Raw genomic sequence first — 72,089 nt, forward strand, 5'->3', positions numbered from 1 at the left:
AGTACTGAAGGATTTCCCTCACAATTTTATGAGAAACCAAGATTATTGAAATCATTATTTCTGAGATCCTACTTATGTTTCAAGAAAGTATAGCATAGTGACAGACGAGAAAGAATGTAAGCCGTGTGACTTTCTGTACATGATTTAACATCTTTTGATATGGATGCCTTCAGTTTTTGCTTTAGAATTTGAGCATCGATGAAGGAAAAGGTTATATTTAAGATTTATCTTAATTTTAATTGATAACATATATATGTATAGGCATCTTCCTTTTGTTCTTTTAAGTTCATTTCTCACCTTTGCAGACTTTTTATTCTAGGAAGCTCATATTTTTTAGTTATTATTATTATTTCAGTTTTAGCAGTCAGTGCTGTGGCATAGCAAGTTAGGCTTCTGCCTGTAGTGCTGGCATTCCTTAAGGGTTCTGGTTCAAGTCTAGTTGCTCCACTTCTGATCCAGCTTCTTGTTAATGAATCTGGGAAAGCATTGGAAGATGATCCAAGTTCTGGGGCTCCTGTACCTGTTTAGGAAACCTAGTCTAAGTTCTAGACTGCCTCCTTCATCCTGACCCAATCTTTGCCGTTATGGCCATGTGGGGAGTGACTGGCAGATGAAAGAGTTTTCTTTCTCTTTCTCTGTCATTCATACATAAATACTTCTTTAGAAAATAGGATAAATTGGAATATTTATAGAAACATTTATTTTATTTATTTAAAAGATAGAGGAGAAATAAGGATCTCCCACCTGCTGATTTACTTCCCCAAAAGCCTCATGGCTGGAACTAAGCCTGACCAAAGTCAGGAGTCAGGGCTTCATCTGTGTATCCCAGGTAGTTGAAGGGAACAAACACACTTTCTCTACTTTCCCAGGTGCATTTGAAGGGGACTGCAACGGAAATGACACAGCTGGGGTTCCAATCAGAGCAATAATGGGAAGCCAGCACTGCAGGCAATGGCTTAACACATTAGACCACAAGACAGGCCCCGGGAAAGCCCATCTTCATATGCTAAAACCTGCAGTTTAATCCAGGGGAAATAGAGTATTATGTAAATAATCTAACGTAGTGATCAACATATTGAAAATGTTTTTAATTTATAAACAATAAACTTTAAATTACTCTTGTGATTACCATAAAAAATTAAATAACATAAAGATGAATAATAACAGCCAATAATAGTGACTGTAACGTGATTAAACCTTTACAATTCCTCACATCTTACGGCAGTATCCGTAACAATGGTCTGAAATCCACATCTGGCCTGCTTCTTATTTTTTACTGGAACACGGCAACATTTATTTCTCTGCATATTGCCTGTAGATATTTCTATGCTACTATCACCATCCTTGGATAGCTGTGGCCAACACTATGTATAACCTACACAGTAGAAAATATTTACAATCTGGCTTTTTCTAGAAAAAAAAATATTTATTGTATTTAATCCACATGCTAATATGCAACAGATCAATGTTTATCCTCATTTTACACATGAGGAAACTGAGGCTTAGAATTATCAGTGAGCTTGTATAATCTCTTGCAGAATGAAGTTAATGCCACCATAAATAATATGACAACCAATTAAGCATTTAATTTATTTATATAGTTTCACTAAATAATGCATTTTGTGCTCCAAACTCTTGAGGAAATGAATTTATTAATTGAACATTATGGGTAAAGGAAAATAAAGTCATAGTACAGATTTCTCATTTCCCTTTTGGGTCTCATTCTCCCACCTTGGGTCCTCAAAAGGTATTTCTCACCATTGGGACATGTTTTTAAAACTACGGTGCAGCAGGAGGGGCAGTGGTCATCACTCCGCTATGATGGGACTGCCATCTTCAGCCACGGAACTATTTATCTTCCCTTTATCTTGCTTAGGTTGTGTCATAAGCACTAGCTGAAAAAGAGGCTTGTCCCTTGGAAGGCTCGGCTGTGAAGCACATTTGCTCTCCCGTGGCTGTCTTCTGGGTTGTCCCCAGCAGACCATGCTTCATGCACATGGTGGTTCATTTTCACGTGCTTTACTGTTTGTGGGGAAGCTATTTGTTGGTAGTTTGTTCTTTCCATGAACCTCAACAATAAATGAGCCAACTTTGTTGTTTCATTCATTTTTATCATTTAGGATAATAAATAGAATAATATTTGAAATCAGAACTGCTCTGGTCAGAAAATTCCACCGAAGTACAAGCTATCATTCAATTCTGCATGCTTTCTGGAGGCAAACAACTAATCTCTAAAATATAGGCATAATTGGCTGGAGTTTGTTATCTAAACGGAAGTAGTAATATTTTGCAATTTTTAATATAGAAGCTAAGCTACTTTATTACTCCTTGTGCTTTCTTCTTGGATATTAAGAAATGATTAAAACCTTTCTTGTTTAACAAGATCAAACAACTGGAGCTGTATCCTACACATAAGTGACTCTGGAGTCCCTGCAATCAATAGAAGGTTTTGTTTTAGACCCTGAAACCACATCATTTTATATGCTTATATATATATTAGGTTCCATGTGAAACTATAAATTTTATTTAATGATACTATAGACTAAGATATAAAGGGCATATATTAATTTTGATTCCAAGATTATTATCATTACTATAATTATGATCAATATCAGTGGTAGTAATAATAGCAGAAAAGGTGCATACCACCACCATAATGAATGTTTTTTGCATTTGCTGCTGATTGAATAATCACTGCTATAACCATTTTAAGTAGTGTAGCATAATGTCCTTAACTTCTCAGTCATAAATGTGTCTGGTTGTGTTATTTCTCAGTCAAGATAAGTCCACCTCTTCACTGGCAGACATTTCTGGCACTCTTACTATTCTGTGTATAACAGAAGGCACCATGTTGAAGTATTACTTTCTCATCTTCTGCAGCTTTAGACACTTCACTGGTGATGCTTATATTTAATGTCTAGTGTCTCGTATCATGCTATGTTTTGATTATGTGAGAACTGTAGTAAGTGTTGAATATAAATTACATTGAATTCCTAATTGTATTGACAATGATTTTACATCACCTAATATGCATTGGGTGTCCATTAAATGTCTGTTGAGTACTAAGTGAATTACTCAGGAAAAGAAACGGGGTAGACATATGACTAAAATTGGTAAATGTATACATACCAAAAAACTGGAGAAATAAGCTAGAATGTTTCTAAAGTTTGTGAAAAGGAAATGAAAGACTAAAATCCACAGATTTATGTAATAGTTTAAGAATGTTTTTCTCAGAAATATCTCTATATTAAAGTTCAAAAAGCAACTAAGAGAGCCAGATACAGTAGCCTAGGAACTAAATCCTCGCCTTGCATGTGGCTGAATCCCATGTGGGCACCAGTTCTTGTCTTGGCTGCTCCACTTCCCATCCAGTTCCCTGCTTGTGGTCTGGGAAAGCAGTAGAGGATGGCTCAAAGCCTTGGGATGCTGCACCCACATGGGACACCAGGAAGAAACTCCTGCCTCCTGGCTTTGGATTGGCTTAACTCCAGGCATTGTGCCCACTTGGGGAGTGAAGCAGCAGATGAAACATCTTTATCTCTCCTCTCTGTAAAACTGTCTTTGCAATATAAATAAATAAATCTTTTGAAAAAGCAACCAAGAGCACCTATTCCAGTGAATTTTGTTTACAATAACTTTCATTTATTTTAACTGCTACTCCTACTTTTAAGAATATAAAGGAACATTATACAAATGAGTAGGTAGGATTTTTTTTGGAGAAGATATTTAGTAATTTAGGAGTGAAATAATGAAAGAAGCAAAGACAAGGGAAAATGGGTGAATGTTTTATTTGTTGATTACATTCAGTAACATCAAAAACATTTCTGTCTGTTTACATCTGTGAATATCCCCTGGATGCTATTAACCTAGTAAACTGGTATGACTTGTTTGTCTAATGAGTAATATCTCAAAGATATTCAAATAATACATTACACTGTATGAACTTCCATTATTGATATAATAAAGAGGTACATTTTAATTATTTGATAGTGAAAGTCTGAGTGAATTAAGCAAATTCTGTTTGTAGAAGTAAGTCTGTAATGTATGCATTTAGCAACAAAGCCCTGCATTCTTGTACCTGAAAGACTTTGAATAAAAGTTTGATATTTGCCAATAGGATTCCTTTTATCATAATAAAACTCCATATTAGTTTATGTCTAATTTTAAGACCTGATTTCCTTTCTCCTATTGAAACAATCACTTTACAAAACTTGGAACAGTAAATTCTTTTTCTGTGCCTTTGAGATACAAATTTTGTACAACCCAGGACTTTCCTAAGTATCTAGGAGTCATCCTATAAAAATATAATCATGAAAAAAGAGAGGCTCCCATCACCCAGAATCTTTGGAAAAGTAGCTTAGTGTCTTTATGCATTTGCAGACAACAAATTTGTAGTCGTAAGGAATTACTTGGCCCACATTGCTCAGAAACGGGTCTCATTTACCCAAAGCCCAGGGTCCCAAAGTTCAACCCCAAGGAGATGGTTGAGACAGTATATAAAGGCTATTTAAACTCTTGTGTTCATTTAACACTAAGATGTACCCATTAGTTTTAAGAATCTTTAATGTCAAAATGTGTAGTCAAAGAGTTGGTAACATTTAAATCTTATTAAATGGTAGGGATTTTCAAGCAAATCCTCCATCAATTTCTTTAGCTTCTCATTGATCTCAAATGTAATGAAAATGAGAATAAAACATATAAAGTTAATGATTTTTATAGAAATTAGATGTCTTTCTAACAGTGTATTTTTATAGACTGCATTTTTTTCTACCTTGAGAGCTCATCATAATAATTTTAAAGTTAAAATCGTTTTACACACAAAAACCCCATAAAAATAAGTAGCCTGTCCTTTTTTTTTTTTTTTTGAGAATTTAAACTGTTTTGTTTTCACTAGATTTTTTTCTAACAAAATCATGCTCTGTCTACTAAGTTATATGGCCAGCTGGTTTGAAGTTGGTATTATTTAGTCGAAGGGATGAAGTATACTTTGCACCACGGCTGTTTATTTTTGAGAGTCAACTATACTTTCAGTAATTGTTATAGTGCCCCACCAACAGATGTCCAGGTCCTGATCTTTAGAACCTGTAGAATGTTGAATGTGTCTGGACAATGGGATGCTGGACTCTCTGCCATCATCCATGCCTGCCATGAGGGACATAGGACTGTTTACGAGGAACTATGATGTTATAATGATATGGGAGAACTCATTGAGTGGGGTGAATTAGAGGAGGGGATGGGAAAATCCGAGTGCCTATGAAACTGTATTATAAAATGATAATAATAATAATTAATAAATAAATAATATATGTATATTTTAAAAGAATGTTATGCAAATTGGAAGGGGTATTTTAAGGTTCCTAATGACACTACGGTTGGTCATCAGCTAAGTTTGGCATGGGTAGAGTAGCTTATTCTATCTGTGTGGAGCTCATCTAATCACAAGGATATGTATAAGACAGGAAGGGAAATGTGTTAATGTGAAGCTGTAACAAAGAAATTCAGGAGCTTCTGTAAAGCTAAGGAAACTTATTCTGCTACAATCCATTTCAGACCTCTGACCTTAACATTGTTATGATGACACATTTATATTGTTTTAAATAACTGAGTTTGTAGGGCCCAGCGCAGTGGCGCAAGTGGTTAAAGGTCCTCACCTTGCACGCACGGGATCCCATATGGGCGCCGGTTCTAATCCCGGCAGCCCTGCTTCCCTTCCAGCTCCCTGCCTGTGGCCCGGGAAAGCAGTCGAGGACGGCCCAAAGCTTTGGGACCCTGCACCCGCGTGGGAGACCCGGAAGAGGCTCCTGGCTTCGGATTGGCATAGTATCGGCCCGTTGCGCTCACTTGGGGAGTGAATCATTGGACGGAAGATCTTCCTCTCTGTCTCTCCTCTCTGTATATCCGCCTTTCCAATGAAAAAATAATAAAAATAAAAAAAAATAAATAACTGAGTTTGTAGTTATTTGTTTATAATGACAAAAAGTAGCTCACACAGTTACCACTACAAATTTGCAAGGCAGATATCCTTATCCCTGATTTGCACATGTGGAAATTAGACTCCACGTTTGAATATTTTTAAAGAAAATCAACCAATAAATGCTGGATAGAATATTAACTCAGATGTTTTGGTGGAAAATCTGATGCATTTTTACTTGCACCATGAGGGGTTTGCCTGACATATTCTCTGAGGTCCTTCCAGTGCTAACATTCAATGAGTTAAAGCGTCAGATGAAATCAAAGAGTGAAATGTGAGCATTTGCTGACTGTGTATCACCTCAGTGGTCAGGAGTGTTTTTAATGCAAAAAAAAAAAAAAAAAGGCTTTGGCATCTTCTGCTGCACTATGAAATAGATGTTACTGCAGTGTAATCCTTGTAGTCATTGCTTCTGGCTCAGGTCCTTCCACAGTCACAAACAAAGTATGCTCTCCTGCTCCTTTTATGGATTTGCTGTTCATCGTACTGACTTTCTACTAACAGATACTGATTTTTGCCTGACCTATTTCTTGAAAGAAATTTGTATTTTCAAGAATTCAAAATGTTTTGAACAAGCAGTATTAAACTTAGTCTGTTTTGAAATGTACTGCATTTCATTTTCTTTTAAATGGCAACTGGTTAATGTGTTTATGTAAATAATAAATGCTATTAAAATGCTTACTTGTGTTCATTTCTAAATATCATGTGAAAGGCAATGTTTTATTTCCAAGACATTATTCAATAAGATCTGCTGACCAGAAAAAGTCTTGCTTGACCTTTCAGGGAAAAAAAATAAATAAATAAAGCTAACTTGTACATACGGCTAGACAAATGTAAATGGAATGCAGAGGTGTAAAATGAAAAACAAAAAGAATTATGTATGTGGCTGGTTTGATTTATGTGCATCCTTGTCACTTGATTGGTCCTTCTCAAGAAACTAGATCATGAATCTAAGTTTCGGAAATCCATTTGACTTAGGAAACATGCCATGGATGCAGAACTTATAGTAAATGAAATTTAACCTCAAATTTATTTTTTAAGTATATAAATCAATAAGCAACTTGAGTGACTAAACACACAAATAAAATACATAAAAATAATAAAATAAAAATAACACATAATTTATGCATACAATTATTTTATTTTTAAATTTTTTTTATTTTAAAGATTTATTTATTTATTGGAAAGTCAGATATACAGAGAGGAGAAGAGACAGAGAAGAAGATCTTCCGTCCGATGATTCACTCCCCAAGTGAGCGCAATGGTTGGTGCTGTGACAATCCAAAGCCAGGATCCAGGAACTTCTTGCGGGTCTCCCACACAGGTGCAGGGTGCCAAGGTTGGGCCGTCCTCGACTGCTTTCCCAGACCACAAGCAGGGAGCTGGATGGGAAGTGGAGCTGCTGGGATTAGAACTGGCACCCATATGGGATCCCGGGGCGATCAAGGCAAGGACTTTAACCACTAGGCCATGCCTCCGGGCCCATACAATTAATTAAATTTGTACTCTTACTATATGTAAAATTTTTGCCAAGTATGTTGAGACTTGTTTAGTGTATTTGCCCTTATTATTCCCATGTCAAAGTTCTGATGCTCTTTGCTTTGTGTTCTTTGGTTGTTACACAGGTCCTAGCTCATCTAGTCTAGCTCATTGATTGGCCTCTCAATTACCAATGGTCTGGAACTCAAGCCTTACCAAAAATCTACTTCAAATACATTTTGCAGTTTGAAACTAGTTGCTTATTCTGAGCATATTTGTTTCTAAGACCTGAGGAATCTCTCCATTTACGTGTCTGTCGTGACCGTGTCTGTTGTCCTGCTGAGGTTGTATGGGACAAAGGTGGCTCCCTCTTCTAAAGCAGGTTGTGATACTATAACTATTGATCCAAAAATACTCGATTGGTTACAAAGTCAATGCTTCTGCTGTTTTGCTTTAGATTTCTGTAATGTCTTACATTTTCAATTCTTTAGGATTTTTTTTTAGGCTCACAGCATAATGAGACACAGAAATATAAATGTTCGAAGTTTTACACTTGGTATTTTACATTCCATGTAGATTAACGTGCTTACAATCATATCTATTATTTGTGGCATCTTATAAAAAATTTCTTATTGTTTTTAATGATCTATTTATTTTTATCAGAAAGTCAGAAAAACGGAGAGGAGGAAAGACAGAGAAGAAGATCTGTCCAATAGTTCACCTCCCAAGTGGCCACAACAGCTGAAGCTGAGCCTACCAGAAGCCAGGAGTACAGAGCCTCCTCTAGGTCTCTCCCATGGGTACAAGATCCCAAGGTTTTATGCTGTCCTTTATTGCTTTCCCAGGTCACAAGCAGGGAACTGGATGGGAAGCGAGGCTGCTGAGATTAGAACTGGCACCCTTATGGGATCTTGGTGCATTAAAGGTGAGGACTTTAGCTGTGAGGCTATTGCAGCAGGCCCTAAATTCCTTATTCTAAGATATCTTCTATACCCCATTGACTTTTTTCATGCCTTCTCTGTGGTTCCCAGCAACTAAGATTCCTTTTACTGTCCCTGTAATTTTTTCCTTTTTCATGGTGTAATACAGTTGGAATCATGCAGAATGCCTTTTTAGCTTAGCTTTTGTAAGGCACCCGAAAGTGAGGACGACCTTACTGTCCATCGAGAAAGTGAGTCTCCCCAGTGATCAGCGAAGACGAGGCTTGATGCAAAAGCGTGAGGTTTTATTCAAGTACCATTGCGCTGGGGCTGGGGCCAGTTCCTCACGCAGGAGGGCAGACACACCAGCAGTGAGCCATGACACAACATTCTTTTTATAGGCCAAAATCACTTACACAGCATTTTAAAATCACTTGCAAAAAAGGGTAAGGGCTAAAACCATAAAATCATAAAGCTAGGGGCTTTTTTTCTGACCATTACATTATAAGACTGCTGTTTCTTTCAGTTCCTTGTCACAATTTTCCTTGAGTTTGCTTTTCTCAAACCTTTGGAGCCTCCTTCAAGAAGTCAGGGACTTTCCGGCTCCTCACTATTTTACCTTGTTTTCTCCTGAGATACTTATCTCAGGGCCACTGTTGAAGTTTGTCTCCTGAATCCCAATTGAATTTAATCATTTTTTTTTTAAAGATTTATTTTTATTATTTTTTCATTGGAAAGGCGGATATACAGAGAGGAGAGACAGAGAGGAAGATCTTCCATCCGATGATTCACTCCCCAAGTGAGCACAACGGTCGATGCTATGCCGATCCGAAGCCAGGTGCCTCTTCCGGGTCTCCCACGTGGGTGCAGGGTCCCAAAGCTTGGGCCATCCTCGACTGCTTTCCCAGGCCACAGGCAGGGAGCTGGAAGGGAAGTGGGGCTGCCGGGATTAGAAGCGACGCCCATATGGGATCCCGGGCGTGCTAGGCGAGGACCTTAACCACTTGCACCACTGCGCTGGGCCCGAACTTAATCATTTTTAAGAGAAGTCCTATTCAGCTATTCTCAGCAAGCAAGACAAGCATAGCACAGAAGGCAAAGAAGTAAATTAAATTTCTCTATTCTAAATTTTCCTGTTCACTTTCACTACTCAGCCATAAGAAGAATGAAATCCTGATATTTGCTACAAAATGGATAGAACTAGAGATCATTAATACGCCAGACAGTACGACAAATATTACATTTTGTCACATTTTTGGAAGTCAATAAATATAGTATAAAAAATTGAGTACACATCATACTTTTTAGTAGTTATAAACATTAGAAAACAAACAGAACAAAGAAATAGAGAAAGATGGTGTAGGAATCCACAGCCAAATTGAATTTATTAGAGTTAACTAAAAAGGCGGCCATTTGCCCAGGCATAGATGGAGTGCACTTATGGACAAGGCCAGTCCTTCGCCAGGCTGGGCTTTTTCATTTGAGTCTTGACAGTGTTCCTAGGGTTGGGGGAATTCCAAGAGAATGGAGGAGTGGTTGGGGACCACTAGCTTTTCCAGAGTTATATCTACTTTGGTAGGTCTTGCTCAGGGCAGGGGTGGGGGGAGTAAGGAAATGCATGGCTGGAGTGGGAGTCAGATAAGATTGGTCCTTTGAAATGCAATGTAAGAATCCTATGTGGGAGATTCTTTATTTACTGTCCTGAGGGCATAGGGCACAAAATGTTGTGTTCTTGTTCCTGGAAGATCTTAACAGACTCAGATTTTATTGAAAATTCTTCCAGCTTTTCTCCTATTCAATGCCCTGCCTTTTGTAAAAAATCATTGAAGGATATTACATTTATAAGATGCTTTCTCTAGGGCCCAGCGCAATAACCTAATGGCTAAAGTCCTCGCCTTTAACACATGGGTATCTCATATGGCTCTAATCCGGGCAGCCTCACTTCCCATCTTGCTCCCTGCTTGTGGCCTGGGAAAGCAGTAGAGGACACCCCAAAGCCTTGGGACCCTGCACCCATGTGGGAGACCCAGAGGAGGCTCTGGACTCCTGGCTTTGGATTGGCTCAGCTCTAGCTGTTGTGGTCGCTTAGTGAGTGAACCTTGGGACAGATCTTTCCTCTCTGTCTTTCCTCCTCTCTTTATATCTGCCTTTCCAATAAAAAAAATAAATAAATCTTAAAAAAAAATTCAGCAGTGAAGCTGTCTGACATTTGTTTTCTCTTTATTTCAAGGTTCTTCATTAGATATTCCATCTAAGCCCTTGTTGTTGATCTATTCAGATTTTCTGTTCCATGACTCAGTTTTGAATGAATCCAGAAATCTATGAATTTCTTCTAAGTTTTCCAGAAATTTGCATGTCAAAGCCTCTAGTAGTTGTGGCATGCCTGGTATTGATAAGAATTGTGTAATTCCAGTGTACTGACAATAAGTGTCATACGTTTTATAAGTGTGTAATTATCATAGCAACCTTACTCTATGAACACTTCTAAAGAATATTTGCTACTGGCACTTCTGAAAATTACTTGCTACTCAGATGATTTGTCTTAGAAATGGCTTTTTCTAGGACAATAAGATATTACTAATAATTTGAAGTAGGCAACTCGCACATGAATGAGGAAAAGTGGTATAAGCAGATTAGTAATTAAATTGTGAATGAGTCGAAAGAACGTCCATAAGCACAAGCTATCATTTTTTACATTAATCCCACAGCTATTAAAATCTTTTCAAAAGGTTCTTTCTTGCTAGAATCAAAATTACTGCCAACTAATGATTTCTATGTTCAGTAGCGATTTGTTGATAATGGAAAGGAACAATATGTGTTGAGATTTAATTCTAGTTGCAATTATTGTGAACTTTTGTATAAAGATATGAGTTGCCATTTTGAGTCTCTGTTAAGATTTATTTGAAGAGGAAATATAGCAGAAGATGTATTTGAAGAGGAACTGCAGCACAAACTACAATTGATTCTTAATCCAATGTGAGAACATAATGTACTGAAATCAGTAACTTGCGCCCCAAGAAGAAGCCCTGGTTGCATGCTGAAAGCATATTGAGATACGTGATGTGAGAATTAAAGTAAAAGTATACAGATTCAGATGTGATAATTTTTATACAGATGAAATTGAATGATAATTATTTTAAGGAGATGATTTATTTTTAAATATTTACTTTTATTTGAAATGGAGAAATTTTGCAGATAGAGAAGGAGAGATGGAAGGAGGAAGTGTCTGTTTGCTGGTTCACTCTCCAAATGGCTGCAGTGGCCAGAGCTGAGCTGTCCCAAACCTGGGAGCCAAGAGTCTCTTGCTGGTTTCCCATGTGAGGACATGGGCCACATTATGCTGCCTTCCCAGCCATAAGCAGAGAGCTGGATCAGAAGTAGAGGAGCTAGGACACAAACTGGTTTCCATATGGGATGCTGGCACTAGCAAGTAGAAGATAACTTTGCTATGCCACCATACTAATCCCTTAAGAAGATGATTTAAATGAATTGGTACAATTAGAATCTAGGCTTAATGACTTTAAGGCTTAACTATAACTAATATTCTTTTCTGACAACATTTTCCAATATATTAAAACTGTGCCATATAAACTATACATTATGTTGTAATTTCATCATACTGAATTAACTGCATAAAATTTTGTTTTCTTGTATCTTGAAATGTACTCCATTATTTACATGTTTTTTAAAATGTTCCAAAAGTGGGAGTTTCTTCAGATTCATATTAAAACCAGTTATCAAAATTTTCTATAATTATTCTCTGACAGTAATATACAGTTAGCTAATGGAGTTATCATAGGGGAGTGACTTAGATATGAAAAAAGGAAATAGAACTTTTCTGGCTTTGAGCAATTAGAAAGAACTAAGAAAAGTATGTGATCACCTGTATCCTTCTGTATGTGTATCAGGCAGCAAGTTACACTTGAGTGTTTGGGGAAAGGGCCACAGGATCTCCTCCAGCAGACGAACTAAAGACTCTTGTCGCCTTCATACTCTCCCAGAGAAGGTCCACTTTGTGGTTTAACTTATGGTTAAAGTCTTCTAACAAAATGGAAATTCACCCACTGTAAAACTGTCCTATTTTAGCACATGTGCAGAGAGACCTGGTTCAAAATTGAAGTGAAAGTGCTTCATTATATAGTCATTGTGGTTAGTCGGTATTATCAATTTATATACATAAATAATTAAATTATTCTACATACCCAGTACACTCTGGGGAGTGGGACACTTACTAATAACTAAAAATTCTATAAATTAACAAGTAAGGTCATTTAGAAAGAAGAAATGTTGAAAATCCAAAAGTAATAACATGGTGATTTACGTGTTGAATTACATTCTGAGATATAAAGTAGTCATTTGGATTTGTAAGTGAATTCACTTTTTTTGAGAGATATTCAAGTTTATTTTGCTTTTTCCCCTTTTACACAAAACAAAATAGAAGAAATAATACAGGATTAAAACTGCAAAAGTAGTTAACTGGTAGAATGCATATTCAGACTGAAAAATCTGTATAGGAAGACAGGTTTATTTACAAGGAGGAAACACAAAAAAATCAGGGCATTCTTACATGAAACATAAATAAAAAACATGTGCTACAATGGGAGCCCGTGTTCACAGTAATATTGAAACAACACCTATGTTGGGACAGAGAGACCACGAAGCGCAGGTTTCACAACATCAGTGCAATAAATTCACAGAACTATATAACAGCTAGTTAATCAGTTCAAGACTTGTTCCCAAATAGTTCACATTTTTGGCCCTTCGAGGTTTATTCCTACAGACATCAACTATAAACTTTGAGCTGCCAAGAAGTGCAGAACGTTTATAGGAGACTTTACGAGTTATTCCAATACCTGTGTAGCTAGAGGCCAACTGTCATTGCTCAAAGTCTGCCCCCATCAACAGCCCTTGTCTTTTCAAAGAAATACCTAGGGAAAAAAGGTTTTGACACAAGCAGGGTCCTCCTATGTCAGACCAATAGGAATTGGCCTAGGGCCAGTACTGCATGAGAATTTTGAGGCTTCTGTTTAAAGACCCATTTCAGTCTCAGAAATTAGTAGGGTAAGATGACACAGAAAGACATTTGTCCAGTCTTGGGCTAATCTTGGAGTTCATGGTCAGATAGACATGGGAGTCTTAACCTGCTGTGTACTTGACAAGTCAGCTACAAAGTGGAATTACAAGTATGCCACACATCCTCAGTCTCATCATTTGGGAGGTCTTCTAGCTTGAAGCCCAAGTGCAAGGGGACAAGGAGTGTCAGCCTATCCTGTTCCCAACCACGCGGAAAGGCCCTTGCTGCCCTAGACTGCTAGGAAAAACCTGCACCTCCTAAGCATGGAATTTTCACTTTATTTCCTGGGAAATTCTCTCCCAGGGCAAGGAAGCAGAATGAGGAATGACTCTTAATTGGTCTTTTCATCAGAAGTGGTGAACTTGGTCTCTGTCATTACAAACACAGTGCTTTAAGCGGTCTAACAGCAGACTAACCTGTGTGAGCTAAAGCAAAGATCAACAGTTTGCAATGTTACTGTAAACTGGATGAAAGGGTAAGGCTCATCGCTCAGTTATTTTTGAGGAGGCTGTCTAAAAGGGAAAAATGAATGCTGGTTAAGAAAAATCAAAGCAAATCATATTCACTAAAGAACAGTTCGTGTAAGGCCAACTGCTAAGGATGCACCCAGCTCCAGCTGACAAGCAGACACTATGCATACAGCCTTACTTGGCATGTCTGAATTTTCACTAAGGGCAAAGTGAAGGAGAGCAAAAAAAAAGAAAAAAAATCAATTTCTGTAACATTTCAGCAACAGGGAGAGGTGGTTTCTGGGGACAATGCATACTCCATTAACCACAGAAACAAAGCAGGTGCACTATTCGTTTTTCCTTTCCTTTTGTTTGAGAAGCTTGTTTATCTCCCTCTTGGGCTTTCCAAGGCACATCGAAACGCTCCCATGTCGGTTCAGTCCAGGAAGCAACAGTAAGAACGTCACTATCAGATAGGTGAGAAGCAGGGTGGGGACTTGCTGTTCCACCCAGCCACCGCAGCAAGAGAAAGGATCATGATTGTGAGGTACGTTTTCAGCTTCTCCTCCTTGAGTGTGAAGAGGCGCCTCCACCAGCCCGGAGCACGGTGTGGTGTCTTCACTGCATTGCTGCAGATTTCACGGAAACTCTGCTGCTGCTCGGTGGTCCATTTATTAGAGCCAAAAATCCTAGGTGCTAGGATGGGAACAAGGCAGTCAGCCAAGCACAGAAAACATGACGAAACAGGAAACACCGGACAGAATGGATGGATCCAGTTAGTAGATAATCAGGAACACCAGCGGGCGACCACGCCATTTCCCAGCGGAGCACTTTATCCACCCTGAGCATCACAGCTCCCCAACCTTGCAGCTGCTCTTCCAGGCTTGCAGTCTTGGCAGCCAGCAGGTTGGTGCTGCGCATCCTCAGCCAAGCATTATCTCTCGTCCACCAAGGGTGTTCTCAGCGAGGCCAAGCCAGCCTCCGCACACCCCGCCTTTCCTCTCAGCGAACACAGCTGTTAATTCACTTTTTAAATATCAAATACTTGTAGTGAAGCATGAATGATAGTAAATGATAGTAATGATATATTTTAGTCTAATAGTGGTAATGAATACAGGGTGCAATAGAAAATTTTATTTTGAAGTTCCTATACGTTTTGTGTGAAAGTAAGATAAGCAAAACACTTAGCTGTACAGCATAAGACATCATGATAGGCTATTTAGAGGCACCTGCCAAGTTTTCAGAAAAAAATGGTAGAAAAGTAAACAGGGTCATTCCAGGGTCACATTTCATCTTCTGTGTCATGTTAGTCAAAGCATTTCCTGTTTACTTCAAAATTTTCTTAAGTGATGTATTTTAGAATTGATACTTGTCTTCAATACTCAGTGCCTTGAAACTGGTGTCTTCAAACTGTAGACCTGAGTATATAAAAAGGAAATTTGAGATCCTCAAAATGCAGTGAGCACTCTGCACAGATAATGAATGTTTTTATTTAAAAAATATTTTTAGGGCCCGGCGCGATAGCGTAGCAGCTAAAAGTCCTCACCTTGAATGTGCCTGGAATCCCATATGGGTGTCGCTTCTAATCCAGGAAGCCCTGCTTCCCTTCCAGCTCCCTGCCTGTGGCCTGGGAAAGCAGTCGAGGACAGCCCAAAGCCTTGGGACCTTGCACCCGCGTGGGAGACCTGGAGGAGGCTCCTGGCTTCGAATAGGCGTAGTACCAACCGTTGTGCTCACTTGGGGAGTGAAGCATCGGATGGATGATCTTCCTCTCTGTCTCTCCTCCTCTTTGTATATCTGACTTTGTAATAAAAAATAAATAAATCTTAAAAAAAATTTTCAGCATCTTCAAAGTAAAATTTGTCAATAATGCATTGAAGGTGTTAAAAGAACGCAACAGCAACTAGAAGCAAAACACTCCAAATTCTGTCACACAAAAATAATCACCTAAATTACATATTATTTCAGATGTAGAATTATATCTATGCAAGTAGTTGGTTACACAGATAAGATGGAGTAGAAATATGCTCCCACTGAAAACATTAGTAATATTTGCTATATTAGTAATTAGTAATATTTGCTATATATGTATATATGTATTATATATGAAGGTATGCTTTAAATAAAAGTAAAATTTTAGAATTTCCTAATCCTCACAAAAAGGATATTTAAGATCACTCTAAAATTAAGGAGATTATGTAAAAATACATAAGGTATAGCCATTATAGCTACTTATAGTAGTTTATCTAATTTAGGCATCAATTAACCCTGTTGCTTGAAAATCAGGGTTCTCTCTGTCATCCCTTCTTTCTCACTACTATGCCTCCTGATTTATCTGAATTTTGTTTGATCTACTTCTATTATTTAGCCTGTTATCTATATGCATATATATAATTATTATAATTGTTTAATAGATATCATAATTAATGGGTTTTCTGTTCACCATCAAATTTTTACTGTTTCTTGTGGACTCTGTCTATTTTGCTGTTTCTTATCAGGCAGGAGTTTTTGGATCAATGGGTTTTATTTTTTCCAAAGGGTTATCGGTTATGGGTATTATAGATGCTGGGATATTCTATGTAATATGCTTTGCTGAATGGATATTTGTTTAGCTATAAACTTAAATTCCCTACCTAAAAAGACCACCCTGCCGGTGTCCTCAATACCAACAAGGGGGCCATGGAAACAAGAGGATTCTCAACTCTGAAAAGAGGGAGAAGTTTTCCAACTTCCTTATGTTGCTATTTCAGAACTGAGGGATTTGGGTCTTCTGGCAGCAGCCATATCACACATGCCATCACACACCTGGAGGTGTGGGTGACTACAGAGGTCCAACAGAAAACTTGATTTCTTAACTGACATGAGAGGCACATTGTTGGATTTCCTAGATGGGACCTCTGTCCTTCAGAAGCTGCACTATTCTAAGAATCAACAACAAATCTTGCTCCAAGTATCTTTCCTTGCCTCTAGAATTAGATGTAAAAGATACTTTGGTCTCTCATTAGTTGTTGGTTATGTTAGAAATTCAACACCATTTTCCCTTGCACTGCTATAGTCCTCTTTGGCTATCGCTTCACAATTCATAGCTCTCGGGACTAGCCCGTTAGCCATGATGCTAGTAGAGACAGAGACACTGCTTTGCCTGACGCAATTCAAGGTTCAATGCTAACTTAAACCCTCAAGTCCGTGTTCAAGGCAAACATGTTGTCCCTATCAAGACCCTCTTTAAAATGAGTGTAAGTTTTAGAGGGAATTAAAAATAAGATTGAAAACAGCTAGTAAGAAAAAGAGAAAATACAAAAGATATTATTATAGGATACTTCTTTGATGAAGAAAGTTAAAAGCAGATTTAAAAAAATACATGAAATGAGCAAGTTTCATGTATCTCACAACATAGATTCAGAAATATCATGATCCCTCCCAACCTTCCCTCCCTGCTGTCTGCATTCCCACCCACCTTCCTTTTTCTTCTTCTTTTCTTTTTTATTTGGTATTTCAATGATATGCTTTCTATTCCTTTCCTCATGGCAGGTGTATGCTTGCACTCAACCCTGAGCATCCCAGAATTCTTTCTTGCAGTGATGTAATGGCTTTCCTCTGCAATACCTCAATATTAGAAGCCCATCAGTGTTCTCACTACAAGGAATTAGTCATTAATGCTGACTCTTCTATATGACACTTGGGGCCCATTCAATTCTGGTGCTGTTATTGAAACTTTAGCTATACACTTAAATTCTAAAAATCTAACAGCTGCATTTTCCCTTCACACTGTGACTTTCTGGTGTAAAGACAAATGATGCTCTCCTGATGAAGCATGTTGGGAAGTGGATGTAAATCTGATTGAATTAACTCATGTTTCCTCTGAAAGTAATTTTACAAAAGAAATGTTTGGTGTTCTTGTTGTTAACACATGCTACTCTCTTCTAAAAATAAAGATGTCCAAAATTTACTAATCATTATGTGAGAAAGTACATTGACACTTGTCTAGAAATTTTTAGGGCACTCCCTTTTAAGTCTACAATAATTGCAAAATTACATTTCAACACATCTATTCCTTTTGTCAAGACACAGTCATATTTATGAAGTGTCCTGTCTTAATTTATAGTGTTTCTCTTTTTTTTATAGTATTTGTATATATTAGCTTAGGAAATCTGAATTTTAATACTCTATAAAATCCTCTATGTAAATATATACTTTTGGATGGTAAGATTATTTATTGAGTGGTTAGGGACTAAATTATTTTATAAATTAACAAAAGACAGTTGCTAGTCAATAGTTCAATTTCTAGCATCATATTCAAGATGACGTGTTATCTAAATACCAATTTAATTTCTGTCTGATTTTGGTTTTGGCTGAAGTATAAATAAACATGTTGTATGCATAGAAGAATGAGATTGTTGAAATATTCTCTAGCTTTATATGAAACCTTCTTTTAAACATTTTTAAAATTTATTTTTATTGGGAAGGCAGATTTATACAGAGAAGGAGAGAGAAAGGTCTTCCCTCACATGGTTCAATCCCCAAGTGGCTGCAATGGTCACAGCTGAGCCAATCCAAAGCCAGGAGCCTCTTCCAGGTTAATCACATGGATGCAGGGTCCCAAGGGTTTGAGACATCATCCTCTACTGCCTTCTCAGGCTACAAGCAGGGAGCTCTAAGGGAAATGGAGCAGCTGGGGCAAGAACTGGAACCTATATAGGATCCCGGCATATGCAAGGTGAAGATTTAGCCACTAGGCTACTGTGCTGAATCTGGCCATATTTTGATAAACAGTTGTTATATTGTGTATTGATGTATAAGATGGTGATTGTAATTTGCAGAGCTCGGTGAGTTCCTTCATCAGCTTACAGAAATAAAATGCTGGGGACTGGTTGTAGAAAGATAAGGCTTATTTGCAAAGTGGGCAAGTGAATGTGAAAGAAAGAATTAAGGACAAAACACTTCAGGAAGGAAACCCCAGAGGAGTGATCTCTCCTGAAAGGACAGAAACACGGGGATTCTAGGAAGTGTTTTGGGTATGTAAGGGTTGCTGGCTGCTCACTGTGTCTCTCAGCTGGGCAGGGGTCCCTCAGGCAGCCGCCTGCCTGGGCAGGAACCTGTGGAAGACCTTTACCGTGGCTGCTCTCCAGTCCATTAGGAAATGCCTGGGAAATTCCTATGCTGTCCACCTGAAGGTGCTACTTTATTGGCATCTGGTAAGGGAAAAAAAGGGGCCATTGATAAATGGTAAATTTCCAAATTAGCAGGCAAATTTCCTTCTCACTGAGGTATCAGGATTCTCAGGATTTAAATGGCCTCACAAGGCTTGCCCTGGACCCAATACAAGATTTTAGCAGGCTTGAATGGTCTGAGACAAAACCAACTCTGTTGATTTCCTGCTTGCCATAAAATCTGAATGTAGATAAAAATGCATTAATTTAGTATCATGAAAATTATTAAAAATTCATTAATTTCATTATATATTATTTTTATGTTCATTAGGATTTCTGTTATTTATCCTAGCAGATATGTGTAATAAAAGATGTGAGAGTCTAAGCTAAGTAATTAGAAATTTCTGTGATATCTAAATAATCTGAAAAATGGATCCACAAATCTCTTCTAATTTTTCTTTTTACACATATTTCAAATATAGAAACTTTTAAATAATCTATTTATTAAGCATAGAAATTTAATCAAGAAGGAGTTGTGATACATTTGTTCTGCATACAAATGTGATCGTTAGAACCAAGGCACTACTTAACACTGTGAAAAAGAAAAAAAAATGTATAATTAAATATGAAATGATAATCAAAGAATTTCAGAAATAAATGAAGAAATAGTGCTTATTGTCAACTAAGCTTCTATGTAAGAAAAAAACCAAAAGAACAAAACAATAAAATGAATTTTATATACTGAGCAAATGTAATCACAAATAACTGCGTACATTTATTATGAACTAAATAACTTTGAGAATGATTTGAAGAACCCTAAGTAATTGTAGAATTGACAACTGATTGAGAGGAACATGAAAGTAATTGACTTAGAAATATTTAGAGATTGAAACTACTCCTGTAATATAGCATCATGGCCCAGACCCATGCCCTTCCCCTTTGCCGCCGGTATCTGGGTATCTTCCTCTGTCTCCCTGAAAGCAGGGCTTCCTTGTCTGCCCTTTACCAAAAGGAATTCCTTAAATTGAGAGAAAGGCAAACTGGTCCTACAAGATTCTAATCATAAGGAGTCTCCTGTTTGCAAATAGAAACCTTAACGGCCAGTACTGTCTGGAAGGAAATCCTAGAGAAAATCTGACTACATTCATGTGACCTCTAGATGGGCTGGGGCCTGCCAGATTATTGTAAATTCCCTGAAGATCACAACCTTGCTGACCAATCAGGAACCTGGCATACAAGCACCTCCCAGTCTCAGTTTTCTGTCTGAAAGCACTTTCACTGCATGGGCCTGGAGCAGTAGCCTAGTGGCTTAAGTCCTCGCTTTGCACATGCCAGGATCCCATATGGGAACCGGTTCTAATCCGGGTAGCCTTTCTTCCCATCCAGCTCCCTGCTTGTGGCCTGGGAAAGCAGTCAAGAATAGCCTCAAAGCCTTGGCACCCTGCATCCACCTTTGAGACCCAGGAGAGAGACTCCTGGCTCCTGGCTTCAGATCAGCTCAGCACTGGTCATTGCAGCCACTTGGGCAATGAATCAATGGACAGAAGATCTTCCTCTCTGCCTCTCCTCCTCTCTGTATATATGACTTTCCAATAAAAATAATAAAATAAATCTCTTTTTAAAACAGCAAATATTTAAAAAAGAAAAGAACCTTTACCCCTAGTTCCTTGGGGAGCCCAGGAATTAGGCAGTAGCTGCCGGGCTGCTTGCTCTGTGCTTAGCAATAAATGCTTAGTGTCTTCCACCACCCTGTTGTCAGTGACTGGTCTCCTGCCTATCAGGTGAGGGGACCCAGGCTGGGGAGTTCTACAACGGTTCTTCAACCAGTTTAGGGTGTTATTCAGCAACACAATGAGATTACTAAATTTCTAACACAACCTAACATATTTATGGTGTCAGTATAGAATTTCTTTCTGAAATATTTTTAAAAAATAGTTAAGACCAAGTATAATATGAAATTCTCTTGAACAGTACTAATAACAAAAATTGCACTAGCTAATATTATAAATGTTAAAATAAAACAAGAGCCAAAATTTTAACATTAATCACTCATTGCAATCTGGATATACCTACCGTGATACTGCATAGTATAAAACAGTTCAATTCTGCATAGTGTAAAAAATAGGACATGTTAGGTTTAGAGGCGACTGAGAGGCAGAGAGAAACAAAGTTTGAGTTCAGGGATCCCATATGGTCACTGGTTCATGTCCTGAAGAGTGAGAGAGATAATAGATTTTCCATCAGCTGGCTCACTTCTCAAATGGGGGCGACATGAGTGCTGAAACTAGGTGCCAGGAGTTTGAAATAGGTGACTGATGTGGGTACAGGGGCCAAAGCACTCGGCATGATTTCTATTGCTCTTCCAGGCAGACTAGCAGGAAGGTGAATTTGAAGTGGAACTTGAACCTGTGGCCATATAGGGTGCAGCTTTGCTGGAAGTGGTTTAACCAGACTTGGCCACATTGCTATCCACTCCTTTCTTTTAGAAATTTGGAATTTTATAATCATATACTCTTAGACATTTGATTACAGGATAAGAAGGGGGTGATGTAAAGAGACAGGGAAACAGCAAGAGACATTACAATGAACCAGTTCCAGGATAGAGTAAACGGTCATCAATCATTGATGATGAATCATGTCAGGAGCCGTGTACTGTAGCCACACTGAAGCCATTTTGAATATAGAACTATGGGGAAGTGGAAAATCCCTGACTGGCTAGATGCTTGGGAAAGAAGTTATGAAACTAATCACACGCTTAGCTTCAATTGTTTCTAGCAACTGTTTCAGAATGTGATTTATGCTGTACCTGTTGACATCTTGTTACTGATTACCTATGCTATTGTCGATATGCTGGTTACTATTGTGGATATGGTAGCTGCTCAAGAACAATCTGTCTTGAGACCATGGCTTGCATCCCAGTTTCTCCTTTCCTCCCTGAGCCTTAGTTACTGAAGAATATAAAACCCTCAATTAAAACCAATACACTGACAGCTTGATCAGACATCCTGTCTTGCTGTCCGTTCTTCGTGTCTCTTGTCCCCCATTCTCTCCTAGGTGGTTGCGACCCCGTTGACTGTCCTGCTGGATGGGACAGAATCACAATTGAATGTTTCTTCTACAGTGATGTAAACGATGGGCTGTTCCTTTACAATGAGAGAAAGTAACCTAAGATAAGGAAATGAAACATAGTATGAGAAAACAAAGATGTAAAGCAGGATCCAGTTTGGGGGAGGAAAAGAGAGGCAAAAAATAATGAAGTGTAACTTCAGAGTTTCCTGAAGCTATCTGGAGTTTTAAATAGAAGAGAGAAGGGATCCTATCTCTTTAGAAATAATGGAATATTTTATCCTATCATACAAAATGAGATTACAGGTTTGGAAAGATGCAGGAATCTAGAAGAAAGACATAAGAAATTTTAATTATCTGTGCATAGGGAGATATCCACAGGGTGAAATGTCTTAAACCTAGGAATGGCTATCATTGAGAAAAAGAATGGTTCTTATTATAGACAAGAATATCACTGCTCCAAGAAGTTAATTCTTAAGTTGTCAACAATCTCAGAGAGGACAGATTCTTCCTGTACATTTGTGGAGAGCTGACAAGCACCAACACAGAACGGAAGGATACAAATCTAAAGTTCACTGCAAGTGAAGGAGGGGCTGTCAGGCGAAGGCCGTCAGAAAAGATAACAAGATTTGAAATGTCAGAAAACAGATGTTTTAGAGAATTAGGATTTGTAAAAATTTAGAGTATTTGCTTTACTACAAAACAAACAGAAGATCCAGAGATGCAATGAAGTACATGGGAATGTAAATTGAACACAGATTTGAAAAGATTGCATCAGTGTTGGAACAAATGGCTTAGGTAAAATATAGATGTTCAAGTGACATTTATAGTTTCAGAAATACTAAATGACATACTGTGTTTATTGCCTGTAAAAAAGATATTTTTTAAAAAGGATGGCATATGCGTTTCAACATGTTACAAATGATAGAACGGATAGGTAAAGAACTCCATTAGTTAAAGAAAATCTGATTTTAACAAAACAATAAATGCAATAGCACTATTGAGAGGAAACTTTATCTACATCCTAAAAGTATTCAATGGAAAAAAATAAGTTCTAGAAGTAATAACACCACGTGATCATAGCCATTTAAAATATATTTTTAAGTTATGAAAAGTATTTTAAGATATACACCAGCTTCACTGTCAGAAACTATAAAATTATGAAAACGTGTTTATTTCAGAAAAAAAAGATTCACATTTTGAAAATGTTTACCCCATTAAAACGCTAAAAGATTAAATTAACGGTTTGCTAACATTTATGCAATGATGTGTACTAGGAGACCTATGACCTACCAACAAAGTTCCCCAGAAAGCAATTTTTGTATTTTTCATCAGGCATCATCAGGTTGTACGTAGCCATTCTTTTCACCACATTCTTTCATCTTCTGGAGGAACATTGATCTTTTGTGGCATCATTTCTATTCCACTTTCAATTTCTTAGTGTGGGAAAGCCAGGCTTAGCTAACCAGAAAATTCTACCTACAGATAAGGGTATAAGCAGAAATCTGAGAGTTTTCTGGAATCATTTCCTCTGACACTGTTAAAGCACAGAAGTTTACGTTTGTGACTTTCAGTTGCCATTTTGCAACATGAAAGAAATTGAGACTACAGTCAATAAAATGAAACATTTAAACTGAAAGGTGAGACAGACATCTGCTACCATGGTTTGATCATTTAGTTTGCAGATAATTAAGCCAACATTTATTATTTTTTGCTTATGTTACTTTGAGTTAGGAAGACTTAGAAGGAATCCCAATTCTGAGATTGCTCCTTGAAAGTGGAATATTACACTTGTAAGATCTAAATGGAATTAAATCAACTTGAAAAAGAATATAGCATCAGGATTTTTTCTCATCTTTGCAGAAGACACTAATATCTACTGTACATGAGAATAATGATACAGCCGTGTTCTTGCAAACTCACTTGGTTCTCAAACGTTCAGTTTGCTGAGCCTTGAGCTTTGGAGAGTCTTTACAGAAATGCCAATATCTTGAAACACATTGATTATTTCTGTGTCTTTCAATAATCTGCTCCAAGAAAAAAATACTGCTTTCTCTTTGATAGCCTATTTGAAAGCAAAATAAATAAGACTACCTTGCAGCCAGCACTGTAAATAGTTTAAACATCTATTAAGGTCAAAAGCAGCAGGACAGATAGAAAAGAAGCTCGTGACTGTTGATTCACTGCCGAAATATCTGCAACGACCCAGGCCTCCCAGGTCGATGTCAGGATTCCAGTTACTTGAGCTCTTCTCTGCTGTTTCCCAGGGTCTGCACTGGCAAGAGGCCTGAGCCAGGAATCAAGCTGAAGCACCTCAATGTGGGATGCAGGGGTCCGAACTGCCATTTTAAACAGCAGGCTGAATGACTACACCTCTTCTACGTCTACATTACTTTCTTAATGAAATGGAATACACTGGAAAAACAACCTGAAGGCAGGGATCAATGAATTCCATTATCTCACAACAGTGCCGTGGATTGAAGTCCTTAGACTAAGGGCTAAGGAGAGGACAGCATAATAAGCTCTCTTGCAAAAAGAAGAAATTCCCAATCCGTGCCCAAAATTTCAGACCTGTGACTAAATCTCTTGTTTCAGTTATTAGACTACAACGTTTTATTGCACCAATATATAGTGCATTATCATCCAACTGTGGGTTTTTCGGATCGTGAAGAAATGTATCTAGCAAAGACAAAGAAGAATGTTTGTCATTAAAAAACCCTGTGCTCATAGTTAAATGCAGAAAGTTAATTTGAGCATTCTCAATAACTGAAAGGAATTTTGGGTATTGGTGCTTTTTTTTTTTAAAGATTTATTTATTTTTATTGGAAAGTCAGATATACAGAGAGGAGAGACAAGAGGAAGATCTTCTGTCCACTGATTCATGCCCCAAGTGGCCTCAAAGGTTGGAGCTGATCCGATTCGAAGCCAGGAGCCAGGCACTTCTTCTGGGTCTCTCACACAGGTGCAGGGTCCCAAGGCTTTGGGCCGTTCTTGACTGCTTTCCCAGGCCACAAGCAGGGAACTGGATGGGAAGCAGGACTACAGGAATAAGAACTGGTGCCCATTTGGGATTCCAGCGCATGCAAGGCACGGACCTTAACCACTAGGTTACAGCACCAGGCCCACTGATACTATTTTTAAAAATATGTATTTACTATTAATTTTTGAAAGACAGAGGGATAGGAGTTAAATGCTCACATGGCCACAAAGCTAGGATTGGCCAGGCTAGACTGGGATCCAGGAAACTCATAAAGGTTTTCCATGAGGTGTCGGGGACACAAGTATTTGAAGCATCTTCTGCTGTCTTTCCAAGGTCAGTAGCAAGGAGTTGACTAAGAAGCAGAGCAGTGCGGACTTGAACAGGCAGTCGGTTAGGGGGAGGCCAGCGTTGCAATCATTGGCTTCACTAACCTGCTGCAGCACAGCACCAACCCCTGAATCCTTGGCCAATTCTGTTGCCATGAAGCTTTCCTGGAACACAGGTGTACCCACTTACTCACAGGCTCAGGATTTGGGGTCCGCAGTAGCAGAAGCGAGCAGCTGTGACAGAAACCATGGCTCCCGCACAGGGCTAAATCCTCACTTTAAGAACTGCTTCGTCTTTCTCCGGTAACTGAACAGTACTTACAGCAAACTTAACAGCACGCTCATTTTGAAAATAATTTGTAAAGAGCATTCTTGTTGCCAAAAACAGGTTCTTCTTTTTATGTGTGGCTCCACTTAATTATGTTGGCATCGCAGGAGGTGCTAATTGATTAAATATGCCTCCTTTAGCTCTCTGGGTCAAGCCACTACTGAGGCTACGATAATTAACTTCTTCAGGAAGTTTCACTTAAGAATCGCGGGGCCCTGGGGTGTGGAGCGGGCTGGGCTCCAGTCAACTCCGCCTCACCTGAGCCGAGCAGCAAGCCCCCACCTGTTACCTGTTGAGACCTCCGTCTTCCCATAATGCAGCGGGCATCCGGGCCTCTGCGCAGGCCTATATGAGGAGTGGAGGCGAGGCGTGGCCTCACTCGGGGATAGCGCTCCCCTCGGGCGCTGTGGGTGTTCCGTGTCGGCTTCTTCCTCAGGCCGCGAGCTCCCACAGGCCGCGGGCTCCCACAGGCCGCGAGCTCCCACAGGCTGCGGGTTCCCACAGGCTGCGGGTTCCCACAGGCCGCGGGTTCCCACAGGCCGCGGGCTCCCACGCGTGAAGGGAACGGAGCTCGGCCGCCGTCCTGCAGGTATGGCTTTAATGCGCTCCTCACGCCTCGCTTGTTCCTTGGCCTGTTCCTGGTGTGTATGTGTTTCTGTAGAAAAGTCTACACTCGTTGTGGGAATGTGCTTGCTCCGTTATTGTTGATGAAACTGTTCCGGTGTGTCAGTCGCCATTTAGTGTTTCTAGCTTGATGAGGGGACAAGAGCCTAGTTGAAAAATAAATCTTTTGGTCAGCGGTGAGAGCTTTCTTACTAGAAACTTAACAGCGTGCATTCCTTGTTTGATCCTTCTCCCCGACTACCAGACCATGTTTTCGGGAGTATTTTGTTTTGGCATAGAATTTGAAGTAGACATTCACCAAAAACTCAGAGAAAATCATGGTATTTCTCTTAAAAAAATAGGGGAGATTTTTTTTTTTTCTTTCTCTTTTCAATGTGAGGTTAAAGAAGTTTTATGCAGACCAGAAAGAGGTCATCACCAGATACCATTTCGGTAATTAGTTTGATCTTGGACTTCTCAGCTTCCAGAATAAAGAAGATATGTGCTTGTTATTCAGGGCGCCCACACTGGTCATCTGTAGCAGTCTAAACTGGTTAAGACACCAACACATATGCAATTATTTTTCCTCATTTTTAAAAATAATTACCTATAAACTCATTTCTTTTTACTGCAATCCTTCATTCTCAAACTTGACATTATTTTCAGAACAAAACAATTACCTTTCTTGAGAAATAAAACTGTACCCCATTACTTTGCCTGTACGATAATATTTGTCATTTTGACAAAATGCTCATGTATGACTGCTTTCAATTATCTACTTTTCAAGGTTCTCTATGAATTAGTTATTTTACTTATAATGAAAATGGGTGGTTGGATAAATTCTGGAAGTAATACAGACAAATATTGTATGTATGTTGATATACAAGAAGTGTATTGGGAGGTAGTAGGGCAGTATAAAGTCCTGTGATGGAGGGGCTGAGGACACGGGACCAACTGCAGGAGGGGTTATATGGCAATGTTAGGGTGTTCCACCAGCTATGCCAGCCCCCAAGAGTGTGAATTGAAATCAGCAGCTGGATCTTATACTCATATGGGTCAGGAACTGGTGGTGGAAAATGCACTCTAGGATGGAGCAGCCTGAGCAGGTCCCAGGGACTCAGTGTAAATTAGCAACAGGTGACACTCGGAGCAACTCAGAGAAACAGCTTCGTCTAAAGGAGTGGAAGAGGACATTCTGGTATTTCCTTCTGACTTGTGTGGGTGACTTGGCAAGAAGCTGTGGATTGCATGACAGTGTTGCCTACTGTTAAACACTGCTGTTGACTTTTAGCATGTTTGTTTTGACACATAGATTGCATGTTTCTGCTAAATGAGTGCAATACTATTTTGAACAGCATTATACTAACCTGTCATCAGTTCTAAGAGTTTCACGGGTAGGTTGCCTTCTGCTACCTGCGTTCATGAGGAATTGATTCATTTTTTTCTTGTGTACACTACATGATAACATGGGATAAGCACAGTGTTATCTAAGAGTCTACCCAACCCATATTCTTGAGTTTTTACAGAAAAAAATTCAGTTGAAATTTTTAGCTATAGAACTTAAATTTTAAAAAGTGAGGTATATGAAGCTTTTGGAAATGGAAGATATTTTGGATGAGGGGTATTAGAAGCTACAGAAGAAAACATAGAGGACCAGCTATGTGATGCAGCAAGTTTAAAGTTGTGCCTGCGGCACTGGCATTCCTTGTGGGCACCAGTTGAAGTTTTGGCTGCTTCCTATTAAAACTCCTGAGAAAGTGGTGGAATATGGCCCAACAAGTTGGACTTCTGCATCCAGGAGAGGGGTACTGATTGAAGTTCCTTGCTGCTGGCTCCTGCCTGGCCCAGCTCTAGTGCTGTCAGTAACATTTGGCAAAAGAATCAGCAGATAGCAGATTTTTCAGAGGCAAAGAAAGAAGGAGGTAGGGGGAGAGAGGGTGAGCGAGTTCTTTCATTTGCTGGTTCACTCTCCAAATGCTCAAAGTTACCTGGGCTGGCTAGTCCAAAGCCAGGAGCCAGCAGCTTCAAGTGTACCATGTGAGTTGCAGGGGCCAATATATTTAGATCATCTCCTGCTTATGGTTTCCCAGAGGCATTCACAGGGAATTGGGTCAGAAATGGAGCATCCAGGATCTATACTGCTTCTCAGGTGGTAGTATAAGCCACTCTTCCACAGTACCAGCTCCTATTGTGCTTTTAAATTTTTATTCATATAATTTTTCATGAAATAATTTAAAAATTATTAAAATAAATAAAATTTAATGAAATTAATTTGAAATTTAATACTTAAAATTATTTTAAAAATTATTCCACAGGCACAGAGATTCCCCCTTCTACCACTTCATCCTCACACACCATTGTTTCCACCTGTATTATTACAGTATCACAAGTCCAGCCTTTTGCTATTTAATTGTGTTATGCAATTGTAGACATAAACAGTGGTAGAAAGTCTAGTGTCCTGTTGTCAATATGTTTAACAGCTTCATTGTTAGTCCTTTTACATACTATATATTATATACATTTAGGCACCTGGATAATCTTGAGACTTATACTATGAGTATTGTTTCTGCTCTGGGATGTGGTGGTCTTATTCATTATTGTTTAATAAAGTGGCCAAGAAAATAGATTTAAAAGTGAGAGTCTAATATTTGTTTTATAGATGAATGAGAATTCATTGATGTAGGCTGTAAATCATTTTAAGTCATGTCTCCTGTTAGCCTCACAGAACTGAATACTTTATGGTAACGTGAATAGCTTTCATCTAACCATAAGATTAATCTGTGAAATTTGTATGGCAATGAAAGTGGCTGCTTGGCAGCTCTTTTGATTCAAGTTCAAGTTAGCTCTTTTCCTTTCCTCTTGCACTCTATTGTTCCAAAGCAGGAGCTGCTCAGCTGAGATGCACATGAGAAATGGAGCTAGACTGAGTGGTATTGAAGATGCCAGTTCTTACTTGGAATTCAGGAAATGATCAAGCCTATCTCAGAATATTTTGAATGGCAAAGACAAAGTTGAACTGTAAATGGAAATGGATCAAAATAAAACTGCATGGGGCAAAAGAGTTCGTTTTTAAACAAGAGCAAGGAGGTAGTATTCTTAAAAGCAATAAAGGTAAAGGCCAAAATCTTTTTGAGAAATTTAGTAATAACTTAATACATACTCAGTGGATATGAATTATGATTAATAATTGCCATATACATTTCTAAAAAAATCCTTTACATGTTCTGATCTTAACTTTGTATACAGCTGGGTATGAGCATCTAAGAACATTTCTATTTTTCACTTTTAAGATTACAGTGTCTAAAATTGAATTTAACTACCTCTAATAAATGTTTTATGTATTTATATGCACATGCATACATATACGTATGGTATTATCTGTCCTATACGGGCTTGATTACAAATAATCAAAGTTACTACCATTAAAATATTCTTAAATAGTTTGCCAAATGCTTTTTTAAAAACATGAATTAAATAATGCAATTTTTTTGTATTTTCAAATGAAAGCAAAGCCTTACTCATGCAGGTCATCTGATAAACTTCTAAATAAACTAATATATGTTAGCTGTAGAGACCACGTGTGGTCTAGGTATAAAGATGTGCAAATGTTTTACTTCAAAATACAAGGCTTTAGATAGAGCCATTTCTTAATGAAATTTATCAAGTATAGGAGAAAAAACTTATAAAAAAGGTAGGAATCTTGTTATGACTCAGGAATATAGACATAAAGTGTAAATAGCAGTTATTTTCCAGTATACTGATCTCACTGTGGAGACTACATTTTTTTCTATTCTGTGTATGAGTTGTCACAGATTAGAAATAACATGTGTTTTTGAACTGAATTATTTCACCAAGCATAAGGTTTCTAGCTGAATCCATTTTGTTGCAAAATGAATGATAGTGTTTTGCACACTTAAGAGTGTGTGTGCATATATATATTTAAGATTTATTTCTTTTTATTGGAAACTGCTTTACAAAGAGAAGACAAGATATTTCATCTTGCTAGTTCACTCCTCAAATGCTGCAATGGCCAGAGCTGAGCCAATCCAAAGCCAAAAGCTGCTTCCTGGTCTCCCATTAGGTGCAGGATCCCGAGGGTTTGGCCCATTCTTCACTGCTTTCCCAGGCTACAAGCAGGGAGCTGGAGCGACAGCCAGAACATGAACCAGCACCCATGTGGGATTCTGGCAACCTGCAAGGGGAGGATTATCCAATTAAGCCATCATGCCAGGCCCAAATGTATATTTTTTATATGTGTGGAAGAACTCAGAATTCTATAAATGCAAGCACAGAATCCATGATCTGATAGGTGTTTTTACTCCTATTGAAATCCATTTTATGTGGTTTACTTCTCTTTTGTTTTCTAATTAACATGTGAGCACTGTGAATAAACTGAAATACATAGGTTTTCTATGGTACTATGTCTTTCTAAGATAAAACAGCCCTACATTAATAAGTTTGGTGTGAAACAAAGCTTCTTGGGCTAAACATTTGGTACAGGAGGCAAGATGCTGCTTCAGAATCCTGTGTCTGCTAGTGGAGTGACTGGTCTAGGTGCTAGCTCTACTTCTGACCCAGCTTCCTGCTAATGTGCAGCTTGGGAGGTAACAGCTGATGGGACATGCATTTGGATGCCTGCCACCCGCTTGTGAGGTTCAGATAGGGATTTGGGCTTCTAGCTTCTGCCTGGCCTAGGCCCAGTGCTTGCAAGCATTTGGGGAGGCGGCCAACAGACTGATCTTTGATGTGCTCTGCCTTTTGAATAAATAAACTAGCTTATTGTGAATTTTAAGATTCTATAATTCCCAAGGCAATTTTTATGTGCATTTTACAGACATAGAATTGTTGCTAAATTACATGGCACAAGCCCAATTAATAGTAAAGTTAAAATGCATCTTGAATTTTAGAATCCCAATTTAAATTTTTTTTTGAGAACATAGAACACTTTTTTGTTTTCGATCTCTATTATGCTGGAGAAAAGACAAGCCCTGTCAATGAGAGCCACTTGTAAGTGAAGATCCCTTCCTATTTACTCCACTTAAGCAGAAATACCAGATCCCCTGTGTAGAAAATTAGCATTCATAAGATACATTAAAGATCCTGTTAGATTATTAAGTCTCTGGAAAGTATAAGCCAACTTTAACTATTGCTATGCATAAATTAAACAGTTATAAATGTAACTTCTATTAATTTATAAAGTGTATCTGTATCTTTATTATACTATGGATTTTTCTAGATACTTTAATTTCTCTTACATAATTAAAAAGAAATATAAAATTACTCTCCATTATAGCAACTCAACTCTTTGGATGCAGTTATAGTGATATATCAAGTGCTTTCATGGTTTAATTATTCCCTAAGTAATGCAAAGCTTTAAAGAATTAAACTGAGTTTGAAATTAACTACTTTGGGCCTTACAGTTAGTACATAGTATAATATTAAGCATAAATAAAGACTATTAAATATTATTTTTTTGGAATTTACTGGATGCAAGATCAGTAAGTATATTCATTGCAGAAATTCAATTATAAACTTGACATTTGTGAGAAAATTAGTTGCAAAAGGCATACCAAAGACATACCTCTTTGATTTCTAGTTGTTGCTTGAATTGCGTATTGTTTTATAAGAGTAAGCTTGATGTCATGTTAAATAGTATTTCCCAAATCATTAAAATGTATAGTACATTTTAAATTATTAAACTGAATTTGTTTGAAGGGTGAGAGTGAGCAAAAGAGACAGAAAGGAAACCTATCTGCTGATTCACTTCCTGAATGTCAGGTGGAAGGCAAACTACAGAAACTCATTTTGAGTTTCCCAAGTAGGTAGCATGGACCTAATTACTAGAGCATAAGCTACTGCTTTCCAGCATATGCAAAGGAGGAAAACTCTAATTTAAAGCCAAGCTGATGGCATCATTGGAAGAGAAAATGGCACCAGAGATTTTATGATTCATATGCACACCAAAAAGTCCTGTGGACTCTGAGGGATGTTAAGAACTTTAGTAACTCTTGTATCTTGATTTATTCGGATTTTTGAATACTAAGACGGGTACATACATCTAAAAAATGTTAAAATTTTGTCATTCCTAAGTTAAAATGCTAGGTAGTTGACTCGATGAATATCTCAGAAATGTTAAAAGCAAGTGTTCTCAATATATCAGGTTTTCTGACCTGTGATTAAATTCATAAAAGCTGAATACTTTAAAAAATTTACTGTGATCACATTAGTGTAGAATTTTAAAAGTAAATGATGAAGCCATCAATGTAGAATTTTAAAAGTAAATGCTGAATATCTATTTTAAATGACCTAGGATAAATTTTTGCAAATGAATAAAAAATAATGTGTGACCTATTACTTTTGAGCGAAGTTTTCACATAATTATTCAGTGTACTAGAAAAGTGATTAAGAAGACAGATTGTCTTTGTATTTCAGAGAATTAATTATTTTCTATTAATCTCCAGTCTATCAGCATAACATTTTTTAAGTGAATGCAGATAGGATTTTGGATTCAATCAGATTTCAAAGGCATTAAATTAATTTTGTATGCATAAAATTTTGACAATTTCCATAAGTTATTATAACATGACACATGACATAAGACCTGTGGATATTTTTTTTTAGACTTGTGGAGTTTAACACACAGGGATCTATTTTTGCTCCTGAGCTGAAAATTGATGTTGGCAGACAAAAAAGAAACTGATTTCAGTTCAGCAGTACAACTAAATAGAAAAGATGAGTTCTAAGTTACCAGAGGAAGCATTTTTCACAAGCCTTATGAAAAGAACTGCTAGATAATACTCAATTAAGACACCAAGATAAGTCTTTTCCTCTTAAATTCTATTAGTCCTATCTTACTCATCAAGGAGATAAAAGAAGTTTAATTTCACTTGGTGTTTCTCTACTTCTGTCTTTGTAGAATGGGCAGTTCTTTTGGTACCAGTTGTTGATATTTTGAATGTTTCCCTTTTGTTGTCTTACATCACAGGAAAAAAAACAAAGGAGGACATGTTTAAATTAGTTGTAACAAAACAGGATCACTCAGATGGCAGATAAGTGTGTTTTCAGCAACATAAAAATATTTAAAAAGTAGATGTATGTATATTTTTCACTGTTTCAAGTGTTTATTCATGCTAAAAATAAAATCTGAATGATATAAAGAAATAGCTATCAAGAAGAGTAATAGTCCGCAAGGTCTTATATTACTTAATTTTCATTGTTTAAAATAACCTTGTCTTTAACTCCTCATTTATAATTCAGTTTCCCCATTATCTTTCTATTTTTTAAGATTAATTTTTTATTTGAAAGGCATACTTTCTTGAGAGGAAAGGAAACACACAGAGAGGTCTTTCATCTATGGTTCACTCCCTAAATGGCCACACAGTGGCTTGAACTGAGCTTATTGTAAGCCAGGAGGTAGGAACTTCTTTCCATGTCTGCCCCTTGAATGCAGAGGCTCAAGGACTTAAACTGTCTTCTTCTGCCTTCCCGCATCATAAGGAGGGAGCTGAACTGCAAGTGTAACAGCTGGGACTTGAACCATATGTGATGCCAGGACTACAAATGGAGGCCTAGTCTCTAATGCCACCATATTAGCCACTATACCTATTTCCTGCCAGGTTCCTAAAATAATACACACATGCAGAAAATGCTACAGATGTTGACTCAGTTTTGTGTATCAATTTATTTTTTTATGGATATTTCCAAAATTTTAGCAATATAATTTAGATCCTGAATGAAAAATTTCTTTTTGATAGTTTTGGATATTCAATGTTAATGGCTTCATTCTATAAAAGGAGTATATAGTAAAGTGTATACAAAATCTGCAGATGAGATATCTGATCACTATTAAACATGTATATAATTTATACATGATCTTAGAATTTAAAATTTGAATATAAATATTTGAATATACATTTCCATGTTTAATATAAATTAGAAGAGATAGAGATGCAGTGTCAGATTATCTCGAGTGCAAAGAATGAGATAAAATGCTTAGATATTGACATTATTGTAATCTTTCAATAGAGAAGTAAAATATTAATGGAATTCTATGTATTGTGACATGGAAGTATGGGCAATATTTCAAAGGTGGGGAAAGGTAGCAAATGTTATGTCAGAGATAATAGAAAGGTCTGGGTGAGTAGACTGAGCTCCTCTGCTTACTGATTCAGTCTTCTACATCACTGAGAGGTCCAGGTTCATTCCAGCTCTAGTGTATGTGCTGCCAAAGTGACCACAAGGGGTCCAGATTCGATGTCACAATATACCTACTTCTGCTTTCTTAGTGGGTATCAACAGAAGTAGCCTTAACTGTGTGCTTTCCCAACTATATTAGGATTGAAACGAGGAGGACCTGCTTAAATACATGATCAGTGTGGAGGAGAAGGCAAACATGCAATTCAACCGGTTAACAAAAACGTGTTTTGCTTTCTTGACTTCTTTTCTAATGATCTTTTCACCCACACAATGCTGTCTTCTCCAGAACCTTTTTTTTTTCGTTATTTTTTCCTCATCTTTTTATAGATCATATTTGAGAGCCTTCATAAAAAACAGTGTTTTGTAGCTCAAACTGCATCTTAATGAGTCAGTAAGGTCTGCAGGGAATTTGGTCAGGACAGACATGGTCCTGGATGGTATCACACTTCTGGATCATCGATGCCAAGGAGTTAGAGTCATTGACTCAGATCCCTCATTATTCTGATCTATTATATTACCTGGTCAGCAGTTTCATTGTCCTTTTCTTTGAGATTAAGTTTTTCTCTCCTTCAGGAACCATTTCACCTATTAGATTACTCTGATTCTAGTTAACATGCTATACTTTGTCTTGTAGGTTTTTTCTGGTTTTTTTTTTTTTTTTTTGTCTTTACTATTACAATTTGCCTGTTTTCCTTCTGTAATTTTTGCTTGAGGAAATTAAACCAAACACAAGGTGTAGACTGATTCTGCCTTCCCTTCTGGGCTGAAGACTAAACTTATGGTGGTAGAAGATACCTTATTGGCTGTGCTAGGGCTGCTAACATCACCTTTGTAACACAAAGCATGTGTGGTGTTAGGGTCTCAAAGTTCAACTTTCTTAGTATATTTCCTTACCAACTGTTCTTTGGTCTGGCAAAGTTGGAAGCACAGATGCAGAAAAACACCACATTTGGAGCTGTAGTTATAATACAAAGATGTAGTATAAAGAAGCAAAGAAAATAAATGGCCAGGGTTTCCTGGCTAATAGTTTATGTGTATTTGTAGTTTTGATAGATACTTCTAGATTATGTTCCTCAAAGCATGACATTCTTTGCCTTTCAACCACCAAGAGGTAACAGCACACTTTCCCACAGCCCTTTCTGTTAATAGATGTTAAGACCTCTTCCTGTTTCCCAGTCTGAATGGTACAGATAATTTCTCGTTCTTTTCACTTACATTTTTCAGAATAGCAATGAGTTGAATTACGTATTAACATAACTTTCTCAGCTTTGTATTAAGTAATTTTTCATTCCTGTACAATTTTTAGAATCTTTTTGTACATTAGGCATCCTTTTTTCCATTTATATATTAGTGTTAGATTTTCTGTGTGACATTTATCTTTTATGTTGATTATTTTGTGACACATAAATCACAATTGTTAATGTGGTTGTACTCATATATTTTTCATATGACCTTTGCATATTCTCTCTTGCTAAAGAAATTTTCTCTAATGCAAGAGTCCTTGCTATTTCAAGGTTGTATTGTGAATTCTTACCTTGAATATTCAGGAAATTCTCTTGTATTGTTTTCTTTCTTATTTTTCCTGCTTAATTTCACAAGAGACAGATAACTTTCAAAGTGACCATTGTTTTTGAGTGAATCCATCCATTTATTTTTAAGAGTAGAAATTATATTTTGCAAAAAGATTTTTGGGGTTTCTATTTTTATTACTCGGGAAGTTCATTTTAATTAGACAATTTTTAGTTGAATTTCAGGCTTAATCATGAAGTTGGGTAGAAGGTATAGAGATTTGCTACATAGTCCCTGTGCCACACTTCTATAACTTACCTCATTGTCTACAACTTTGATCAGAATAGTGTATTTAACTTAATGAGCCCACATTAGCACATCATTCTCACTCATTTGGTTTATAGTTGTAGTAACTTTTGGTATTTTATAGTCTAAAAATTTTGGGAAAGTATACACAATTTGTAGTATGTCAGAATAGTTTCACTATCCTAAAAGTTCTTTTGTGTTACCTATTATCTTTCCTGCATCCAACCCCCTGGCAAGGTATATTTTATTTGTTTTGCATTTTCTAGGGTGTTAAATAGTTGGAAACATTTAGCTTGAAGCATTATGATTACTTTCTTCCTCTCAGTATTATTAATCTTACTATTTGTGCTTTCATACTTGATAGTTCATTTTTTTCTACATTGAATAGCATTCTTTTTTCTGGGTGTATAATAGTCTATGAAATTACCTACTATAGAACATATAAAACTGTTAATATCAAATTACAAGTTGTTGTGTGGACATAAGTTTTCAAGTCTTTTGAACTAGTAACCCAAGGTATACAGTTGCTGGGGCACCTGGTTGAAAACAGAGTTTATTTTGTAAGAAACCATCAAAATATTTTTAAAAGTGATGTTGTTTTATATTTCCACAAGCAATAAATGAGATTTTCTTATTTACTCTCAATCCAGCAATGCTTAAATGTTCTCAGTTTTGGGGGTTTTGGCAGTCCTACTCTTTGTATAGTTGTATGTCATTATCTTAATCTGAATTTTCCTACTGATATAGCACTGATTTTCATATTCATTTATGATTTTTATAGATTACTTTGACTTTTGATTACATGGATTTTTTGTTTGTTGTTGTTGTTTGAAAGAGGATGGCAGAGAGAGAGAGGGATGAGATTTCAATCTGCCTGCTGATTCTTTCCCCAAATGTTCAATGTGGCAAAAACCTTCAGGCTGTGACAAACTAAAACCCAGAGCCAAGATCTTGGTCCAGATCTCCTGTGTAAGTGAGAGGGTTCTAACTCTGAGCCATTGTAGGCCCTGGTCTCCCAAGGGTTAACTCCACAGCTCAGCTTGGTTCTCAAGGTATAACAGGAAGGGCACTCATGGCCTGATACATTTAGCCCCTGGCTTGACTGCAATTTCCCTCCTTCCTGCTTCCCCTTTTTGCAGGTCCTCTGGGGAGCTTAGGTGTTGCTTAAGCATTGGGAAAATCCTGGGAGCGGCCAAGCAGACTATATAAGAGCAGTTCAACTTTGAAAAGGGCTTCACTTCACAAGAATGAGCCTCGGTGTGTTGTGTGTGTTGCCTGTCTTGTCTCATAACCCTAGTCCCTCCGCTTGGCTCGGGGTACATGGTGATGCGGGCGTTGCCAACAAGTCATCATCACCTTCTGCTTGTCAGCGTGTATGTTAGAAGGAAGCTGGGATAGAGAAAGGTAACCTGTGCTTGAACTCAGATACTCAGAAATAAGATCCTGGATTTCAAAAGTAAAATCTTTTTTTTTTTTTAAAAGGTAAGTTTATTTTTATTGGAAAGGCAGATATGCAGAGAGATACTGAGAGATCTTCCATCCGCTGTTTTATTCCACAAGTGGCCACAATGGCTGGAGCTGAGCTGATCCAATCTGAAGCCAGAAGATAGGAGCTGCTTCTGTGTCTCCCATGTGGGTGCAAGTCCCAAGGCCCTGGGGCACCCTCTACTGCTTTCCCAGGCCACAAGCAGGGAGCTGGGTGGGAGATGGTGCAGCCTGGACACAAAATGGTACTCATATGGGATACTGGCACATGTATGGTGAGGATTTAGATACTAGGCTATCGTGCTGAGCCCCAAAAGTAAAGTATTAATGTACCAAACACCTGTCCCTGTGCATGTCGTTTGATCAGGTAGTTGTGAGGGTGTTTTGCCTATTTCATTTACTGATTCATGTCACTATCTTTGAATTTTAGGCATTTTGTATTTTTGAGATCAATCTTTTCATCAGATAAATTGGGGAAAACATTTGGTACAGCATTTAAGTAACTGGTTGGGATAACTGCGTTGTGCATCAGAATGCCTCATTCCATTCCCAGCCTCTTTGCTTTTGATCTAGCTTCCTGGTATTGTGCATTCTGGGAGACAACATATGTAACTTCAGTACTTCGGTTCCTTCCACTCACCATGGAGACCTGAATGGAGGTCCAGGCACCTGCCTGCAACTTGGTCCAGCCCAGGAAACTGCAGGTGTTTGAGGAGTGAGGCTGTGGATAGACTATCTTGGTCTTTTTAATCACTTCCTAAATGGTGTCTATTTTTGTAAGATTGTTAACATCTTCCTTAAACTTTTGAAGTAAATCAATACCAGATAGTACTAATTATACTGTGACTGGTAATTTATATTGAAGATAATGGGGATTAAGTTATGTTAAACTTGACAAGAATGTTGAGGATTTTTAAATTGCCTTTTCAGAATACATATCTACGATTTTTAGAGTTCCATTTTAACATTTAGCTGAATATCAAAAAGAATGGCTTAATAAAAATAACAGCCTTCAGAATATGAATACAAATGAGGTGAAGATGTGTTCAGTTTTTTTTGTTTCAGGACAGACAAATTTAAAATATGGTATTTGTGTTGGAGATGGATTCATAGGTTCATACTGTAACATATTGAGAACTTCTAAAGTAACTCAGGGAGTGATTGTTAGGATACAGTTCTTGCTGAGGTTACCATACCTACCCACACGTTTTTAGTCCGATTCATATATCAGTTTTAGAAAGGCTTGGAAATTTTGAAACTAATTATAAGACCACCAACATGCTTTTCCTCTAAAGAAAGGATAAGTAAAGATGGCTCTGGAAATGGAAGTAAAAAATTAGTAAGGAAAACTAAAAAGTCAAGCTCTGGGAATTCTGGGAAAGGTGGAAACTTACTGTAATGTCTTAAGTGTGGAGACTTGTGCTCATCCATAGGGACTGCCTTGTCATCCACCTATTTTGTGAAGTGTGAAAAATGTCATTTTGTTGTGCTATGTAAAGTTGATGCAAAAACATAATCAGAGGCTGAATCAGCAGCAAGAGACTTAAAGTTGTTATTCCAACAAAAACTCTTTCCTCCAAGATTTATAACCACTACAAGAAACATGTTGTTGGTAAGTCATTTGTAAAAGTGCTTCCAGCTGCTGTGTATAATCATTACAAGAGACTACTTAATAATTTCCCAGCTAATCTGAGACAATAAGCAAAGATTTCGAAGCAGACATTTTTAATACTAGTGTTAGAAGAGGATGAATACAGATTTGCAAGCTTCATGCAGGTCTCTGTAATCAGCCCGCGTGGTAAGGCTTTGGGAGCACCAGAGCAGCAACTGTTGAGTTAGCAAATGCTTCAGGAAGAATGAAGAAGTATGGGCTTCTTTTCATGATAACATAAAGCCTGAATATTTTGCTGCTTGGACCAACTGGGTCAGGTCAAACCCTGCTGGCACAAGCTAAATACCTTTATACTCCTTTTGTGGACTGTAACTGCATCATTCTAACTTCGGCTGGATACATGCAGTTAAAGATGTTCAATCTGCAATTGCAAATTCCTCCAAGATATCAGTTATAAGATAGAAAAAGGAATTGTCTTGCTCGAAAAAAAAGATTGACAGTGAGCCACACATTCATTAGTTACAGGATGTAGGTGGAAGAGGCATGCATCTATTTGTTTATTGAGCTAATTTTGAGAGATGGTGTAAGCTAGGTTTTTAATAGTCCCTTCAGTTAGAGAACAAAAGGCTTTATATCCCCCTCCCTCTTTTGATGTCCTTGGGCAAATGATGTAACATTTTTATGCTTCAATAATTCTCTTAAAAACATGACAAGAGTGTGGTAAGAAGCTTGAATCTAAGTGTGTGTGTGTGTGTGTGTGTGCCGTGTTTGACTATTGGACGAAAATGATTGCTACTTGAATAAAATAGAAATCTTTTATGTGTATGATTTGTCTGTCACATCTGTAAAATATTCCTTCAGGTATGATGGCCAGTTGGCAAACACAATAAATAAAAAATATTATCAAATTGAATAAATAGATTAGGAAAAGTAAAATGTCTAATTTTTGTTTTTCACGAAGAGCTGGTATGCCAACAATTTGAATATATGGTGTGATTTTGTTTGTAGCATTAAATAGTACAAGGCTCAAATTCATTGCTGTGGGGCCCGGTGCAGTGGCACAGTGGTTAAGGTCCTCGCCTTGCACCCTCAGGATCCCATATGGGCGCCGGTTCTATCCCACCAGCCCCGCTTCCCTTCCAGCTCCCTGCCTGTGGCCCGGGAAAGCAGTCGAGGACGGCCCAAAGCCTTGGGACCCTGCACCCGTGTGGGAGACCCGGAAGAGGCTCCTGGCTTCGGATTGGCATAGCATCGGCCGTTGCGCTCACTTGGGGAGTGAATCATTGGACGGAAGATCTTCCTCTCTGTCTCTCCTCTCTGTATATCCAACTTTCCAATAAAAAAAATAAAAATCTTCAAAAAAAAATTCATTGCTGTGCCCCACTTCTCTGTAGTTGTTGCTTTTAGGCTGAGGATCATGGCCCATTCCATTTGGCTTTGCACCCAGTCAGGCTGATTATTATTCCAATAAAAAAATACTTCAATGATAATCTATGTGAACGCAAATCTTTGTGAAAAATGGCTTTTGACTTGTTGCTTACTTGAAAATTAATTGTAAAAAGTGCTTAAGAAAAGTGTCTTAAAATCAAATGCATAGTTCCTTTTTTTAAGGTTTTGAATTTGGTTTTTTGTTTATATTATGTGTTGTAAATGTGGATAATGTGTAAAGTTAAGCAGAGTGAGGGAAAAACTGGAGGGCATGACAGTCAATGTTTCAGAAAAAATTCGAGAAAAGTATATGGAGGAACAGTACAAGTTGATACAGCAAGTGTATCTGGTGCTTTCAATGACTTAGAATTATCAGCAGGAGGGAAAATGAAAGGCATATTGGATTTCAGACACCATCTAATATGGGAAAAGGCAGGAGAGCTACAGCTGTTGCAGACCTTGCTAATCGAAGCAGGAAGTCAAATGCTCACCAAGGGTTTGAGGAAAATGATTTGCTGTTATGTCATGTGGAAGCTAAGGATCTCATTGAATTTGGCGTGATTCCCGAGTTTGTGAGACTGGTGCCTGTGGGAGTTACTTTGTGTAGTAGCCTGGATGAGAAAACACTTGTACAAATTCTAACTGAACCATGTAATGTTGTTGTTCCTCGGTTCCAGGCTTTATTCAGAATGGATAAATGTGAATTAAATGTTACAGGGGATGCTTTGAAAGCGGTAACCTGATTAGTGCTTGAACGAAAAACAGGTGCTTGAGGCCTTTGACCCAAAGTGGAGAAGCTGTTACCAAAACCAATGTTTGAAATCTCTGATTTTGATGGTTTATGTGTGGAGGTTGACAAAAAAGTAGAAGGGAAAAAAGGAAACAGGACACATTTTGGACTCCAATGAAAGAATCCACCGAAGAGAATTGTCACTGTGAAGGTGAAAAAAAAAGGATGTCACATTTCTCTGAGGACTATTAATATTGAACATGTTTTATGAATGTGTTGGCCATTTGTATCTTTTGAAAATGGCCTGTTCATGTCCTTTGCGTTTATTAGCTGGATTATTTTGTTGAGTTTTTTGAATTCTTTATATATCCTGGATATAAATCCTGTATCAGTCACATAATTTGAAAATACTATCTCTGATTTGTTGGTTGCTTCAATTTTTTGAGGGTTTCCTTTGCAGTGCATGAGTTTCCCATCTTAATTTATCTGGGCTCTTTCCCAAGAAGTCTCTGCTTCTATCTGTGCCTTGCAGGAAACCCTGATGTTTTTCTGATAGTGATTTGATTATATCAGTTTGTGGATTTAGGTCTTTGTGGATTTAGGTCTTTGATCCATTTTGAGTTTGTTTTGATAAGGTATAATGCAGGGGTTTCGTTTCCTACTTCTGCACATGGAGATGCACCAGCTTGTCAAATTGACTGTTATGCCAGTGCCATGCTGGTAATTCAAACATTGCTATAGCTTTGTAGTAGGCTTGGAGGTCAGGTGGTGTTGTGCCTCCAGCTTTATTTTTCTTGCTCAAGATCATTTTGGCTATTCTGGATCTTTTCTGATTTCATGAGTTTGAGGATGGCCTTTTCTAATTCTGTGAATAATGCCATTGCATTTCGATAGGGGTGGCATTGAATCTGTTAATTACTTTAGGTAGTATAGACTTTTGAATGCTATTGATTCTTCCAATCCATGATCAGTGAATATCTTTCCATTTTGTGTCATTTATGATTTCTTTCATCAATTTTTTTAAAATTTTCATTGTAGAGATCTTTTACTTCTTGGGTTAAATTTATTCATAAATATTTGAGTTTTATTTCTTGTTTCTGTGAGTTAATAACTTGCATACAAAAAAGCTTCATTTTTTGATATGATTACTTTGTCTAATAGAATATTTGCCTTTTCTTAAAACTGTTTTTATTTCCAGATACGTAATATGCATTTCACCTTACATGAATGCAAGAATACATTTTTAAAAATGTTGGCAATGTAAGACTAAATTTAAAACATAAGTAAACTTAAATATTTAAATATTCCAGGTAGTACTATTAGCACTTTGCAATTTAAGCAAAGTAAATGTTATTCCCATAACCATTTTTCTACCCAAGGTTTACTTGCCCAAACCATCACAGCTAGGAAATAGTACAGTTGTTATTTATACCTGTTTAGTTGGGAGAATAAATGCATATAATTAATATAGTAATAAATAAAAGAATTTCTCATATACTATCTGTATGTCATGTATTATGCTTATATACAAAGACAAAAGTCTCCCTAGTGCAGAAACCTACTTGTGCTTTGTAGAGGGAGGTGTTAGAACATATGTAGCATATATTCCCAGTTAGTGATAAATATCATGAAGAGAATAAAGCAACCAAAGTTTGAGTTTGATAGTCCAGGTTGAGTTACCTGAAGAGATGGCATCTGAACAGAGACCTGAATGTGATGGAGAATTCTAGACATGTTTTCATGTTATTACTATGACTCCCATAGTAATAAATAGCAAAAAGACCAGGATAGGGATCACAACAAGTGAGAATGAGAGGTAGGAGAATTCGGGATGATTTTAGAGGGAGCCTGAGTCCAAGATAACAACTTAGTGTTTTACTCTACATGTGAATACAAATATTAGAGGACTGAAACATCCAAAGTGACTGTCTAATTTCTGTTTTGTAAGGGTAGTTCTGGATTCTGCAGGAGGGTAACCAGGAAAGTAAAAATGGGAGAAAGGACAAGTTTACTTTCTGTATGAGCTGTCCTGAGAGATGATGGAGATGGAGTATATGGTGACTGGAACTGATTCTGGATAATTTGGATTGATGAATGAACTTAACATTTTCTTTGCAATGTTTAGAATTACACAAATCTGTTTCATTTGAATTCTTCTCCAGACCAACCAATTTCTGAACATGAGACAAATCAATTAATGCCTACTGAATAAATAGCAGAAATGTATTGCTTTTCTATTATCTATTTTCATATACAGCATTAAATAAATTATGCTGTTGCTTCTTGAGTAACTATAGAGGGATGTATATCTTCAAGGTCATTTTGTTTATGTACTCATAAAAATAATCTTTAAATGTGCCATGGAGCATTGGATTTAGAAATAATCTGGGGCTGGTACAGTGGTGCAGCAAGCTAATCCTACACTCTGCAATGCTGCCATCATGCATGAGTTCCCATTTGTGTCCTGACTACTCCACTTCTGACCCAGCTCTCTGCTCATGACCTGGAAAAGCAGTAGAGGTGGCCCAAGGTCTTGAACACTGCCCCTCCGTGGGAAACCTAGGAGAAGCTCCTGGCTTTGAATTGGTTCAGCTTTACCTGTTGTGGCCAATTGGGGAGTAAAGCAGATCTTTTTCTGTCTCTCCTCCTCTCTGTGTGTCTGCCTTTCAAATAAAAATAAATAAATCTTAGGATATAATCTTTCTGTGTTTATTTTTATGTATATATTTCCTAAATATCATTGATCCTAACTTCTCTTTGTATACTAAAAAAAAAAAATTAAGGTAGAGTTATACCAATCTTAGTTTCTTTGTGTACTTCAGAATAAAGGATAAGGAGTTTTCAAAATTAGATAAGCAATTTTTCTCATTATCTTAATGTTATATGATCCAATCATATAACATTATCATGTGATGACAATATGATTTACCATTGATTTTATCTTGATTAAAATGGAAATTCCTTTTGTTACATATTGACAAAGAATTAAAAGTACAATCTCTTGAGATTGTTATATTGACTTTGAAAAGTATGCTGATTATAGTTACTTTCTAGCACTTTCCTCTTCCATCTTTTTTCAGTACTATATTTTCTGTGAATCACCAAATTTATGAAATATAAAGATAGAAAGTTGTTGGCAAATGTATTTCTGCCATGTGGAGAAATCTGGCTTGTAATGAACAGGAAAAAAATAAATCAGATGCATATGGAGAGTCTGAAGAGACAGAAGCCCGGAGTGCACTCAAGCCCCGCAGTGCTGTCCAGGGCTTCTGTTAGGTACCACGAGTATCTGGTAAAGCTCGTGCTTTGTGTCAAGTAGATTTGTAAGCAGATACTTCAATAATACAAATGATTCCTTGAAAGGTTTAAAAATACTTGGAAAGGAAAAATGTGCGAATTTTTATTGAATACATTGCAAACATATATATAAGATTTGTTTATAAAAATTACAGAAAGATAGAGATGTCATTTGTTTAGACTTGTCACAGTCTAAAGCAAGGAGCCAGGAACTACTAGGTCTTCCACATCGGTAATAGGGTCCCAAGCAGTAGGGCCATTTGCTTCTGCTTTTCCAGGCATATTAGCAGGAAGCTTGAACAGAAGTGGAGCAGCCGGGACTAAAACCAATGCTTGCATGGGATGTTGGTTTTTCAGTAAGTGACTTGACCCATGGTGTCATGATATTAGCCTCACTGCAAACATGTTTAAAATATAAATTTATTAAGACAGATACTTGAGTTAGTGGTTGATTCCACTTAAGAGGACCATAATCTGTTTGGATTGGATTCCTGATCTGGCTCCTGATTGTAGCTTGCTGCGAGTGTATAGCTTGAGGGCAGTAAAGGTACTCGTATAACTGTTTTCTAGCCACTCTCGTGGAAGACCTCAGTTGAGTTCCTAGTTAGCTTGGATAAACCATGATCTTTGGGTGAATTGAGAGAGGAAACCAATAGTAGAACCTTTTCTTCCCTGGGAAATAAAAGAAATTTGGCAATTAAAATATAAAAAATCCTGTTTAAAGAGGATTAATGCATTGCCTGTTATTGATCTGTTTATATATTATGTTTACTGGAAAGCTCAGTTTACCAAAAACACTACAAAATTTGCAAGTGATAAACATCATCAACAATATCATAAAGATTCATGGATTTAAAAATTCTCTTTAACAAAGTACTTCAAAAGTTCATGAAGATTGTAATTGAAAGAAGCTTGTTTTGGTACCAGAAGTCTTAAGATCCATGTGAACAAGGGGCTTTCAGAAGTTAATGGAAAAATCTGGATAATGAAAAAACTAGGCTTGTATTTGGAAAAAAATTTCACCAAAATTTTTCTTTCAATTCCATTTTCATGAACTTTTTGAATATTTTAATACACGCAATTTAAAAATTTTATGTCTGTAGAGTAGAGCTCTTCATTTGGGCTCATAATCCTATAACACCCTTATTGGAAATGTAGAACATACAGTATACTTTTGAAATGTAAAGTATCCTTTATGGTTAGCAAGTGCAATTTATCTTAATTCTGTGAGGTTAAAATCCATAATTTGATGACTTCTGTCAAAAGCCAGTGCTACCTTCCTGTCCCAACCATTTTTTGTCAATGTAGTTCCTTACTTTTTACTTACCTTGCTGCTTCTTCCAGTATACTTTTCAAGAAATTGTATTACAGTAAAAATTACATAATTTCACTCATCAGTTAAAGAGCTTCCTGTCTGCTTGAAGCTAAAATCATGAAAATGGTCTCCAACACTGTAGATTTACTTCAGCCTCAGCCTTCATTTTTCTCTGCCATCCCTTCACCATCTCTGTACTCCTGCCTCCCTTTTTGTGGTAGCTGTTGCTGGCTCTTGAACAGTAGGAAGCTTCCCATACTATTGGATTTAATGTTTCCTTGTTGAGGATGATCTGTCATTACCTAGAAGGCCATGAATCATACTGTCTTACTTTGTATGGAAGTCAGGATCCAGGCATTTAGGGATTTCTTTAAATGTTTTAAAAAGGCATTAAAATAGTCTTATGGCTTATACTTAACAGGTGAATTTGGTATAGCTGATGGGAACACTAAACACCTGTGGATTTAGGCAACCAGTTAATCATGTGCTACAGCAACAAGTGAAAGACGCAGTATTATCAGACCTAATGGTTTAGGTCAAATACAAAAAAGGCAGAATTGCAGTTAGCACATCTAATGGGAGATAATTATTACAGGGCAAAAAAGCTGCTGGAGAGACTGCTTACAAGAAAGCTGGAGTATAGAGTAGGCAGGCCTAAAAAAGGGGAGTCTTTGTCTTCACCTTATTCATACCTAGATCAGAATGACTAAAGTGTAGAACAGGCCTAGGGCAGACTGAGGGAGTGGGATTTTCTGTCTAAATCACTTGCCTTGTTCTTTTACCCTCAAGGAGGTAGAATGTGTTGGCTGCCGATAGTGACTTCCTTTACGGAGTACAGTTTGGGAAGTGGAGGAAGGAGTAACTGTGTAGTGGAAGAAGCTGATGGAAGTCAGTATCTATAGTCTTTTTTTAAAAGATTTATTTTTTATTATTTTATTGGAAAGGCAGATATACAGAGAGGAGAGACAGAGAGGAAGATCCTCTGTCCTATGATTCACTCCCCAAGTGAGCACAACGGCCGATGCTATGCTGGTCCGAAGCCAGGAGCCTCTTCCTGGTCTCCCACGTGGGTGCAGTGTCCCAAAGCTTTGGGCTGTCTTCTGCTGCTTTCCCGGGCCACAGGCAGGGAGCTGGAAGGGAAGTGGGGCTGGTGGGATAGAACCGGCGCCCATGTGGGATCCCGTGCGTGCAAGGTGAGGACCTTAACCACTTGCGCCACTGCGCCGGGCCCGGTATCTATAGTCTTGTTGCCAGCAAATGCCCTTGATTGTGAGGTGGTGAGGGATGTGTGGGTAGACTAGACTAGGTATTGCAGTACTTATTGCTTTTGTTATCTCACTGAAGTGGAATGGGCCTTCATATTCAAAATGAAATTGTGAATTCGCACCTGCCACTTTGCTGTGACTGAAGTTGTACACCTATGTGTTTAAGACTGAGGAGACATCCCTTGCATGCCAATGCCACCCCTAAGTAGGGTGGGTCCCAGAGTTACCAGGTCTTATGTAGTCTGCACAGTCCAGATCATGATATAGGCTGCAACCAAACCATCTTACTAGGGTTTAGGTCTCCATATTATGCACATCTGTATTTCATATCTGAGGACTGAAATGGGAATGGCAACATTTGGGGTTTTCTGATAGTAGACCTTTCTCTGGAAGCTCTGTGCTAAGCTTTAAATCATGTACCCAGGTGCAGTTTTCCATTCTAATCTCCGGTGGCTAGATTCTTGTTCCCCTGTCTGCTAAGGTTGGGGAAAAGGGTATTGGAGACAGTCTTTTGGCCAAATACTGTATCTGCAAGTACTGATATGTGTGTGCTCGCGAGTGAACAGTCTGGGAGGTACTGCCGAACTCTAGGTTTTTCCATAGCAGGTCTGGTTTGAGTTTTAAGCCTACGTAGACTTCATTCTTTCCCTCCCTTTCTAGAAGGAGGCCTGTCTTTCCAACCTATATTTATAGGAAGAAGAGGAGTGAGAGCAGCTCTTTGTTTTCTGCCTTCTTCAGTATGTTTTTCTTATTAAATCTAAGCCAGACAAATACTGATACAAAATACTGTGGCCTCTCAATTTGGTTTCCTTGACTGTTGCAAAGATGATTTAGTGTATGAATAGTTGTTCAGATTGTTTCTCTGGGAGATTGTCAGAACACCTTCTTAACTGGCATATTGTTCTATCACTTAGCATCTACAATATAATCTATAGAAATCACTAATGAGGAAAAATGGAAATTTAGTAAATGTTTATCAACCAAAAACAGATTTTAAAATGTTTTGATAGTGATGATTGTTCATTTATTCAGGAACCTTTTACTGAGCAACTCCTAATGAAAGCTGTTTTTTCCTCCCTTAAAACTTAACACAATACTAGAGGTAGTAAATACACATTAGGGAACTCTGGTTTCAATCCTTAACTTACTGCACCTAAGTGCAGGCAGTAATTGTGTGTGTGTGTGTGTGTGTGTGTGTGTGTGTGTGTGTGCATTCACAGGCCTATTTGACAACCAAACCCAGGAGAGTTTTCATTTACTAGGGAGATGAAAAAATAATTGAAGTTGATGCTTTGATATGCCCTGGGTGGTTTATGTGCTGGGATTTATGTGCTGTGTATAATGATTAAACCAAAAGGCCTGACACCAAGGCTTCTCACTTTTAATTTTTATCAATTGTGAGAGGAAAAACTTCAGATTAACCAATACAACAGTCTACTTGCATGGCTTGATATATTTCCACTACTCATCAATAGATTTTAGCCTGCTACTTCACCAGGGATGCAGTATTCATCCTAGTACAAATTGCTGGGATGATTTAGTAGTGCAGGTGGGCTCGTGAGTGGGCTCATGAGTGGGCTCCCATGGGCTGGCTTCCTGCACTGGTCTGGGCAGGCTCAGCCACAGGAACTCTGGGAGCCCAGGATCTGATGGAGATGTGGGCATGGGGGCTCTGGGTGGTGGCCTGTCTGGGCAGCCGGGGATCTGAGTGGAGCAGCCAGCAATTTGCTTGCTGCTGCCATTGGCCACCTTCCACTCCACTTAGGCTGTTGGCATCAGAAACCACATGCTCCTGCCCACTTGGGCCACAGGGAGGTGTTGGTGGATGGCCTGTGCAGTCTGCCATGGCTCTCGGCTCTTAGCCACTGCAAGGTCTCCTCCCTCTGACATTTCTGGGAGTCTTGTCTTCTGTGTTTCCTGCTTGTTTTGCTTTTAGAGATTTAGTTTCATTGCAAAGGCAGACTTGCAGAAAAAAGGAAAGAAGGAAAGAGATTGCATCTGCTGGTTCACTCCCCAAGTGGCTGCAACAGCTGAAGCTGAGCTGATCTGAAACTAGGAGCCAGGAGCTGCTTCTAGGTCTCCCATGTGAGTGCAGGAGCCAAGTCCTTGCACCATCCTTGACTGCTTTACTAGGCCACAAGCAGTGAGCTGGATGGGAAGCATGGCTGCCGGGACAGGATTCTATGCCCATATGGGATGCCGGTGCTTGCAGGTGGTGGATAGCCTGTGAAATTGCTCCACTGGCCCCTGTCTTTGCTGTTTTTGGCATGTGTGAACTGTTCTGCAGGACATGGCAGCTATCTCTGGTGCAGGGACTTGGTGTATTTTCAGTTCTAGGGTTTTTATTTGAAAGATTTAGATAGGGAGAGATTGAGCTTTGATTTCCTGGTTCACCCGCCAAATGGCTGCACCAGCCGGGACTGTGCCAGGCCACAGCCAGGAGCTTCTTTAGGGTCTCCCACGCGGGTGCTGGAACCCAAGGACTTGAACTGTCCTCTGCTGCTTTCGCACCAGGCAGCTGGATGGGAAGTGGAACAGCTGGGACTTGAACTAGTGTCCACACAGGGTTCTGGCACCACACGTGGCTTTTATCTGAAGTTGGTGTGTCCCACCCAGGACAGATGTTGGGCATGGAGGCAGGGGGAAGCAGATAGCTGCTTGAGGCAACACCCCCATCTCAGCTGACACACACCCCACGGCCTGGAGAGGCATGCTAGGATCTCTTCGAGGTTGAATGGCTGATGACCTTTGACCTTGCATGGTCCAGGGCAGGGCCATCCCAGGGTATCACGGCCACATATTGATGTCCACATGTGGTCAAGGGTCCTGCTACCCCCACCATGCCTTGTGCAGTTTCAGAGATTGACTTGGTGTGGGCCCCAGCCCTGGGTTAGAGGACTTGAAGGCTGTGAGATGGTTTCAGTTGGCACAGTGTTAACAAAGCAGTCTGGAGTCCTCATGATAGTTTTTATCAAAGTACTAAAAGATCTAATGAAACACATACACAAAATCTATTTCATGAATGAAGAAGAAAAATATATTGTTTCTAGGGAGAAAAATGACAGACTCAGGAAAATATATGCTGTATTTGTAGACTACCACAAATCATGTTCCATTGCAGCCCTGTACAATAAAGGCCCTGCCCTTTGTTGCTAATATAATCTCCTCATTAGGAACAAAGAGCACCAAGTCAAGAACTACTTTCCTGAGACCAGTACATGTTAGGAATACTATTTCTGAGTCTCACCCTGAAATCATCAACTTCCTCATCACGATTCTTTTGTTCTCCTCCAACTTCTGACTGTTTGACTAGAGTAGCTAAAACCACCTACCTATATGAGTTTCTTTATATCTTTGTTGGGTACTTTTTTAAGAAAATGATTTATTTGAAAAGCAGATTTACAGAGAAAATGTTATAGAATATCTTTCAAAGACTTGGGTCATCCTCCACTGCTTTCTCATGGATCAGAAGTAGTGCAGCCAGGACACTAACTGGTGGCACCACAGGGTGGAAGATTAGCCTGTTAAGCCTTGTCACCAGCCCCTTGCTGGGTACTCTTAAAGGAGGTACTGTTCATCCCTGCATAGAAAACTAACCATTAAACTATGTGGAATAAACAACACAACCTACTGTCTCTGTTTCTAGTTTCTTCCTTTTTAAGTATCTGGAATGATGTTGACTTCTACATACTTACAAAATTATAAGCTTCCTTAACGATTTCCTCAGTGCATATCTAATGCCTAAAGTAGAATGCAGTGAATCTGAAAATTCTGCATTGAAATTTGAAGTAACCATATTTGCTGGTGACATGTTAAAGTGATTGTGGTGAACATATGCAGAAAATAGTTAGTTAAGGTTTGTGGACCATCATATCAATAAAAATGTAGGGAGGATAAGCTTTATGAACAAGATGGAACCATTAGGAAATTAAAGCGTATCTGGATGTCAGAAAAAATTTCTGCCTCAGGACCATACTGCCGTCTATACTGAATGTCTTAACCGTTGCAGCTGAGTGAAGCTGCTACTCAGACCAGTGCATTGAGTCTCACCTCCATGCCAGTTTTTTCTTTGTATTTTCTCTGAGCTCTAAGTTTTGAAAGATGATCTGTGATTAATCATAGGCTAGGGTGCTCACCTTAAAGATAACAATGTGAAATTGAGCCATGACTCACACCAAGATTTAGAATGTTGAACATTACTCCAAAGAAAAAGAAAATTAAAGTATATAGATGTTCATGGTAAGTAGTCTTTTCTAACCTGACATCTATAATATTTTTGTTTTTTTTTCTTCCATTCTTACTTATTTTTTTAAAGTTTTATTTTTATTTGAAACTCATAGCTACAGAAGGAGGACTTCCCTCCTTTGGTTTATCCTTCAAAAGTTTGCAACATCCAGGGCTGGTGTAATATAAAGCTAGGTACCAGGAGCTCCTTCTGGATCTCTTACGTGGGTGCAGGGGTCCAAGTGGTGCAAGCACTTAGGTTATCCTCCGCTGTCTTCCCAGGCACATTAGCAGGAAGCTGGATCAGAAGCGGAGCAGCCAGGGACACATGAACCTCTTTCTACTATGCAACTCCTATTTCTAAATGTAAAATGCTTAAATAATTTTTTTGATTTTCTTTATAACTTGCCATGGGTGAATGATCATCTGAACTTATTTACTGTGAAACATATTTTTAAAAAGTTAAGTACTTTGTTGTGTTTTTAAAAGTTAAATTTTTTGCGTACATTTAAGACATATGACACATGTATGATACATTGTGTATGCATAAATATGTGTTTAGACATAAAAGATGCAGATGTGCATGTGAACTTGCAGTAAAATGGTTACTGTGGAGGAGAAACTTAAAATGTACATAATGGCACATCGTTTCTTATCCCCTACCCCAACTCGTAGCAAGAGCAGTTGTAATATTTAGAAAAAATCCTGAATACACTATCATTAACTAAAGTCCTTATGCTGTTTTCCATAATGTCTGCACAGATTTGCATTCTTACTGACAATGCACATGTATTCCATTTCCCCGTATCCTCAACCAAAACCTGTTATGTCATCTTTCTTATACAGGTCATTATAACAGGTAAAGTGTGATTTTTATTTGCATTTATTGTTAACTGCTAATATTGAACATCTTTTCATGTAATAGTTAATGATTTTAAATCATCTCCAGAGAAATATGTTAAACACCTTGACTACTTTATAAACATAGATATAATCTACTTGTAAAATTAAGAAACAGATAAATCTCCCATCAACTGGTATTCTTTTTAGATGTCCACAAAAAATACAGGGCTACCCCAAGCTAAAACAAGGGCTGTGAGCTTATTTTAAATTATTTTTGTATCTATATATGATGGCATCAAATGCAGAATCACTGGTAAATGGTGCCTAAAAATTCTCCTCCATCGAAAATTATGTATCCTTCCAAGATCTACTCTGATGGTGGTTAGTAAAAATCTAAAAATCTCTCCTCTTACCTCTTGCTCATGTTTTAACTTGCAGATGACCATTCAAGGGATTCTTGGGTTTTGAATCCAGATATGTAAGTCTGTAGGAGAAAATGGGTGAGAACAATTAATTTGTTATCCCCTGTAGATATGGCAACATTTTTCGGAGCAGGGAAGGTCACTGGGCACTGGAAATTAATTTTGGGTTCTTGGAATTTACATTTATGTAAGAAGTACATAAGTCATGTGTTCAACCAGTCTTGCAATTCCATAACTTAAAGAATAAAACTCTGACTTTAGTTTTAGCTCTGTGCCTAGAAAAGGAAAGAATTTTGTTGATCTTGTCAGTCACTTTGTCTTAAGTTATTAGGAGTCATTCTTTAAATTAAAAATGCATATCATCTGCTTTTTGTCCCATTACAAGATTCCTATTTCTGTTGCCTAATAGAACTCCCAATATTTTTCCTAATTCTTTTTCTGTTGAATACAGGAGATTATTTAATTAGTTGCCTCTATGCTGTCATATTGTAATCTTTGAATACCCTCAGGGTTTTCTGTCTCCTGACATAACATTTGATTTTATCAAATCATAGCCCACACATTTCTGAAGAAATCCTGTCTTCTTTCTCTGTGGATTGCAACCATGCATCATAAGTTTTCTGACCTGCTTAAGTAATGCCTAAAATATTTTTATTACCAGTATTTTGCATGGCTCACTTCACTGGCACCATAGCCTGAGAACTATATTTGGAAATTGGTCAAAATTGCTAGAATATAGGTAGCAGAATCAACATAAGCATACTACCACCAGGAATGGGGGAGGGGAGCGCTGCTGTTCAACAGATGTACAGCATGGGAACACATTTGTTCATCTACACAGGTATCTATTGCTGTTACTGCTACATTTAAATTCACACAGGTATCTATTGCTGTTACTGCTACATTTAAATTCACACAGGTATCTATTGCTGTTACTGCTACATTTAAATTCTTTTCTTGTGATTTTTCTTCATGAATCACATTTTTAGGTAAAGTTTCTAATAGTTCCTGTTTATCCTCCTATTTGCTTACAGGATATAGCAAGAGGGAAAGACACTGTCTTAGATATCCTGCCTCTCCCAGGAATGCATATTACGAAGATTTTACTTTAAAATGGAAAAAGGCTTATGGTAGGAAGTCCAACATAAACAAATTCCCCCAAGGAAAGTTGGTAATTTGTTTTCCTTTGTTTTCCTTGCTATTCCTGTAGGCTAGCTGACAAATGTCTGATTTCTGCTTTCGGTCCCCTTAGATTGTTTTAGTTTCCAGAGTGAGAAACATAGGAGGAACACTGCCACTGAGAGAAAATGTTGATGTGGACCCTAGCAATAAAAGAAGCTGTTGGAGTCTGTGAGTTAGTAATCAGAAGGTCAAGGTGTGTCCTGTAGAATTTGTGCAACAATTCTGTTCCATTTCCTTTTGCCGAATGAGCTATCCGGGCCCAATAGCATTTCCTTTTGCAAAACAGAAAATGAGAGGTAATGAGGAACTTGAATACATTGCTGGAAATAATGAGATAAGATCAAGTGACCTTTAGGAGGGCCTGTCCATGGGAAATATAATCTAAAATATGCATAGTTTAGAGATAAGGAAGAGTCAGATGAATGCAAATTTTGTGTTTTGGCATGGATGATTAGATGCATATTGGTGCCATCAGAAGAAATGGGAAAGTCAAGAGAGGAATTTTATTGTAGCAGAAGGATGCATGATAAACTTTGCTTTGACTTTTTTCAGTTTCATGGACTGAGAAAAATGCACAGCTGGGACATTGTTCGGAAATGTGTGCAATCCTTCATGATTTTTGTTTTATGATACCTAGTTTTCAAGCTTGCCAAGCAACATGGGATGAGATGGTAAATGGTAATAAGTGTAGGAGTTAATGATCATAGGTCTACAATGGATGCTTATCATTCAGTCTGGAGTGTAATCTCTAAAATGGATTTGTGAAGTTTTAACCCCTAACTGTAGGTTGAATAGGGAAAAATGAAAACAAAAAAGTATGCATTTTATAAAGCGTAGTAAAGTACTATTAAATCTTTTTGAAAGTCTGTACTTCAGCATTGAAATGAATAAGTACTAAAAATGTTATAGAAATGGCCAATATCCTGATAAATAGCTAGCATTTTATATTTACCTGATTTAATAATATTTAGTTTTAAGTTGCCTTGAAAGAAAATTTTTATTTTAATCTTCAGTTATGACTATTGCTATCCAGTTTAAGTAGCACAAAATCTGACATAAAAGCTGTTTCAAAGGGACACAAGTAGTTTTTATAAGGCAGTTAAAAATTTCAGAAATTCATTTGGAAATTTACCTTTAGACTGTTTTCTTACAGCAAAATGACGAAGAATGTTCTAATTCACATGGATATAATGCTGATGTATTTCTACTTGCATTAATTACATACGTGTTAAATACTATTTTTTAATAGTTGTGTTTGTTGGAAAGATAAATTGATTTGTGGAGAGAGAGATAAAGATCTTCCATCTGCTGCTAGTTCACTCTAGTAGTGTTCTCAACAGCTAGAGCTGAGACAATTTGAAGGCAGGAGTGAGGAGTTTCCTCAGCGTCTCCTATGTGGGTGCAGGGGCCCAAGAGTTTGGGCTGTCCTCTCCTCCTTTCCCAGGCCACAGGCAAGGAACTAGATGGGAAGTTGAACAGCTAGGGATGAACTGGTACCCATTTGTGACCCTGGTGCTTGCAAGGTGAGGACTAAGCCATTGAGTTATCACACTAGGCGCCCTGATAAATACTTAGGGGGTTTAGTAATTAGTATTACTAGACAAATAATGTACAAAGGGAGACTTTGTATGATTAAACCAGAGGTCCTGTCTGATTCTAGAAATGAAAATACTCAATTGATGCAGTGTTTAAGGCAATTTTGGGTGCCCAGTGCATTCAGTGCTTGTGAAACTAGCATCATATTTGAACAGTGATTCAAGTCCTGGCTACGCTCCAACATAGCTCGCTGTTAAAGCACCTGGGAAAGCAGAGGAAGATGGCCCATGTACCTAGATCCCTGCCATCTACGTAGGAAACCTGGATGGTGTTACAGATTCCTAGTTTGGGTCTGACCCAGTCTGTTCATTGTGGTCATCTAGAAATTAAACAGTAAATGTGTGGGCTCTTTCCATGGCTCTTTGCTCTGTAGCAGTATCCTTCCCATAAATAAGAGAAATCTTAGACAATTCTGTCTTACAAGATGTGATTTTTGTCTGGTTTTAGATTTTTTAAATAGATTTATTTATCTATATTGCAAAGTTAGATTTATAGAGAGATGGAGAGATAGCCAAAGATTTTCCATCTGATGATTCACTGCCCAAGTGGCTACAATGGCCAGAGCTGAGCTGAGCTAAAGTCAGGTGTAAGGAGCTTCTTCCAGGTCTCCGATGTGGGTTCAGGGTCCCAAGGCTTTGGGCTGTCCTTGACTGCTTTCCCAGGCCACAAACAGGGAGGTGGATAGGAAGTGGAATATCCAGGACATGAACCAGTGCCAGTGTGGAATCCCAGCATGTACAGGGCGAGGACTTAGTTACTAAGCCTTTGTGCCAGTCCCCTTGGTTTAATTTCTAATTGTAATTGAAATTTCTGTGTTCTTAATATTGTGACCCATTTTGCAAGATAAATTCTGATTGATTTGGTTTTATTTGATACCTTTTGGCTCATGTATTTGATTCAGATATATTTGATTTATTGATATCTTTTCTATTCAGCTATTAGTAATAATTCTTGTATTGCAGTAAATAGTGACAAGATTTTTGATGGAAGTAACATTTATTATATATTGTAGACAGGAATGTGCAAGTTTGTGGATACTCAACTAAAAATACCATTTAGGATTAACAGCAGATTTTTAACTTTCTACATTAATATCGAACAGCTATTCTTATATCCAAATTGAAAAATGTTTCAAAGTGTGTACCTAACTTATATATTGGAGAAGGAAATTCAGATTCTATGACAATAAACCGTAAATACACCATCTTCACCATTAAATTGTTTCATTGAGTGCCGTGTATTTCCTAGCATTTTTCCCTTTGTGTTTGCTAAAATAAAAGGTCATAAAGTGAACCACAACTGGGCCCAGTGCAGTAGTGTATCAGTTAAAGTCTTTGCCTTGCACAGGCCAGGATCCCATATGGATGCTGTTTTGTATCCTGGCAGCTCCGCTTCCCATCAAGCTCCCTGCTTGTGGCCTGGGAAAGCAGTTGAGGATGGCCCAAAGCTTTGGATCCCTGCACCCACGTGGGATACCAGGAAGAGGCTCCTGGCTTCTGACAAGCTCAGTTCTGGCCTTGGTGGCCACTTGGGGAGTGACAAAGCAGATTGAAGATCTTCCTCTTTACCTCTCCTCCTCTCTGTATATCTGACTTTCCAATAAAAATAAATAAATCTTAAAATAAGTTGACCACGACTAGGTACCAATACATTTGTTCATTCCATTTTAAATAATATTACATCATATTCTAGTTTTTGTTCTAGAAAATACAATATAGTGATAAAATCAAAACGTATTTCTCTCCCTGGTAAAGCATATATTCTCTCATAAGACTTGAAAATTATTCATTATTTAATATTGTATAAGTGTTACATTGAGGCAAAACACAGAATGATAAAATGATAGAAAATAGGTTGTGTAAGAGCCAAGGGAGCACAAAGCACTTTTAACTTTATTTTAGGATCAGCTAGTTAAGTGGAATCATTTAAGATGGTGTAGGAGAGTCATACAATTACAGGGGCATGGTTTTTGAAAGAGCTCCTCAAATGAGGAAGCTTAAAAAATCTAGTGATATTATCCCAAAGAAAGATAAATTAACAAATGGATGAATTGCATAACAAAGAATATATATGGCAATAGGTATATGAAAATATTTTTATCCTTAATGGAGACATTGGAATTAAACATACATGCTTAAGAGTACTTTAAATACTGTTAATACTCGCAAGTGTCACAATGCAGTTTGCATATTAAAGTGGTTAGTTGGCAAGCTTGCATTTGAAAATTGTCTTTGACAGAGGTGAACAGTGCTAATATACCTCTTAGAAATTAAAAAATACACTTAGAAAAAGATATGCAAAATGAATGATCCTACTGGCATTGCATGCAACAGCAAAAATGTGGAAGAATTCAAATGTTTACCAGAAGGTGAGCAAATAAGTTATATCTTGCATTTATAATTTGTAATGCTTTGATGAAATGTCTGTTAACTTTAGCTAGAAACATCAACTCAAATTTAAGAATGCCACAGAAGCAAACTAATATAATTCAGTCTTAGAAGGTTTATACTGACACAAGTTTAGGGAATATATAAATTGTGGTTCCATTTATGGAAAAGATTTAAAATATCCAGGACATGATATGCTCAAAATTCTGGAAGAATTTTCATAAGTTGGAAAGATCATACATAAGACTTCAAGATTGATGCTAATTGATTATATATTTCTAAAATTTTCTCTACTTTTGTAGCTTGAGAATTTTATAATTTTTATTTTAAAATTTTTCTGTTTCATGTGATGTTTACATAGTTAATCAGGGTGGGAAAGATTGAGGGTTGGGTAAAGTGAGAGAAAACATTATTTCCAAGTATTCTTTTTCTTCGCCTGTATCTGCAGGAAGGGGAAAGATAAGGGGAGAAGCTGCACCCAGCCTCCCAGCCATTCCAGTACCCAGAAATGGGCAACAGCCACCCAGTATCATCTAGGGTCCCTGATTTGGAGCATGCTTTGAGGGTTCTGCTCAAGTGGTTTCAGTAGTTCTGAAATGTTGTCAGTCTCTCCAATCCAAGTTTGAGGAAATCTTTCCAAGTTCCATTGGTTGACATAGTCTACCTCAGTCTCCATTTGCCTAAATACTTATTATCAATGCTTGACTGGAGTAATTGTCCAGTTTGTTCTGCCCTCCTTCCTCCTATGGTATCAGATGCCCTCTGCAGGCCCTAATGGACTGCAGTATCTTCCATGTGCATCTGGGCCTGCTGTCTACTGCTGTATCTAAGCTACTGAGGAGGTCCAGTTCTGACACATGCACTCAATGGTCGGTCCACCAGTACTGCAATACTTCCCATGATTGGAGTTCTGAGTTCATTGGTTCAGTTAGGGGGATTCCCAAAGAGACCTTGTCTAAGGTGGTCCCAGACCTGACTTTATGTGCTTGCTAGCATGGGGTCTGGCTCAGTTCATTACCTTCATCAGCCTATGCACACACTGGTAGTTACAATTGCTGGGAAAATTCTATTTCCAGCCCCATCTCTTTATGCAGACCAGTGGATGCTGTGGCACAGATGAACCCAGCACACTACATCCTCAGCCCTCGTGTACATCACTGGGAAATGTAGTCTAGTGGGAGAGACCACCAGTAAATACCAGAGAAACAGATCTTCAGAGATGGTTCAGTTTCCAGATGCTACAGTAGCCAGGGCTAGGACAGGCTGAAGCAAGGAGCTAGACATTCAATCCCAGTCTGCTATGTAGGTGATAGTAAGTTAATTATTGGAGCCATTGTTTGCTGTCTTGCCAAGATATATCATAGTAGGAAGCTGGACAGAAAGCAGAGCACAGACTGAAAACAAGTACTCTTGACGTGGGATGTGGGTTTTCCAAGCAGTGTCTAACTGACCATGTGCAATACCCACCCCAATCTTAATTTTAAAGAGCAGGAGTAGAAGATAATCAGTTGGAAGAAAGTACATAATTTTGCTGTAAAAGAGGAAGACATGCTTTTTTGTAAACTAATGGAGTGATCATGTAAGGAAGGAGAATTGAAGCAGCATAGGAAAATACTGGAGACTGCAGCCAAGGCTTTGAGTGTAGGAGAGAAGAGATTCAATCCTACCACTCATTAACAGGCAATTTGTGCTCCTGCCTTGCTAAACATTGGCGATTTTATAAAGTTTATTATTCACATCAGGCATGTGTACTGTTTATCTTTAATTTCCTCCACCACTTTTCACCTGTGGATATTTTCTCATCCTGCAAGAATGCAGCTCAAATGTCACCTCATTAATCAAACTTTTCTTATCAAGCCAGACAAAATTGGTCAGTTCCTCTGCTGAGATTTCAGAGTATTACAGCATGTGTCTGTTGAAATCACATTTATCATTCAGGCGTCATGATTTCTTCACTTGTCTGTGAGCAGATGGAGGAACTGATGGTTGTTCCACTTGTTATGTTTTTGAAGTGTTGGATGCTGATCTTAATATATAGCTCATTAAATTTTTAAGTGATTCATTCAAACAAAGATAACTCAATTTTATGAAGAGACATTTCAAATGTTACAAGGACAGTTTATTGTTTCAGCTTATCACAACCTCAAATACTAGACTACCTTATAGTCTCAAATACTAGAATATTAAAAAAATGAGAACTTACTCTACCTTATTTTAGAAACCCTGCAGTATATTAATCTACAAAGAATAAAAAAGATAGTTTTCTATAAATATAGTGAAAAAGGCATCTAAAAGAAAACATACAGTTGGTAATAAATACATTGATATCTGATCTAAGCTTCTATCTGTTACATAAAGAAAATGTTTTGCAAAAGGTGAGGCTCATTGTTAAAAGATAAACCTATTATGTCTGTATTTTAAAACTTGAGAGTAAGCCATTGGAGTAAAGGAGAGTGTCCCTAGGGAGACTTAGGCCAGATTGATTGATAGAGAAATTGGAGCTGAGGAAGAATTGCCATCAGAACTGACTTTCTGACCAACAAAATCTGAATTAGGAAATATGCTTCAAGTTCTGAGAAAAATAACCAGTTTTATTAGGCTGGAACTAGTTGTAAGCTTCATAGTACAGAAGGCTGCTTAGGGTTGTTTATTTTCCCTAAGCAGTCAGTTTCAAAAGTAAATATGAAAATAACCAGTTACTCTCATAAAATAATGAAATTAAAAGCAAAAGAAATGAGTGAAATGACAGGAATTCAGAAATTATCCAAAATTTGAAAGTATATTTTTTAATAGAACAATGTAGAAAACAATGTACCAAAGCTCAGGAAACTTGGAAGAGCAGAAAATGAAAAGATTAAAAATTTAAAATTGTTTTAAGAATGGTGCTTATAAAATAAATATTAGTAGTAGATACATCTTGGGATAATCAAACTCAACAGAATAAAAACAGCAAATAATATGCTTATGTCCTTTCACTATGTCAAACTGCAGTATCCAACACACATCCATATACAAGCTGTTTGTCAGGACACCTTTGGATGCCCATGGTATTGATGGCAAGCCATGTGTGCATGTTGGCTGAGTCAAATATGTATTTAACTGCCAGAAGTGTGCTACATACAGAACAAATGTGCTGACCACTGAAGAGATTTCTAATTAGTCTATTGTTATGAATAATGAACGTGTTGAGATTAATTTATGTTGGATTTCAGGTGTGTCTGCAGCAAAGAAGGTCATGGCCCCCTGAATAAACAAAATTATACTTCACTGCCAATCTATACAAAAAAGTTGTTCGGTGCCACAAAAAAAAATTTGTTTTAATCTCTACTGTGATAAAGGACATATAAGAAAAACTGAGTAAATGGTAGTCACTTAGTACATTCCTTTACAGGACTATTTTGGAAAGGAATAGTGATTAGAAATTTTTGTTTCACTTCCTGTGATGTATGCTGACTTTAGAGGAGTACATTCTTGCCATAGTTTGCAAATGTAGCTAAAACAATACCTATGACATAAAGAATGTGACAAAAATAATTCTTTGGTAAAACAGAATGCCCATCTACATCAGTCCTAAGCTTACGAAAAGCTTACTCAAAAATTCAGATTTGATTGCTGAAATCTAGTCTGTTCGTACATCATTCAGATGATGAAGTAACCTTTTCTTGGGCAAGGTGTTGAGAGGATGAATATTGATAGCATATAAACACTGCAGTTGCAATTTTGAGTGTGAAAAACTTCTGACCACCTCAGAAACATTGAAAAATTTATTTGTTTGTGAAATCCAAATTTAAATGAATTTTTGTAGATAGGAGCCAATATAACAATTTAGATGGCTACTTCTATCATACTGGCATTGATTGAAATCATTTATTAACATATTTCTCTTTTCCTATACATGTATTTGACTTTATAACTTAAGTGGGTAAAATACCCCTTCATGTGAATATAGATAGATAAAAGTTTATTATATGACTGTATAATATTTAATCAAAGTTACAATTGAAGCATTTAGAGAAGCTTCAGCAAGATTTAGACTGGTGGCAGAACTACACTGGAGAATAGTGTCACATTTCTTTAAAATGTTGTCATTTTATAGGAAAAGTAAAACATTCTGTGCGGTTCAGGTAAGTGTGTTTAGGAAACACAACGCGATGTGTTAAGGATTGAATTATATTCTGTAAATTCCTGTATTGAAGTTCTGTCTTCTGATGTGCCTTGATTTGGAAATGGCTTTCTAAACAAAACAATTAAGGTTAAATGAGGTTACAGGGATTCAGACTCTCTTCCAACTGCACTGAACTTTTTATGTAAAGATGGAGGGAACAGGGGTCTGAGGACATGGCATAGTGAGTGGGACATGTGAGGTCACAGTGAGAAGGCGACTATCTGCAAGGCAGGGAAAGAGCTCTCCTTGGAAGCTGAATTTGTCTGAACCTTTATCGTGGTCTTCCAGTCTTCAGAAAACTAGAAAAATAAATGAGTATTTCATGAGCCACCCATTGTCTAACTGAATCACTGCAAAAAATTATACAGCATTGTAGCAAAAACAGTATTTACAACTGGAATGTTTAAAAAATGAAATACACCCTTTGTGGAACTTCTGTGAGAGAGCATGGCTTTTTTTTTTTAAAGATTTATTTTTTATTATTTTTTTTATTGGAAAGGCGGATATACAGAGAGGAGAGACAGAGAGGAAGATCTTCCGTCCAATGATTCACTCATCAAGTGAGCACAACGGCCAATGCTATGCCGATCCGAAGCCAGGAGCCTTTTCCGGGTCTCCCACGCGGGTGCAGGGTCCCAAAGCCTTGGGCCGTCCTCAACTGCTTTCCCGGGCCACAGGCAGGGAGCTGGAAGGGAAGTGGGGCTGGCGGGATTAGAACCGGCGCCCATATGGGATCCCGGGTGTGCAAGGCGAGGACCTTAACCACTTGCGCCACTGTGCCGGGCCCGAGCATGGCTTTTTATATCAGAGAGGTATTGAACTGAAAAACTTATTTTTACGTCCTAATTTTGTGTAAATACTAGTAAGACGCACATAATTGAATGTTTAATAAAAATTAAAGTACAGAATACTGGGGGTATAGCTCAGTGGTAGAGCATTTGACTGCAAAGTACAAAATACTTGTACTAGTAGGAATTAAATCATCACCATTTCTTTAATCTTGGAGAATATAAGATAAAAGGGCAGAATTTCCAGACAAAATGTGATGAGTGACAGAATTACCGGTGCTCTTCATAGAAGAAGCCCCTCACCACTTTTTTGATGAGCATTTTATACTGTTCAGTTTTTCATATTTAATTTGCATTATTTTTTAAAGAGGACAATTCAACACCCTTCATGAACTTAGAGGACACAATGAAAAATGATAGGGCCTAGCACAAAAGCCAAGCAGCTAAATCCTCAACTTGCATGTGCTGGGATGACCCAAAATCTTGGGACCCTGCACCTGGGCGGGAGACCTTGAAGAAGCTATTGGCTCCTGGTTTAGAATCGGTACAGCCTTCACTTTTGCAGCCACTTGGGGAGCGATCCAATGGATGGAAGATCTTTCTGTCACTCCTTCTCACTCTAAATCTGACTTTCCAATAGAAATAAGTCTTGATCTTAAAGAGAGAAATGGCAGCCATCCTGTAAGTCTGCTGTATTTTCCATAGGATAGTATTAGATCTCTGAAAGGCCTCAGAGTGGTCTATTAGCCAAAAGGGATAATATGTAAACTAATTTTTCTTTAGGAATAAAAATTAGTCCTTTAATCAGCACCTTTATTATTGTCTAGTTCTTAAGTAGCAGTAAGAAAAATCAGAATGGTGCAGTAATGGAGTGCAGTATGTTAAGCCTTCATCTTAGGTGCTAGCATCCTGTATGGACACCAGATAGAGCCCCTGGTGCTCCATTTTCTTTTTATTTTTGAATTTTATGGTACAATTTCATAGGGTCTGGGGTTTCCCCACCCCTTCTCCAAATTCCTACTCTCTGATTTTCCCCATGTTTTAGTAAGCAATCATAAGTCCATCAGTCTGTTGTTTAAGTGTGCCCTAACATTGCTGGTACTGACAGTCCAGCATTTTATTGTCTAGATGTCCAACAGTTTCATTGGGAGTCCATCTCTTATTTGGAAGTAGAGATGCTTACTGCATTGAATCTTCACATCTGGATATAATAGTCTATTACACCATCATTATACATTTCCTTAAATGAAAAGCCATGAAACAGAATCAAGAATAGGAATAAAATTTAAAAAATAACACCACGGAGTTAAATAACATGCTGTTACTGAGTGACCAGTGTATCACTGAAATGAAACAAAACAAAAAACCTTCTTGGAGAAAATGATGCTACTGTGTGATCCATGAGTCAGTGAAGAATTCAATAAGGGAAAAGAAATGATTTTGAAAAAAATGAAAAAATATCCAGAAACTTAGGGACAGTAAAAGAAAAAAACCCTGTGAAGAAAATGGGCAAAGGAAATGAATAGACATTTTTTCAAAAGAACAGATTCAAATGGCTGACAGACATATGAAAAGATGCTCAGGCTCCTATCATGGTCCATTTGCTCGCAGAGTTCACCATAGAGCATCCACTTGCCCAGACTTGCTGTCAATGCTTGGCTGGGAGAGTTGTCCAATTTGTTTTGTCCTCCATCCTCTGCTATGATACCAGATGTCCTCTGTAGGCTCCAGTGTATTGCCATATTCCCCATGTACTTCTGAACATGCCATCCACTGCACCATCTTCAGCAGCTGAGGAGGCCAGTTTTGACTCATGCACTTGATCAAACCTGCAGTTCTCCCCGTGGTTGGAGTTCTGACTCCAGTAGTTCAGTTGGGATAGAGGGAAAGAGAATCTCCAAAGAAACCCATCTGAAGTGACCCCAGACCTGACTCTTGTATGCTTCCCTCTGTGTTTACTAGTATAGAGGAAAACTGTAGGACATCTCTGGGTCACACTGAAGCACCTGCCCTTGTGGGAGTCCTGAGCTGGGTTAATTAGCATCAATCACCACTGACCATCAGCCACTTGCGCACAGTAAAGTTAAGGCTGAGAGCCTACCTGACAGGACTAGATCATAGTACCCACCAGTGAGTGTTGGGACAGGGGACAGGTAATGTTAGGCTGGGCCATAGCACAGCCACGTAAGAGAACTGGGATTCGTGGCAGACTTGAAGGGATTGGAGTCTATGTGGGCTCATTCCTGTGGATCTGCAATATCTGCTAGTTTGCTCAGGAACGGTGGTGGGTGATGGGTAGAGAAACATGACCATGGCACTCCTGACACGCATGAGTGCTGGAGTTCGGACCAGGCTGGGCTGGTCTAGCACACAGTGTCCATAGGCACACCCAGGCATAGGGTGCGGGGCAGGCTAGGCCTAAACTTATATCAGCTCACACAGAGGCTAAGACAGAGGAGGCAGACTAGGTTGGGTAAGGACTTCGCACCCACTGGCACATTGAAATCTGGGTCTGGGAATGGGCCTGGTGGGGGAACTTGGGGAACACCTTTGGGGGGCTGTAGCTCCTGCTGCTGAGCACGTGAGTCAGTGCTGGGTGTTGGTCAGGCCAGGTAAGACTGCTCTTGTCAGCAAGTGTGGGTTGGCTGGTTCAGGGTGGGGGTTTGAGGAGGTGGGGGTGAATAGGCAGGACCAAATCTTAGCCCATTGGCATGTGCAGGAGCCAAGATGGAGTGTGGACCATGCTGGGCTAGGGTATCCTACCTATCTGTGAAGGCCAGGGATGGAGGCAGACTGGGCTGCAACACCCACTAGCAAGAGTTGGTACTGGGGTGGGCTGGGCCAGGCCAGGCTGCAGCATCTGATGGCAAACACCAAGACAAATTAGCTGTGCCAGACAGGGTCAGAATAAACACTGGCACGTGCAGGATCTGTGGCTAAGAGGACACCCTGTCTGGGTTGTGGTTCCTGCTGGTGAGTGCGAGTCAGAATGGGGATGGCATACTAGGATAGACATGGCTGCATTATACCTTGGCATGGTATAGTCTGGATATGGGGTGTGCCAGGCTGGGCTCCAGTACCTGCTGGTGTTTGCAGAGGCAGGATGGGCTGAGCTAGTTCTTGGCACATGCTCAGCCATTTGAGAGCTGGGCCTGAGGTGGATCAGGAATGGCTGGGCTTTGAGACCTAATAGTAAGCCATTATCGGTATGGCCTAGTCAGGTAAGGCTGCTGTTCCTGCCAGGACATGAGGTGGGTCAAGTCACGCTGTACCAAGGACCCACTGGTGTGCATGACATCTGCCACTGGGAGGAGCCCTGATAGAGGATCTTGGGGAATTCCTGTGTCAGGATGCGGCTCCTGCAGATGAGCACAAGAACCATGGTTGGGAGCAGCCCAGAATAGGACAGATTACAGCACTTGCTGGCATACTTGTGCATCTGGGCTAGGGGCAGGCCGAGCTGGGCCAGTTCATAACACCTATGTGATGTGAAAACCAGATGTGAAAACCAGAATGAGGTGCAGAACTGCAATGCCAGTCAGCTTACATTAAGTCTGGGACAGGAGGGTGGCTGGGCTGGGCTGGCCTACACTGCAGCACAAAGCAGCAGAAGCCGAAACTGGGGGCAGACTGTGTGCTAGGGCAGGCTGCAAAATCTGCTGGTGAATGCCAAGGTGAGGTGGGCCATGCCAAACTGGGCTGAAGCACCCACCAGTACATGCTACACTCAGTAGGGCGAGCCTGGTATGGTGGCAGCAAGGACTCCCCTGCTGGGCCAGTGCTTTTACTGGTGATCCAGAGATCTGGGACTGGGGCAGACCAGGGCTATGACACCTGTTGGCCTGCATGTGAGCCTGGTTAGGGGGAGAACCAGTTTGGGCTAACTGACTGTATCCAGTGGTACATGCATGAGTCAGAGTAAGTACATGTTTGGGCTTTGCCGCAACAGCTGGGACTGTGGGAAAATCCTGTGAAGATAGGCTTCAGAACCACCTGTGAAGTGAAAGATCTAATGCTTGGAGTGGGCCTAGTAAGGAAACTGTTGGCAACTCTGATTTGCTTCAGCTCTTACTGATGAGCAAGAGAACCAGGGCTGGAGGTGGACCTGGCTGGATAGGCAGTAGCAACCACCAGCATAAGTATGGTCTGAATAGTAGAGTCAGTTGGGCTGAGCTAGACTGCAGCACCCATTGGTGCATACAATAGCTGAATGGGATGTGGGACAAATTGGACAAATGTGGCGCACATGCCAGCATATACAGGAACCAGGGCAGGGAGTGGGCCTTGTGGAGATTATTGGGGATTGCTCCAACTAGGCTATGGTTCCCGCTAGTGTACATAATGGCTGATTGTGTGTTAGGCTAGGATAGTCTGGGCTTCATCATCTATTGTTTAAGAGAGAGAGTTTCAGACAGAACTGACCCAGCCACTACAGCTTACAGTGTAAGATGATGTGTTAAATGCAATTTAAAGGTTTCCTTTGTATTTGATCACAATTCTTGATTATCATTTACTATTTTTTCCTTCACCATGAAGCTATCTTTCACTTGTTTTCACAGCCATTACTGTTAGTAAGCACAAAGAAACAAATTTAGGTGGAGAGGGGAAATTTTTGAAATCTTTCTTGTCAGGGTGAATTGAATGTTTTTTAAAGCAGTTTGAGTATGTTTTCTGTAGAAATATTTTTAAAACTCTTGACAACCATGTTTGAAGTGAAGAGTGGTGACAGAGGGTCTGAAGTAAAGCTAATGAGTTGAAAACTGCTGTGTGTCTACAGACTGTGAAACAGTGGACCCCAAGCTGGTACTTATAAAACGTCGTCTGTAGTCCAGGTCTCAGCTTTCTTCTCCACACCACTGCGTGTAGTCCAGTTTGACAGTTGCTTATTGCCTGTTGAATGTTAGAAAATTCCGTTGAACACTTTAGATTAATGCTGTTAAGTCAGAAAATATCATTAGGCAAGAGAGTTACAAAAGCTTTGAAATTTGTACCACAGATTAGACAAAAAGTAATTGGAACCATACTGCCTTTTAATAGGTGAAGAACTGGCAAGTGGACGTTTTAGGGAGACCATTGTCAAACTATTAAAAAAAGTGGAGATACTATTCAAAGCAAATAAGTGGCAATCAAAAGATTTTGGTTGTGCCATCAAGAGTCAAGAAAGCTGGTTGAACTGGTTCTGGATGAGTGAGTTGTGTTTAAACTGGAGTAGGAATTGCTTGGTTATAAATCTCCTTTGTAATCAGCATATTCCTAAAGATGAAAAACAAAATTTAGTATTCTGAAGCTGTGTTTCACTTCCAAATTTTCTTGTCATATTATGAATCTGTTTGTCCTTGTTCATAGACAACAATTTGATACCTATCTCTGTCAAATATTTGTAATATCAGTGTAGAAGTGAAAAATGTATAGGTTGAATACATAAATGTGTTCATATTTTAAAAGTATGATTGAATAGGAGCCTTTAAAAACTAAAGATGTTTCTAATTATCTGCTTTATAAGAAAAAAATATGTAAATACTAAGACACTTAGTATTTCACGGTAATATAGGCATATATCTAGAAGCTTTGAGGTGAAAAACAGGCTTTCAGATTACTGTAGTATCAAGGTGATTATAACATGGAATGGTTAATAAAAAGCACAAATTTACAGAATGGGTTTCATCAATCTATGAGAAATCTGAAGCTCATGTCAGAGACCCGGAAGAAACTCCTGGCTTTGGATCAGCTCAGCTCAGCCTTTGTGGTCACTTAGGGAGTGAATTGGCAGATGGAAGATCTTTCTGTCTCTCCTCCTCTCTATAAATCTGCCTTTCCAGTAGAAATAAATAAATCTTTGAAAAAAATACTGCTTTACCAAATAAAGAGAAATAGGGACTAGGAAGAAGCTTAAATATTAAATTTAATTTCCCATGAATTCAGAGCTTTGTTGTGATCAAGTAAGAGGTCCTCAAGAATTCATTAAAGTTTTGTGTCATGAAAAATTGTGCATAGATTTTTAATAACTTTTACATCAAAATTATCATCCCTTAATTCTGTTTTCCGTGAGTCTTATATATATCAGAAATATTATAAATTTATTTTTTTCTCTGTAAGATTAGATTTTTTTCATTTTTTTAAATTTATTTTTTTTTTTGACAATTTTGACGTAATTAGGGTAAAAAGGCTCAAGCGCTACAGGAAGATGGGCAAGACAATTAGCTCCGTATTGTTTCCTTAATGTATCTGATGTAAAAGGGGATTTTTAAGGGAGAAGCCCCACCGGTTTTCTACCCACCCCAGGTCCCGGATGTGGGGCATGCTCCAAGGGTCTTGATCAAGTAGTTTTGATAGTTCACCACTTATGAATTGCTGCCACTCTCACCACTCCAAGCACAATGAGGTCGTGGAAGAATCGACTGATTGACATAGTCCATCATAGAGTCTCTGTTTGCCCAGTTTTTCACTGCCAACAAGTAGCTGAGGTGGTTGATTGACTTGTTCTGTCCTCTGTCTTTTGATGGTTAGGGTTCTGAGTCCAGAAGCTCGATTGGGGGGATCCCTGAAGAAACTTTGTCTGAGGTGTTCCTAGTCCTGGTTCTTGTACTAGCAAGTACAGGGCCCGGCACAGTCCATTGCCCTGATCGGCTTTTGGTTGCAATTGCTAAGTTGGTTCTGTTTCCATCCCTGTCTTTCACTGGATCTAGTGGGTGTTGCAGTCCAGCCTGGTTCTGCCCACCACATACAAAGCCCTCACTCAAGCCAATGTGGGCTGCAGCCTAGTTGGAGCAACCCACAATACCCCGACAAGGCCTGCTCCCTGCCCTGGTTTGCCAATATGTATGGCAGACTAGTTCATTCAGTCTGTCCCACATCCCCTTCTGCTCTCATACATGTCGATGGGCATTAAAACCTTGTTCCATCTAACCAGCTCAACTGTCCAGCCTTCACGGATTTTGTTGGGTGTCTCTCAAGCCACCCCAGCCCCATCCTAGTTTTCCTGACCTCCTGTGGGGGGGTGGTAACCCAAGAGGGAGGAGCCCATTATTTCCCTCCCAGGCCACTCCCACTCCCGGGTTTTGTGCTCTCCAGGTGGTTCTGTGGTTCAACTTGACAGAACTAGCCCCCAGTGCCAGCTTCTGCCAGCTGATGCTGTGGCTAAGCCCAACCAACCCTCACCCACTCCAATTGCAGATTGCACCAGTAGGAATAATCAGCCCAGCCTGGTTTTTCCCTGATCTGGTCCACATGAGGCACACAGGTGTTTGGTCTGTCCCCATCCCAGCTCACTCTCTCCAGTAGGAGTAGCTGTCCAGCAAGGGAACCGCCCCTTATTCTCCTGCTGGCTCTGCCCCCTCCCTTCCTGGTTCTCCCTTGTGTTGGTTGGGTGCTGTGGTCACATCTGGCACAGTCAACGTCACCTTGGCATTCCGTGTTGTGTACTGCTTTTGTCACTACTGAACCTGACTCGACCCACACTCTGTTCTGGTGTTCGGATTCTCCAGTGGATGATGTGAACTGATTCAGCCTGGTATGCTCCCAACCCATGCCAAATGTATGCCAGTGGTACACTTTCGATGACCTCTTGGCTGTGTCCTTCCATGCCTCTTGTGCTTACCTGCAGGGTCTGTGTCCTACCAGAGGAGCTGCCCAGGCTCCTCCATCAGAACTGTTCCCATTGCCAGATTTGCGCATACCAGGGGATCAATGAGCCAGCCCTACTCAGTTCACCTCCTGTTCTAGCAGGAAGAGTGGCTTTTCCTAACTGGCCTTGAACCCATTCTGGTTCTTGCTGTTGGATGTTTCAGCCCAGCCATGGCCCGTCCAATCCCACATACAGCTCATACATGGCTCAGTTGGGGTTCAGACCTAGCCTAGTCCGTCCCACATCTACCCTGGTCCTCCAGAGCACCAGATGGTGTTGCAGTCTGGCCAGGCCTGGTGTGTCCAGTCCCAGTCCACACTTGTGCCAAGGGAGACTACAATTGTATCCTGACCAGAATGCAGCCCCATTTCAGCTCGTGCGCCCCTTAGTGGGAACCTCCACCCAGCTAGAGTGTCCCCTTAGCTCCCCAACCGGGCCTATTCCCAGCAGTGTTCAGCATGCCAGTGGTTGCTCTGACTCGGCATAGCCCCTCCCTGTTGCGACCCCTGCCTGAGACACTATGGCTCAGCGTCCGTGGGTCACGCAGACCAGTTGGTGCAAGAACCTAGCTGGACATGTTTTGTGCTCCATCCTGGTTTCTAATTTTACTTGTGGGCTAAGGCTTGCTCAGTACTGCCTGGTGCGCCCGTTCCATCGCCATTTCATACATTGACGAGCCGTTGGAGCTACTTGGCCCAGCTTATCCGATCCCCGGATCTGGACCACCTGCTCACCAGTGGGAGCTATGACTCGCCAGGGGAGCTTCCCGGTGCCAGTCTCTGCCATCTGATATGGTAAAGCCATACCAACCCTTGCCCACTCTAATTTTGCTTGCACCATTTGACTCAATCTAGCTCACATGAGGCCCACAGGTGTTCCCCTCACCTGTCTCAGCCTTTGCCTTCAATGCTGTGGCATAGTATCCCTGGCCTATGCAGACCAGTTGGTGTAAGAGCCTAAGTTGGATTTTTTTTTGTGAGTTGAAATTTGTTTGGCTCTGCCCAGTCTGCCCCCTTCCAGTTGCAGCTTGGCCCCCTCCACATCCTGTTTTAGGATGCTTCTTCGAGTGATGCTGCCTTGACCTGCCCAGAATGCCATTGGTTCCTTTACCCATAAGTGATGGCATGTGCCATGGTCACTCCTAGCTTAGCCCCTTGCCACCCCAGCTGGCGAGCTAACCTGTGGGACTTGTATTTCCACAGAGTTAGGCCCACACTTCTCCCATAGAGTTTATCCCCGGACCGAATTCTCTTGTGTGCTTGCTGTTAAAAGTGTCTTGACCTTGCCGAATGTGACCAGTCCAGTTTTCCACCACCCAGTCAAGTAATGGTGCCCAGCCAGACAGGCCCCCATCCATAGCTTTGGCGTG

General features: G+C 38.9%; 2 pseudogenes; one reads left to right on the forward strand and one right to left on the reverse strand.

Moving 5' to 3' along the window:
- Positions 1-14,240: 14,240 nt before the first annotated feature.
- Positions 14,241-14,817, reverse strand: LOC121149299 (annotated as a pseudogene).
- Positions 14,818-37,257: 22,440 nt separating this feature from the next.
- Positions 37,258-41,790, forward strand: LOC121149414 (annotated as a pseudogene).
- Positions 41,791-72,089: the final 30,299 nt, after the last annotated feature.

The sequence above is a fragment of the Ochotona curzoniae genome, unplaced genomic scaffold (assembly GCF_017591425.1).
Source record: "Ochotona curzoniae isolate NIBS_2020 unplaced genomic scaffold, NIBS_Ocur_1.0 scaffold_4701, whole genome shotgun sequence".
NCBI lineage: Eukaryota > Metazoa > Chordata > Mammalia > Lagomorpha > Ochotonidae > Ochotona > Ochotona curzoniae.